We start from the raw sequence: 72,089 nt of genomic DNA, 5'->3' as shown, positions 1-72,089 counted from the left end.
AACAGAAAAGAAAAGTCTTCAGTATCTTGAACTTGTAGCAGATTTTCTTCTGTCATGTTTAACTGCAGCTTTCTCCTTGAATAAGAAGATCTCCCTGTGGTGTGGATGTTGAGAGGGGAGATTCCATCTGATTATATCCTCCACATGAAGAAATTCCATATATGTGTCATGTTTAATGATGCCCAGGGCCAGGTCCATCGGAATTTCTAAGAATAAAATATTGATCATGTGGTTCAAATACAATCTTAGAAATTCTACCATTTTTCTGGACTTCGTGGTTTGGCCTGGTCATCTGTCGCCTCATACTTAAACATTCTTTCATGTTGGCAAGAGGTTTGGGATATTTGGTCTTCTGTTTGTAGGAAGCTTCAGTCAACATTAGGTCTATCATCCTCTTCTGCCTTTTGGTCCTTTCAAAATTAGATAGCTCCAACTTCCTTTTCTTATACAACAAAGAAAATCCTTGCCTAGATTGATCTTTCAAGTATTTTGAAAGCTCATTCCTTTGTTGTCTGGCAAAACTTTGTCTATCTTGATAGTCATATAAGTTCATTGTTGCCATCTATTTCAATTGTTCTTTCTTGAAATCCTGAATATCATTTTTAAACACAATATGCCTCAACTGACCACTAGTCATGATAACTTTCAGTGATTTTGTCATGGCATCAAGATACAGCCTCTTAGGTAGGTCCACATCAGTTGGTGGACTTTTTTTCGTTGATGTGTGGCATTGGTGGTTTGAATTGCGACACTTACAGTGGAAGACCTTGGAGCATATTTCTTTTTAGGAACTGGTCTTCTCACATGCCCAGTTTACTTAAACATACTGACAATCTGTTCTTTTGGCATCATCACAAGCTTCAAATAATCTCCACCTTCTTTAGCCATTGTTGTAATCATCTCCATTACTTCATCATAAGTTGGTCCAATAGGGATAGATCTTTGAGTTTGAATTGGTTCTCCCCTTGGTCCAGACTAAAAATCTAACAACCTTCTCTGCTCTTCTCCAATCTTTCCCAGTTCTCCTTTTCTGTAAAGAATAATTCTTTTAATTGTTCCTTCCCAAGCTACTCAAACACACTTTCAGCCATGCCCTTGCTCATCATCAAACCTTTTAAGGTTTTAATTTTTGTTCTCTTCTTCCCAGGGCAGCAAGTTCACTCTCTCAACTGGCTCTTCCTTCACTTGCGCTAGAGGAGGAGTCTAAGTAGTTTTTGATTTTCCCTTTTCTTTATTATATTTGCCTAACTCAGACTCATAGACGAACATTTTTTCTATTGTACTCATGTCTTTTGTTTTGTCCCACTCTCCTCTTGCTGACATCAATCTGTCAAGCAACACAACTTTTTCACTCTCCCACACTTTCTTCTCCTTCTCAGCCAAAGTTATTATTCTGGGTTTTCTTTTGGAGTCAGACTTGATTTTCTCAGATACTTGTTTGAATCTTTCTTCTACGACCTTTTTTTCTCATACCCTCCACATGTTCAACGGATATACAATGGTCTATCAAAAACTTGCACTCCCCCCATACTTCTATTAAAGACCTTAATTTTTTTCTTTTTGTTCAGCTACTTTCCTTTTCATTCTTTCCCACTCTTCTTTCTCAATTCTTTCCTTGGTTGACTTGCAGACACTCTCCAGTTCTTCAAATTTCATGTGACTCAGTTATTAATCTAAGAAACCATGAATTCTCAAATATGCAAGGAACCTTAGAGTGTCTTTGTTTTTCTTTTCCCTCTTCTTCCTAAACTCATTCACTTCCTCATCAAGTAATACCTGCAACTCTTCATCAGTCAATGGGGCCATGGTCTCAAATTTGTATCCATGATGCATTAGGCTGATGATCTTAGGCTCTTCTCTTTTGGCTTCATCTAGCATGGTCTGAATGTTCTCTCTGTGAGTATCAGTCATATTGACATGGGGATAATCAACCAAATCGTCTTCTACTTCAAACAAGTCAATTAATGCATCAATTTTCGGTTCGTCCACTTTGGGCTCATTTTCAGTATCAGCTGGTTTAACAACTTGAAGAGGTATAGCATTTATTGGACTTTTCTTTCTTTTGGGCAGAGGTTCTTCAGGAGTTTTGTTATTCTCTTTCCTTTTCCTCTTCCTCACATACTTCTTAGCATATTTGTTCAAATAATCAGCATCCCAGCTCTCTTCATTCTCATTGATATAATCAATTACCTGATGATTCCATATTTTGGAGGCCTTTTGAACCATCTCATCTTTCATTGTTTTTGTGTAATAAACATCAGAGACTATCTGCCTATCATCAACTATCAGCAGTCTCAGTGGGAGTGGTTTGTTCTTTTTCAGCTGGAAACATCATTATTCTAACTCCCAGAGAGTTGTCAATTTCCTCCATCTATTGTAATTTTAGCTGCCCCTCAATCACCTCCTGAGCTAACTCCCCCTTGTCTTCATCAAGATTTTTCTTTAATTCTATTTCTTCAATTAAGATTATTTGCTCTTCAAGCTCTTTATCAGTTAAATATCTTGCAATCATCTCCCTCTGCATCCACTCACCGACTATTTTCATCCACGACCTTCTCATTCTCTTACTCTTCAGTATTGTCCACCACCGTGCCATCATCATTATTCACATTATAGTCTTGCATTACTTCATCAGACACATCTGCCTCATACCCCATATCATAACTTCTCTTCTCCTCATCTTATTCCTCCTCATCATCCTCACTACCATAAACATCACAAAGATTTTTCTATATATCAACATCAACCATATTGACCACAGGTGGATTCTCCCCCTGTTTTGGTGCAGCTGAGGTCTTCTCAACTTCAGTGACCAGGGTTTGAATCTGTTTTAGAGCCTGTACCAATTGGGTTTCAAGATCAACATTTCTTTTCTTCAAGTCCTCATTATCCCCTTTTAAGTTCGAGTCTTCCTGTTTTAAGTCAACATTCTCAACAATCAAGTCAAAGTTTCTTGTAAGCAAATGGTGAGATGAGACGGCTTAAATTCGATTAGAGTCAGAGGTTTCAGTTGAGTGTGATGATATATTTTGCTGGTGTGGGCTTTGAATGATGGGTTCATTGGTGTGTGGTAATGGGTTTATGGTTTGAGTTGTAGGTGTGTGGGTATGTGTAAATTAGAAAGTTGGGATGTGTGGTTGGTCTAAAGTTTGTGAATGGATTGGGGATTGGTATGGTGTGTTGGCCTGGTTTATAAGATGGTATATATTGAGGAATTTATGGTTCATGTTCAAGCTGGTCTGGGTGTTGGTTTAAGGTTTGGGTTTGGGAATGGGTTGGTTATTGGGGTTGGTTTAAAGTTTGGGTTTGGGAATGGGTTGGTGATTGGGTTTGGGTATAAGTATGGGTTAAGGTTTGGGTTTTGGTAAAGGTTTGGGTTTGGGTTGGTGACTGGGTTTGGATCATTGGTGAAGTTGGTGGGGATGGAATATAAGGGTCATTAGCTTGGTATTGTGGTGGTGAATGGTCTTGGGATGAGGTGGGTGGTTTAGGGATAGGTTGGTTAAGGTTTGAAGTCTCCCCCTGAACCTCAACATGTACTTGTTCAATGTTTTCCTCTACAATTTCTTGCACATCATCCAGATAGCCATCATCATCACCTCCATCATCATTATCAGAATCAGAAACATCATCATTATCACTCTCCTCCTATTTAGAAGTCACCCTAGGTGATTCTGGCACCGCCATAATTTCCATGTTGTTAACAATCAACCATGGCAAATTTTTGAATTCAACATTTGGATCAAAGTTACTTGTGGCCGCCAACCTTGCTATCCTCCTGTATACATTTCGATCGTGTAAAGCATGTGTTGTTCCCAAGGTTGGTAAATCGGGGCTCACAATGTTGAAAATAATTTGCAAGAATCTGGGATAGACTAAATATCTATCATATGTAGCTTTCCTCAAATTTGTTACCAAGCCTTCAAAGATAAGTCTTAAAAAATTGAACGGTTGGTTGTAAATTATTGCAAATGTGGCATTGGCGATGTCCCTGCTCATAAGGGTCCATGTTCCCCTCCTTGGTGTGAATCCCTTTACGATATGATGTATCAAAAATCAGTACATGTTGGGAAACATCCCTTCTTAAATTGTCCCTCGTGGACATCTACCTGGTAACCCATAGTTTCTTGAAAGATTCTTAACAAGTGGTTGGTAGAAAAATGTATGGGAGCTTCCACATTATCATGCAATTCTAGGCTGGTCCTTATCAAATTTTCTGTTATTTCCACCACATGCCATGCCACAGTAGCCTCAATCCTTCTCCCAACTTCATCATCTATCAATTCAACGGAGTTCCAGAATTCTAACGGATGATTTATGTATATGATTGGGCTTTACGTTAGTGAAAAACGAAGATTTGACCGCTGCATCCATCTAATCATCAGCTCAACAGGTCATTATCATCAGTGACGTGGAGAAGAGTGCACATATTGTGCTTTTTCTCAAACAGATACGGCATATCTGTACACACATAGACAAGAACACGTTCAAAGAAACGATTAGTTATTAAAGTTCATAGCTTTAACATGCAATAAGTTATAATTTAAAGAAGAGATGAAAGATAGTCTTTAAGAACCTGTTTTTCGACAAATTGATAACCTACACATAAAATAGAGATATCAGTAAACATGAAATTAAAGCCCTAAACCTATATAATGAGTGTCAGAAATCATTTAGTTGAAGCTTACCGAGTCGGATTAAGTTAGCTGACAAATTTAGGTTAGGATTTAGAACAAACGATTGAGATTCTGGGTAACGAGCAAGTCGACAATAATGCAAAGTGGAAAGAGGGAAAAAGGTGAAATGAAAAACTTTTCAAAGTCCCCCTTATATGTGTGTGTTGTACACATTTGAAAGTGGGTTTTAAATGCATTTTGTCATTTTGTACATGAATAGTGCCAAAAACCCAATTTTAAACGTACCATTACAAAGCTTGCTCGTTAAAGTTCATTTCCAAATCTTGCTCGTTAAAGTTCATTTCCAAAGAATGATCAAAAATGAAAAGTATGCATTAATACAATCAGACTAACATAATGTTCAAATCAAGGCTAATTATGTAAAGTCTAACTTGTCCTAAGCACATCATCATATCAGATCATCAAAACACAAACAAGATATCAGATAATCATGCAAATAATTATTTCAGCACAGATATAATCACACTTATCAAAATATCATGATCATTCACTGAAAAAAAAATTAAGCATCACTAATACCGAAGTCAAATATAGTCATTTAGAGCATATATCAGTCAAACAGAAACACATATGCAAACATAAAACACAACTCACTCAACAAGACCTTTAAAATTCAGTCAGTTAGTGAAAGACCGGTAGCCGAATCATAATATGTCATCGTATACGTGTAGACACAATACAATACGAACCGAACACGTTGCGTTTACTACACTTAACTAAACGGAGGAAAAAATTAGTAAAGGAACTAAACACATGTCAACTCAAGTAATTATCACTATATTCATTTAACAATTTCAGTACAAGTGATAATATTTTCTGCAAAATATGACAACATTACAAGTATTTATACATGAATGTCAATGACCGTATAAGTCTTTGCAGCGTATAAAACTTATACGTTGTATAAGTCTTATATGTTGTTTATACTTATACGCCTTAACATATAGATCTAACAAATTCAACTCATTTAAACTATTCAAGACATAGCATTAGACATTTTGCACTAACAAACTCCCCCTTGGATAGTGCTAGATCCTTGCATCTTCAATCAATACCAAAATGCTTCTTGCGATAAGCTTTCCTTGCCTCTTCAAACGACAGATTCATTGATTTCAGTTGTAAAGTTGGACGAGGTACTCGGCTCGGCATATATTGAAACCGATTACATGAAGCCTGAGTAATCCTCTCCTGACGTTCAGCCTCAAACTCCGCCTCTATACGGTCTTGTTCCTCACTAACTTCTCTCCAATTAGTTTCCCAAGCACGTCCAGAATGTATATTCTTATCAAAGAATAAATCAACAACCTTCTGGAACTGATTGGCTTGAGTTTTCACTTTGTCGTCCGAACATTGTATCCTGCTCAAATTTAACACTTCTATGTCTTTCTGAGAGCAATTTACCAACCACATTGGATCATAAACATGTATCACATCATACTTCCTTTCTCCATGATCCAGATATATACTTGCTTCACCAGTTAATGCCAACAAGTATGACCAGCAAAGGAAATAAGGATGAAAATCTTGTTCCATTGGGTATAAAGGTATAACTCGTAGAGAATCTAGTCGCGTATATCTCAATGTACGAATTAATTCACCTTCAGGATTCTTTCTACCCCTTGGCATAAAGACTCGAGGGACCTGAGGTGGCCACTTCTTGAATCCCCTTTTTGCTTCATTCACAATGAATTTTCAGATATTCTTAACAGGACACCTCTTTGGTTTGTATAGAAGGTCATAATGTGTACAAATGTCATACATATTGAACCATGGCAATGTCTTGAGCTCCATCAAACTATTGAAGTATTGAACTCCAAATAGTTTTCGTACAGCAATCTTTCGAATTTTACACAAATAGGATATACGTACACACTTTCCCATCGCCACATCCTTTTGTGTTTTCTTGTAATATTTCACCGGGTTCAAGTATACTTGTTTTGGCTCAACAGTTTTGTCTTCCAACCCTTCATTTCTTCCTTAGTAAATTTCTTAGGTTTCCTCGAAGGATCTTGCTCCATCTCAATCTCTTCATCGAATACTTCATCAAAAGCATAAAATTCTTCTTATTCTCCCACATACTTAACAGACTCTGGTCTCTCATCAAATACAACATCTTGATTCAACAAATCTTCATTTATACTTGCCTCGGAGTTGTCTTTTTCAAAATCAAAAGTTAGATCATCAACCTATTCATCTAACATCTTTGCTAATTCAGACTTGTCAACCGGCATCTCTCCTTCTTCCAATTCATCCTCCATATGTGATACTATCAACCTTGAAGGATCCACAAATATATCCAAATCTTCCAACTCCTCCAACGGTTTATCAGTGGAAGTATTTTTAATTTCAGGCTCCTGTTGTGGTTCATCAGTTTGAACATTACCACCAACAGAGTCAAACTTCTAATTAGCCTTTCCAGACACAGCACCAACACCACCTTGTGGATCATCATCATCATCATCATCATCATCATCATCATCTAGATCAGTAAAATCATCAGTTGAGTCACTAAAATCCAAATTTTCTTCATCCTTAGCTTATTCTTCCTCCTTGTCTTTCTCTTCCTCCACAACCTCAGTCTCCTCCACAGTTTGTTCAACAGGTACTATAACAGTTGGAGCTATATCGACCACAGGTTCGTCCACCAGCATATCCACTTAACTAGATCCCCTAAGCTTGCCCAAAGGAATCTTCTTTAACTGAATCAACAACAAAGATCGGATCTTCAACTTTCGACTTTCCTTTATCAGTAGCTCTCTCATTAGCATACTCCACCTGAAACATACCCTCAGCAACACCAATATCTCCACCATATGATCTTTCAAATATCATGTCGCTAGCTTCAGCACGATCTACTTCGAAATTAAGTCTAATACCAAGCTTATTCTCAATGATAACGAAATATTTCATGTTCTCATACAATAAATCATCTTGTATCTTTCTTTTCCTTTCACTTTCGTCCAATCTCTTCTTGATTTCAATATTCTCAGCTATCAGTCTATCATTTTCCTTAGCCAAACTTGTGATCCGAACCTCTTGATTATCAATTTTGTCTTTCAAAACATTGAATTCCATTCTCGACGGTCCATCCAACAACAAATAAGCATCAGAATAACTACCAACTGATTGTTGTGAAATATTACGATCAACTTTAGGAGTTTCCATAGGAATTGGTTCTTCAATTGCTGGTGTAGATCGAGGATTAAACTTTTGAGCTGTAGGAGTTTTCAGGAGTTTATCTATTGCATCATCCAAACTCACTTCAAACACTGGAGTCTTTTCTACTTCAACATTTTGATCAACCATAGCAGTTTCAGGAGTCTTTTCCACATTCATCTCTTGAGCAACTCCAACATTCGAGTCATCTGGTTCATCAACCAAACTTAAACCAGATTTAGCCTTTTTAGCCATATGTTTTTTACGTTTCTTTTTCGGCTGGCTAGACTTAGGAACATAAGTATCATCTTTATCAAATTTCTTCTTTGAACGTCTCTCATTTTTCATTTCAAAAAGTGCACGAGGATCAGCCAATATCCTCCTTCGAGTCTCAGAATCAGACTTTGTTTCCTCTCCAGTTGGATCTTCAGTGTGTTCAGCATAAACAACAGGTGGTTGTTGTGCAACTTGAGCCGAAGGTGTCACCTGCTCAGTTTTAACAACTCTTTTCTGCTTCCTCTTGGACTTTTGAGAACCCTCTGCTTCATCAGCAAGTTCGGCCTCAGTTTTTACAAACCATCTGCCCTCCGTATTGGCACGAACGCTTGCATACGCACATTCTCATTATCCCTATCAGAATCATTATCATCCTTTCTCCCCTTGTTATCAGTAGGTGAAATATAATTTGGATCACGTAGATGTCAAAAAATAGCTTGAAACACATGAATCTACTCCTCATATGTTTTCCTGTAAGACTTCAACTTGGCACATCCATTTACAGACATGTGAGCCAGTTTCATTTCTTCTCCAGTCTTAACCACCTTTGGGAATTAATGATCTACAATCAGGTGGATGAATCTCGAGTCATCAACCACTTACATCTTCATGTGCTCGAATATAAACTTAGAGAAATTATATTTCAAGTTTAAGCACAAAGCAGTCATCATACACATCTGGTAATCCAAAATCTCCTCATAACCCCGTTTTCAATGACCCAAACAATGAACAATCACATGAACCAAGAACTTGAACGGCCTTGACAATCCAGTTTTCAAATAAGCAACCCTATTCAAATCATTCTGATAACTCATCTGCAGTAAACATCCTTTAACCATCCTTTCATCCAGAGCAGTCGGATCAGCTGAATCATCACCTATCTCCAGTACATCACGTAACACTTGCTCGGGCACAATGATTTCCTTCTTCTGTACCACCTACTTAATACATTCTTCCTTCAGCTTTGCATTCTTCCAGAACTCTTCCACAATATCCTTTACTACGATGGTGTTTGCCATAATTACTTTTAAAATTCTCAAACGCTGGAAGAACGACAATATAGGTCTGAATGGTTCCATCTTCTTGCTTGTACCATCCAAAAATTCACAAATATTATGATTAACATCATAATCTTTCACCATCTGCACACACAAACAAACAATCATCATGTTAGAAATTTTTATAAAAATTAAACAATTTTAAAAAATATCTAAGTATATGGTTCGTATATATCTTGATATACGTAAAAGTCTTATGAACGTGTAAGTCATTTACAACACCGTATAAGTGTTTTTAAACGTGTATGTTTCATAAGACGTATAAGCCATAAACAACTTGTAAGTGCTATGGACGTATATGTATTATTAACAACGTGTAAGGCCTTTAACGTATATGATCAGAAAAACTTATAAGGTTTAGAACTTATACTCCTTATAAGTCCATTAGACTTAAATGCCGTATAAGCATCTAACAGGTTATGCGGCCAAGTTATGTGAATTTTAATTTGTCCAAACCAAACAACAACAGATGTTCCAACATGAACACCCATGTTCATTTAACCATCGATAATGTCCCTAGAACCAACAGTTGGAAGTTTTTTAAAATTATGAGATTATGAGGTGTGGTTTATTTGTCAGCAATTCTTTTGCCTGCTTACATTGGAACAAAACTATTATGGTGGAGTTTCAAGCTACTTTGTTTATTAGACTATTAAAGAGCTTAGATTGGAAAAATATTTGTTGGTTGCATTATATTGAAGATTGTAAGAAAGGGGGAAAGATTAGGAAGTTTTGGATTTTATGGTAAAAAGTTAGTGGCTTTAAAATGGTTGATACTGTGATAAAAATGTCAAAAAGGAATTATAAGAGATAAGAAAGGTAAAAAATGTAAAGAAATAGCGCAAGTTCAAACCCCTCAAATTGTATGTGTGCGATTTTATTTGTGATCAAGATTTGTTGGGTTAAAGATTCGAAATGCAGTTATTTCAAAAGCCATATTGATACGGGAATAAAAGAAAATCAGATTATAATAGTTATTTGATGTGGATTATTTTAAACCGGGTCAAATCGGATATTACTACATGGAATATCTCGCAATATGGGACGAGTTTGAACTGTTTTGGGTCTGTCTATATTGATAAAATGATCTTATTGTTTTTCCTAAATGGAGTCTCGAACCTGGGTTCCCTTATGTGGGCTTGCTATCGGACCTCTATGTTTATTTGGGCTAAAATCGTAGACTTAGTGGGCTATGATTTTTTAGACACTTTATTTTTTAAAAGTGTTGTGGTGCCAAGCCTGATTTTTAGATTTGTGTATAGGATATGGGCTTTACTTTCTTTTGGGCTTTTAACTAGTTTGGTGACATGCCCTGGCTAGTTTTTAGTGCTCATTCTGTACAGTTTCCAAGGCCTAGGCCTTTTTACCCAAAAAAAACTACGGTAATAAAACTTTTGTCACGATAGTTTTAGCTTTACAAGTTTGACGACCAAACTTTTAGTGCTTCAACTATGGACACAAAATTTTTACGTTTTGAAACTTGACTTTCATTTATGATCATGAAACTTTTATAGAAATGAATTGAACTGATACAAGCGGATTTACTATTACGGGGGTGTTTGGGATTCCTTATTTTTGCCTCTTTATGACTCATAACTTATTAAAAAGTTAAAAAATGTGTTTGGGTTTGCTTAATATGTGAGAGGAAAAGTTGTTGTAACTTATGACACCCTATGTACACTCATGTGTATTGATACTCTCTTGATACATATGTCTTTTACATTCTGTTCCCGAGTCCATATTAGTGAAAGAAAGGAAAAGAAAGTGAGAAGAATTAGGACAAAATGGTGTTCCTAAGTTTTTTTAGGGAAGAAAACAAAACGAAAGGAATTAACATGGAAGGAAAATCGACCCTTATCTTAATCTTTCCAAATTGGAAAGAATTAGAGAGAAAGAAAAGTGGAGCAAGTTTAATAAAATTCAAATTACAAAGTTACCCTCATCCTAATTATTTTAGGTTTTGTTGTTTTTTTAACCATAACTAAATTGAAGCCTACTCAGAAGCCTTACCGACACCTGCAAATCCTCTCTTGTGAACAATCAGGTATTCTTATTTTAGCTTTTGCCTTTTACATTGATATTGCAAGTTTTATCTATTAGGATTGTGGTACTCTATTATTACTATACCAATACTATAATTGTTGAAACTGTGGTTGATATTGAATTAGTTAAATATGCAATTCAATACTATTATTGTTCTTTACTATGCTTATTACATATTTATCGTGGAAGAATAATTAATACTAAAGCTATCGAAATCACTTTTATCTAATCGTATGAAATCAAAAGACATCAGTGCTATTAAATTCCCATTAATTGCATTACGTTTGACTTCAATATGTAATGCTTCTAATAGTATGACAATCAAATATGGGTTAAATCTAACTAGTAGGTGTGCCCGAGCGTTGCGACGGGTATCCATCTGATGTTAAATTCATAAGAAGCGATGATTACTTAGAAACTAACTAATTATTAGCATTTGGTAGCGACTGAAAAAAACTTTTTGTTGAATACCAATTGGTGTTAGATTCAATTTTGTATATTCTCAGACTATCCATTTGTCGTCTCAAGCATTTTATTATGTCTATCAAAAAATAGATATCTTAGTTCGTGTGGCATGTATAAGTGTATGCCTAGTCGGTATGAAGTTGGCAGTTTCATTATATATGTGCAGAATTACGTATATGAAAAGAAATCCAAAATCTCCGAATGTCAAAATACGAAATTTTAATAAGACATTAATGATGTTGAACTACAAAAAGAAATATATAATATGAGTAATCTATACTATATATAATACACCAAACAAGGGCAAATTAAGACATTTGATTTTAAGGGATTTACAATTACTAATGCATAATGTACATGTGTTGATAAGGGTAAATTTGTCTTTTAAACACAATTCATTCAACTTACAAGTTTGGTCCATTATCTTTAACCATATTATGTTTTTAATTTAAAATTTAAACTAACTTCTCACCCATGATTTTTAAACGACTATAACCTTTTCATACGTTAATATTTTTATAAAAAAATTACATCATAAAAACGAGCATATTATTCTCTTTAATTTGAATATGATGTTATAATTTTTTTCAATTTAAATAAATTAATATGTTACGTATGGGTGTTTGGTGTCGGTTTTGATGGTTTTAAGTTAAACTTGTGAACCCAACCGTTAATACTGATTTTTTGTCGTCCAAAACCAAACTCAACCATTGAAAGTTGAAACTGAATCATTACCAACGGCTTGGTTTCAGTTTGGTTTCACAGTTTAAACTTTAATAATAATTTTAGTTAAAAATAATTATGAATTTAAATGTACCATCAATTATAACTATACACCAACATAATATCTTGAGAGGATCATAAATAAAGTATGATAATTTTAGCCATATAAATGGTAAATACTAATGGAAGATCTAGGAAGCGAAATAATAACAACAAATATCACAAAAAGAATCATATTGCAATTAGGTTAATTTAAAGTTGTATAGCCAAATTATTTGTAATAATAAGATTTACGTTCAATTACATTTTAACTATATCTAATATATATAACTAAACATATCTAATAATTAATAATAAAAAAGATTAAAATGCATTTAACATTTACAATCTGGTCAGGTGTCATATGGTCGGTTGCCAATATAAACCACGAACCAATCGTTCACTACATTTTGAAATATTTGAAACCGATCAATTAACCGAAAGTAAAAAAAAAAATAGAAAAAGAAAAAAGAAACCAAACCAATGACCGGTTTAAAGGATTTCAAGGTCTTAAACGAACCATAAACACTTACATTTGTTACGTGATTAATAGGGTCAAACACCCGCTGCATCGCGCGGGCACCCGTCTAGTAATATCTTATCATAAAGACATGGTTTGCATTGTATAATATAAAAAGAAACAAACATAAAACAAACAAGGGTGCAAGGTTTTGCTCACACATGCAATATATTCCAAAGGTTGCCTTTCAAAATGGTGAACATGATGTTTCCCACTGGTATCTTCGCGACTTAGGATCCAAAGACGACCTGTAAAACGACGTAGTGCATATTTTATAAAGTTAACCTTTTGGAGAACTACATACCATATAAGAGGGATACACTTCATATAAAATCTTATAATTACAAAAAATAAAATATTACTATACGTAGCTTTCATCCCCCTTAATTTTACTCGGTTTTACACACTTAAATCAACTCATGTTCAAGTCTTTTGAAAATACCAAATTTTCCTATGCTTGTAATCATTTTACTTTGACCAATACCGAAGACTTAAAACCAACCCGCAACAATTCTCAACCGTTGAGGTCAAAGTGACCCATTAGTATGACTTTAGAAATGAAGCTTTAAGAAAGTACCTTATTTATGGACCTTTGTTACCATAAATCAAACATATAAAGATCTTAGTAACATGTTCTATGTACTGCCACGTGTCCTTAATTATTCTTATTTATTTTGATCAATAGGCGAGACGTTATACCGACCCGCAACAGTTTTAATCTCGACCCTTGAGATTAAAGTGACCCGTTAGTAATTTATTTATTTATTTATTTTTACACCGACCCATTTTCTAAATACCCGTAACAAAATTTTTGACTCGTATCAAAACTAACTCGTAATCAAATTTCAAATATAAAAGATACTCTTTTTATTATTATTTTTTTTAGTAAACTTGACACATACTTGATTAAAATTTATCCCGTAATTACGACTTTTAACCGCAAACTTGATTCGTAACAAAACTCGAATGACATTTTTGCGTTTCTTTTTCCCGTTGAATTCAAACTGGTTTCGTTTTTAACGGCAAATGATTACCGAAACCTGCCCAAAACAACCCAACCAAAATTCCTTTACCGAGCCCAAAGTCAACACACCACACACGCACACATACGTAATGGTGTGCGAAACCGTTTTTTTTTTTCAAACCATGGTCAAAAGTGGTTTGTCCTAAACAGGTTAGGTTTAGAAACCGGTTTAGGAGCATGAAGGTTCGAACTGTTAGAAATCGGTTTTTACCAGTTTAAAACCGGTTTTCCTCAAATCGGTTCGGTTTTAAAACATGTTTGGTAGTTGCAAAGGAGAACCGGTGATGGAACCGCCGGGCTGGGTCGGTTTGGGAACCAGTTTAACTGAAACCAGTTTTTTGTTCAAACCGGTTCGGGTTGGGCTTAACTGTACCAGATCCAAACCAGCTTTTTGAATACAAAGAAATAATAGTGGGCAACTCAATAATATGGATTTGAGCCTAAAATATTGAACCTAAATCTTTTTGTTAGTAAATAATTAATTGATTGTTTCATATTTGGACTAAAATATTTAATTCTTACAAATTACCTAACATTAAAAATAGAAAGCGAAACCCATATTCGGTTCAGTTCAGTAATTACATTCAAAACAAGAACATAACTAAAAGTTCTAAGAAACCAAAGCGTCGGCTCTTGTTTAGGTTTTTGTTTTTTCGGTAACAGATTGGTTTTTTCGGTTCCATGCAAACCATTATTTTCCAACATTTCAAATAAGACTGCAACAATGAAAAAACTAACCTTTTTTGAGGAAGCCATAATCAAAACTCAGTTGTAAAAAACAGTAAATGTCTATGTTCAACAAGTGGCCAGTTGACAAAACCGTATCTTTAAAATTCTACAAGGCAATATAAAGGAATAATAATCATATAAAATGCATCAATATTCATCATAACTATATAATAAATATTTCACCTTGTGTATATTCATGTGATTTCATGTATTGGAAATGGTAATTCTTGAGACTATATTAGTACCGACTGTTGGGACTTGGGCATGTGCCTTGTTATACTTTGCAAAGGAATAATTTCCCGCACTTGGAGTTCCATTTATAGCTTTTACCTGTAAATGTTTAGAAGGCGTTAAAACATATTTAATATAACATTAATCGAGGTAACAAATACGGATGCATATCAAGGAAAAGTACACGATATAACGTGTATATGCACGAGTTGACCTGAACATGACCCATTAATACTTATTTGCCTGTTGAAATTTCTACATGCATATGTATATATCCAATTTCAATAAGACACAACACAGACAAAGATACCTGATAACAAGTTCACTGTAGATTATTACATTACATTATGATCTATCATGCCTATTAAAAGCTTGATTAAAAGTCTAAAAGTAGAACATGAAATGGAGTTACTAATATGCTAATAAGACAAATCATAAATGCAAGAGTTTATATTTGACTAAAAAATAGTCAAAGTTGATTACAAAGTCACATTTGTCTAAACTTTCAAGGTTATGCGGCATTTTCTCTCTATCCACAGACCGAAGTAACTTTGAAAGTTTCCATTCGCAATTGCCTCTTGTAATCCTCAAGATCTTTCTATTTTTCCAAATGAACAAATTGCCCTTTACAAGGAAAATGTTTGGTTTCTAAAAATATGTAAAATTATATAGGAGTTCGATAACATACGATTTGCCACAATGACATTCAAAGCAGTGGTGAATTGCAACATGACATTACATATCAGCTCATGACCTTTGACGTAAATGTAATGGCAATATATATACCAGATTGTGATGTAACACTACAACTCCATAACATATCAATCTACCTTATCTTATTGATCCACATAGCATAATTCTTTGACCAAATTCTGATTTTGCTACCAGTTCTAAGAAATGATAATTAAACAAATAGTATTAATTATACGTACACATACCTGTGAAATTCTATCATGTGTTTCCGGCAACAGCAAGCCTGCAAATGCGATAGGTGGGGCTGCCTTGTGGTTACCTGCACATAAAAGTTTAGTCAAGGTATGGCTTAAACCCTTCACGCATAATAAAAGGACTAAACTTCATAAATTAATTTTCATAACTCTGCCAAAAAGAACTTCATAAACAAGGTTTTAGATAATTTCATTATCACACAATATAAGAAGTTAAAAACCAAGCCTGTACATAACAAATCAATACCATCATCCCATCACAAATAGGGGCAAAAGAATAAAATTAGGCATTACAAAATATGAGATATAGACTCTTTCAACATCATATGAATACACACCCACCCCCTTAACACCAAAAAAAATATTTTTCTTTTAAAGTAACAAAAACAGATGATTGATTTCAAGCTTCAGATTGTAAACAAAACTGCTAAACTCGGCTTTACATAATTTTCTTTTAACCCACAAATCTGGTGATTTCAAGAATGGCCGGCCATAGGTGGAGCTGTGGAATTGTCAATCAGCTGTCAACGGGAAATCAATTCGCACCGTCAACCCTAGAAATTCATTAAAAAACTGAATTGAGTATCAACTGAATCAAAACTAAACAAGACAAACCTGGAATCGATTGGAGAATAGTAGAACCGATATTCGAAGGGTCTCACGCACCATTGAGGAATTTCTTGTTCTGGTGACCGATTGTGGGAAATAGAGATTGGAATAATTAATCCCTTAATAATGGAATGGGTCAGTTGGGATGCTCGATGTAACCGCAGTTAATCAATGAATGTCGGATCGTGAATCTTCGCCGGAGTTTGTAAACCTCGCTTGCCTTAGTTGCCGGAGACTTAATGCCTTTACATATTATAATGTAAATATTGATATTGATATTGATTTTGTTGAACATGCTTTTTGTTGAGCAAGATTGATTCAATAATGGAACAAAGCTGGACCCCTTTTTATCTTTTACAACAAACTTTAAATTAGGCGTAAAGCCCATGTATTAATGCAACAAATAAACATAACATATCACATGTTGGTTTACGAGATCAAACGTGAACATGTAGAAATTTGTGATGCAATGTGATCCCTATCACCTCTCATCAAGTAATATGTATGCTTGTCCAAAGAGCCATATGAAACCTTCAAAACTGAATCAGTCACTTTATAAACCGATCAGTTTAATAAAATTGTAATATATTTCTAGAAAGCTTTTTAGAGTTTTGCAAGTTGTTTTTTATTAAGTAGTTGTATTCTTTTACTAGACTTGTACATCCAACAGATAGCAACTCTTTGGTTATGAATAAATCACTCGTTTGTCTTTATAGAATCATAAATCACTCGTTTTTTTTCCAGGCCTACATAAAGTCCATAAACATTTTTATATGTCCTTTATTCTAATCAAATAACACTTTTCAACTGTTATTAAAGTCGCAATGGATAATCAAATACCGAACATAGCTCATTTTGAGCGAGCCAGACAATTGCAAATAATTTACATAATTTGTTTACTGGTGGTTTTCATTACACGACGTATAACGTCTACTAGAAATCATGCTAATTTACCGACTAGGGATGACATTTTACAAAGACGATATGTACGAGAAGAGATGTTACAAGAACTTTTAAATGGCGGTAGATGTTGTGAACTTATTCGTATGAGTGAGAAAGCTTTTATGACACTTTGCAATATCTAAAAGCGTGGCGGCGGTCTTAGACCAACTCAGCGCATGTTTGTTGAAGAGCATGTTGCAAGATTTTTACATGTTGTAGGTAATAACTTGAGAAATCTATTTGCCTCTTAGATATACCGCCGATCTGGATCCACAGCCATTCGTTGCTTCCATAGAGTTCTGCAAGCGATTTTATCGTTAGCAAGTCTTTATCTTCAACAACCTAAAGGTGACATTTTCCCGAAAGAAATTCAAGAAAAGACGAGATATTTTTTCTTTTTTCAAGGATTGCATCGGGGCAATTGATGGAACACATGTGTGTGTCAGAGTACCTAATAAAGATGCCCCTAGATACCATGGTCGTAAGGGATATCCAACAATAAATGTACTCGCTGCCTGTACATTTGATCTAAAGTTTACGTCTGTTTTAACTGGTTGGGAGGGCACTGCATCGGACTCAAGAATAATAAAGAATGCACTTACTAGAGAAGATAAACTAGTAATCCCAACAGGTAAGTTAAACTTAATTATTTAGTATTTTTATATAATAATTACAACTTATTTATAGGAAAATATTGTTTAGTAGACGTGGGGTTGCCTTATACAAGTACCTTGATGACACCGTATAGAGGTGTTAGGTATCATTTGAAATAGTATTTAACTCGTGCCCCTGAAAATTCAAAGGAGTTGTTTAACATTCGTCATGCATCATTACGTAACACAATTGAACGAGCATTTGGTGTCCTAAAAAAGAGGTTTCCAATCATTAGAAGCACAACAAAACCATTTTACTCTTGTGAAACACAATCTGCCATCTTCTTGGCATGTTGTATATTACACAATTTTTTACTAGACAAAGATCGTGACAAAGATCTTGAAGATGAGGTCATGCATGAGGTGTTAGATGGACCAGAAGAGGAACAGCATCATAATACAAGATACTCGCGTGAGGGTAGCACCGGAGTAGACCAACTAAGGAACTCCATTGCAAATGAAATGTGGACCAACTATTTGATGTATCCAAACAATGAAATAGATATGTCAATATAGTTACATAATAGTACATTATAATATATTCAGTTTGACAATGTATTGATGATTGGTGTTTGAAATTTTTCATGTTAATTACTATTTTTATTCATCATAATTATTAACTTTAACATCTGTAATTTTTTTAATTATTATTACAATGTATCATTCTTTTATTTATGTTATCATGTAGAAAGTTATCATGAGCAAACAAGAAGCTACTGGAAATATTGGTAAGAAATAACACTTTAAGTGGACGGAAATGATGGATAATGCATTCATACAAGCGATGATAACACAACAAGATAAGGGCAACAAGATTAATGGCAACTTTACTACAACTACATACATCAATATGGTTGAGGAGCTTACTACAAAGCTTCAAATGAATTTTACGAAAAATCATTTGAAGCATCGTTTAAAAACAATGAATGATCTGTTTTCTCAATGGTATGATATGTTTCAAGGAACTTCATTAAGTGGTTTCTCATGAACATCTGAGACTCTACTAATTGAAGCAGAGGATGAAGTATGGGAAAAATTAATAGCTGTAAGTTCTTTAGTTATTTCCTTAAACTGTTATGTAATCATTTATAATATTATTTATCTTTATTTTGTTAACAGTCAAAGCCCAATGCTATATTACTAAAGACGAAAAAAGTCTCAAACTACAATGAAATGCTGGAACTGTTTGCAAAGGATAGGACATCCACCACACATGCTAAAACTGTTAAAGAAAGAAATGCTCGATTGAGGAATAATGGCAGCATTAAAGAAGAAACAATTATATAATTAGATGACTTATTAGCTACCGAAAAAGTAACTATGGAGAACCAACACAATAGTGATGATGATGATGATGATATTCAAGTGGTAGATTCTATGCCTCCTCAAGGCGAGCCGTCTTCAAATGCAAATAAATGTAAAAAAAAAGAAAAAAGAAAAGAAAAGTTGAACGAAGATGAAGCGTTTAGCTCAAAGCTTGTGAATTGCCTTAACAATGTGGATAAAATATTTGATAGAGCTTATCCTCGTGAGTATACATGTGAGGAAATTTGTAAAGAATTAGAGCTAATGGGTTTGGAACCCCATGAAATACCGAACGCTTTAATTTATTTGGCAACCAATCAAGCAAAAGCTAGGGCATTGTTTAGTTGTTCTCTTCCTATGCGAATGGGTATACTAAAAGCTATGATGAGGGATGGTATTTAAACGAGTTCAAAAGATGGTGAAAGAATTACTCTTATGCATTTATTTAGTTGCAGATTTTTTTTGTTTCGTAATTTTGGACAAATATAACATTGTCATTTATTTTAAAGGGTAGTATTACTTTTGATTATGGATGTCGAGAACAATGGCATATTTTTTTGCTTTTGAAATATGTGTTGGTGTTTAAAAATACCTGTTGACTTACTCACTTTTTGCAATATGCTCTAAACATGTGCAAATGCAATCATTTTAGTGTTTTCTTTAATTGTTGGTTGTATGTTCATTTACTTGACGTTACTCATTGACTATTACTTTGATGAGATTGTGAATACCGATCAAAGCATAAATCTTTTTTGTTTTGTTTTGTTTCTGGACAATGAGTTGAGACTTTCGAACTATTTGCATCGATGATTTACATAGATATATGTTGCTTTCGATTCAACTTAGATTATTATATGATTATTAATATTATTATTAGGTGATAACTATTAGCATAAATAGAATATAGTTTATTTAAATTATGATTTGAATTACCATTTTTGGCTCATCTGTACTATTTTCATTGCTTAATTTCTATTTTTTTTGTAATCACTTGATAATTATGTAACTAGCAAGCAAGATTTATAATGTTGCTATTAAAGTTTGTATATTTTCAGATGCAAGATTGAAAACAGAGAAATGTAATAATTAAAAAACACATGTAATAGTTGTAAAATTGTAAGTTTTTTTTCTTTTCCTTTGAAAGCTTTAATATCTTTTCATTTCCTTCGAACTCTGAAACACCTGATGACTTCAATATTTTCCTTTCTATCTCTTTTTTTTCTTTTATTAATTCTCTTTTCTCTTTTATCTATTAACCTCGGGATATCTTCCTACATTCCACCTTCTTACACTCTCCTTGTAGTTTTGTTGATGGATTTCACTTGGTACGAGTGATTGACCGTCTGTTTTTTTTACATACCAAATTGGTAAAAAGGTTTGTCAAATTAAATTAACCTATTTCCACTCTGCCGACAAATCCACTTGCTCAAGGTATATTAATCGACAGGCACACAATCGAACATGACATCATGTGAACTCAACTCACAAACACCCCAGTTCGGATAAACTAGCTCAAAACTTGCACTGCAACTTTATATTTGATTTAAGGTTCGTTAACCCACCTGTAATTTTCAATCCTTCGTTTTATTTTATGTAGAATCTTGATTTAATGGAATTGACGTTTGTTGTTAGAATATAAAATTATTAATCTATGCATTACCCATTGGGGATCTAGTTCTAGATAACAATTTTGGATAATTATGGTGTTAAGGACTAATTTATTGATCATCTTCTTTATTTGTTAATATTAACCAGGTTAAGCTATCAGATCCATCAATGGGGTTCTGTACATTATCGTTATTATTATGTCTATTTATGGGTTCAGTTTCAGCACAATATGTTCAAGAATCAGAACTTGTGATTAATGGGACTACACCGATTTCTCACACGGATGATAATTATATCTGTGCTACTATCGATTGGTGGCCGAATGATAAGTGTAATTATGATCATTGCCCGTGGGGCTCGGCTTCAGCTTTAAATTTGGTAGGTGCTGTGATCTTTTGATTTGAAATAAGTTTGAAAACTGATGTTTATGGTATCATATTTTGATTACTTTCAGGATTTATCACATCCGATTCTTACCAAAGCGGTTCAAGGTTTGTTTTTATGAGTTGAAAGTTTTGGTGTGAATTTACGACATCAACCTAATATGAAATTCGCGGGTTTTGGTTTAGTCTAAATGGGGTTGGGTCTGAAGGTGCAAACACGTCTAGCTAAATGGGTTCGGGTGAACACAAAGACATTTAGCTAAACAGGTTCAGGTTTAATAAGCAAACACGTTTATCTAAAAGACTTCGGGTCAGTTTCGAGTGGAACTCCCAAACGTGTATAGCTAAATGTGTTTTATATAACAACATACACTATTGGGGTATTTTAATAATATGGCATAGTTTAAACGTAACGGCTTAAAAACATCCTTAATTAAAAGTGCAAGCATTTCTGATCACTCGTTTTGATTTTGCTGAGTTTTGTTTGTTGATGACTAAAAACAGCTTTTGAACATTTAAGAATACGCGTAGGAGGCTCTTTACAAGATCAAGTGGTGTATAATGTCGGGGATTACTCGGGCCCGTGTCATCCTTTTATAAAACATAAATGGGGATTGTTTGGATTCTCCAAAGGTTGCCTTACTATGAATAGATGGGATGAATTGAATCAGTTTTTTGCCAAAACAGGGTCAGATTTAAGCCTTTTATTTTGTGTTATGCTTATCTTTTGTTTTACTTTGATAGGCTCGTTTAACTTATGAGAGCTCGGCTTATTACGAGCTAGGTTTTTAAAGCTCGAGCTTGGCTTGTGACTCACATTTTGGGTAGATTGAATTTTTTTTCGCTCTAACCAAATACTCATCCGATCCGAATTAAAGATGCGTTTAACCGAATTGGATTCAACCGATTCATTTGTTTTATTTTGTTTGGTTACCAGATTAAATGGTTATTATTCGGTTTATTCGATTGAATTTGGTTCGGTATCCGAATAAGCTAGATTTATGAAAACTATAACCTAAGCGAAAACCAAATTCACAATTCGTTTCAGTTTTTTTGTTTTTTCACTCTTACTATAAGTGTATTGTTATAAGCTCGATCTCAGGCTAGGATCGCTTATTATTTATTAATTAAATCATATACATTTTTATTTATTTTCTTTATATTAACTATAATAGTCACGAATAACAAAATATATATTTTTTAGTTACTTTTATCATAAATCTATACATTAAATTAATCATTATAACCGTATATTCAATATATGATATATGAGTTATACATAAATAGCATGCTTGTTTATGTTAGCGAGCCAGATCAAAATCGTTTTAAGTGTCTATCTAATCTAACACATACAATCTCAAAGTTATGTTATTTATTACAAAATTTGTACAATTAGTTGATCTGTACAGAAACTAACAATTTTGCATTATTGAAACTGAAATTCTTTTTTACAGATCACTCGTCACGTTCGGGTTGAATGCACTCCAAGGACGACACCAAATAAAAAAGGGAGTTTGGGGAGGAAATTGGAATTCCACAAATTCCCATGATTTTATTAAATATACCATTTCCAAACGGTACCAAATACACTCATGGGAATTTGGTAATAATTATTTTTTCAATCAAATCCGTCAATATTATTCAAATTTATGATTTGCGCGCGTTAATATTGTTCAAACCCTTCGTTGGTTGTAGGCAACGAGTTGAGTGGTGCAGGCATTGGGGCTATGGTCCATGCTGAGCAGTATGGGAGTGACTTAGTTGAACTCAGGGGTATAATTGACAATTTATACCGGAATATCAAGCCAAAACCGTTGCTTGTGGCACCCGGTGGGTTTTATGATAAAGAGTGGTTTTCAAAGCTGCTTAAGGTTTCGGTGCACAAATTGTGGACGTGATGACACTCCATTTGTATAATTTGGGACCAGGTTTGTACTCTATAAGGTTTCCATTGTACAAGTTATTTAGAGCCGTAAGATGAGTGTGTCGGCTGGGTTAAAATGGCTCAGGTTTGACACGAAAACACTCGTTTGTTTATTTTAATATATAAGAAATATTTAATGGGTTATTATAGTTACAAAAACATTCTTATTACAAGAAATGTCTGTATCTCACTCGTTTGTTTATTTTTATTATTCGTTACAAAAACATTGTTTGTCTAAATCTTTGACTAAAAAAATCCCTTTTAGCTTAATTTCTCTTTTATTTGACCCTATTCATCCACCCATATAAGGGTGGCAATTCAGGTGACACAACCCGAAACACGACATAATATTAATAATCACGTTTTGGGATATCAATTTTAACTCGTTTAACAAAAAATATCGTGTTTGGGTTGATGTGTAGTTGGTCAACCGATCAACCCGATCACGACAATTTAACCCAATATATTACAACCCCTCAACTTTTTTACCACCCGATTACAACTTATTTTCAACCTACCAACTCGTTTGACTTGGGTCGTGTTCGTGTTGCACTTTTTAAACTGATCGGATTGGATTGTTGTGTTTTACCCAAATAAACATACGGGTTGTGCTTGTTTTCATCAATTCAACCAACAAACCTAAAACCCGCCAACCTGACACGATTGACCCCTCTAGACCTATATTTATTTTTATTTCTACCCACATGGGACCCAACAATATCCTAGTTAATTATTCTTAACATCAGTCATAACCGAATTTTTTTTATTCAGGCATGGATCCAAATCTAGTGAAAAAGATATTAGATCCACGTTTCTTGAGCCGAGCATCCGTCACATTTAACAATTTCCAACAAACTTTAAAGACAAATGGTCCATGGGCTACTTCTTGGATTGGGGAATCTGGTGGAGCATATAACAGTGGCGGTCTTCATGTCTCCGACACATTTGTTGATAGCTTCTGGTTTTTTTTTTTTTTTTGTGCAGTTTAAAGAAAAAGAATGTTAAGGTAGTATTTTTACCTATGATATTTATTTTTTTAAATGTTTACAGGTACTTGGATCAGCTTGCAATGGCAGCTAAGTACCACACTGAAGTATATTGCAGACAAAGTTTAATTGGTGGAAATTATGGTCTTCTCAACAGAACAACATTTCTGCCTAACCCTGATTATTACAGGTTTTCTACTGATTTTATCTTCTTTTTTAATTTTTATTAAATTTTATTTTATTTATTTTTTATTTATTTACTCCCTCCGTCCCATTAAAAATGTCATGGTTTGAAAACACAAAGTTCAAGGTAGATTGAATAATTGTTTTTTTTTGCTTACCAAATAACAATAATATCCTTGGAAATTGGGTCCATCAACATTGTTTATTAATGTTAATTGTGTGTGTTTAAGGGTAAACTTGGAAATTGACTAATAAATTTTTAAAGTGGACATTTGTAATGGGACAAACAAAAATGGAAATAGACACTTTTAATGGGACTGAAGGAGTATTTATTATTGTTAATATTATTAAATTTGTTTTTGCTAAAGTAGTATTTTATCAAGAAAATAATGTAAAAATGGACTGTTTGTTGTTTTGTGAAATATGGCTGTAAATTTTATGGACAACTAAGCTATATGCAAAATAAAGTATTTTTTTGTCTCGTTTTCTCTTACTTTTGCAAACACCTTTTTTTAAAAAAATCTTTATGATGCGTGTCTAACTTGTTCAATGATTCTCATGCAGTGCACTTCTATGGCATCGGCTTATGGGCACAGTGGTTCTTTCAGTAGAAAGGATAAATGTGGGGCCACATTTACGCACTTACGCTCATTGTTCAAAAAGAAAAGTATGTTTTTTATACTTACCTGATCTAAGTTATTTATTGAATGTGTAAACAAGCCGAGACAAGCCGACACATAAACGACGTAACTGGATTAAAATAAGCCAACCCAATAAAAAACAACTGTTTGGTTATATTTGCTTTTAGAAACCAGTTTTTTGGTATTGTGAAAAAACGAACTGCAAAAACCAAAAAAAGCGATTCTAAGTAAATTATAAGAAAATTAATAGATTGTGTAGCCCAAATTTTTAGGTTTAAATATATAATAATTATTATTTGATTAACAAAAATATTTAGACCAAAATTTTTTTGGACCATTTTCTTTGGCCCACAATTTTCAAAGTCTAAAAGATAAAACAAAAAAAGCTGAAACGAACTAAACCCAGTTTGAAAACCAAAAGGCTGAAACTGAATGGTTTTCAAAACCCCGAAAACTGTATTCTCGGTTTTTGGTTTGGTTTGACTTTGACCCCATAACCGACCAATGCACATCCTAATGGCCTAGCTGAGCTTCACTCGGCTTGTTTCGAACTCTATTTTTAACGCTTGAGCTTTGCTTGTTTGTTATTAATTAACTAATTTATATACATTATTGTCAATTTTGTATGTATTTATAATTTTATGTATAACATAATGTATATTATGGTTACTTTTATCACAATTTTATATATTATATTTATTATTATACAAATATATATTTGATATATTACAACTTTTAACTTGTTATATTTTCATATTCGCAGTCGGGCATAACACTGCTTCTGATCAACTTAAGCAACCAAACTGAATTTAAGCTCAAAGTTCATAACATCTTGTACCTGAATCCGAGTAAACTAAAAGACCAAAAACCGTCTTTCATTCATCGGATAAAGTCAAAATTTTCATGGATCGGGTCAAAGTCAACAAACGAAGATCTCACACGTGAGGAGTACCATTTGACCCCACAAGGTGGCAATTTGAGAACCAAAACAATGCTTCTAAACGGATTCCCGTTACAACTTACACAAACAGGAGATGTCCCTCTTTTGAAACCGAAAGTGGTGGATCTGAAGTCTCCGGTCAGCATTGCTCCATTGACCATGAAGTTCATCAGGTTTCCAAACTTTGATGCGTCCGGTTGTACATGACGCATAAGGGTTTGTGCCTTGCCTCGGTATTGTTTGTGTTTTATAATGTGTGTGTAACAAGTGTGAAACTTTGCAGTTGGGAAAAGGCATCGCAAAGTTGATATTTCCACTTGATCCATCCTCTTTATATAAAGAATGTGGTAATGGGTTAAAAAAATGACACTTGACCACGTTCTTCCATGAATATTTGATAATGAAATTTACAGTTTCTTATCATGTATCTTTCGAATTGACAAAAAAGTATTCATTTTATTGATATCGTTTAAAAAAACTTGCAGTGCTTTAGTTGACATGTTTAACAACATGGGTGGTGACTGGATCTTATACCCAAATAATGTATTTGTAATTTTACCCCAATAACAAGTAACTAGTAAACCCTAAAGCCCCGTAAGCCAAAACAACTAATTTAGTTTCTTAGGCTTGGACCAAATGGGGCGGACCCAGTAATTAGTCAACAGTCACCATTTAAATTCCATTAGTCATTTATGAATTCTATTAACTTTCACCTTGGTCCCTATTAAATTCAAATTAGTTAAATGTTATGAGTTTATTTACTTTTATTATAAGATCAATTCAATTTTTAGATTTACACCAATCAAAATTTCATTAAGCCATGACCACATGTAAACAAACTATAGAATCCGATGAGTGCTTCGGAATTTGAGAATCATAAGAGATCGATAAATTATGAGAATCCAATGAAAGCGAAGAAACCGATTTGAGTTCTGATTTATAAAACTGTGTTGCTTAAATTATGTTATACTTAGTTAAGTTGTGTTTCTTTTGTTTTCGAAATTCCATTGTGGTTTTCATAATACACTCATCCATATTTTCGTTTTAAATTTATGCACCGTAGTTATCAAATTTATGTTTTTTTATAACAAATTGTTTATGCTACGTATGTATATCTGTACGCATATGCATTTGTATGTGTGTATGTAGGTGCATGTGTGCAGGTATGTATATTTATATGTAGATACATATAGATGTATGTAATTGGGTACACATGTACTTATGAATGTGTGTATGTAGGTACGTATGTATTTGTGTGTATGTATGTATGTCTCTCTTGTATGAAGGTATGTAGGTACATAATTTTGTATGTTTGTACGTATATATGTAAGCATGTACGTGTATTTGTATGTATGCATGTACGTATGTTGGTATGTCGGTATGTTTAAATGCATTCAATCACACACGTATTCTTTCTATATACGTATGTACGTACATATGTCCGAATATTTGTATGTAGGTATGTTTGTGTGTATGTACGTACATACGTATATCCATCCACACGCATGGTTCATATGTATGTAGTAATGTATGAACGTAGGTCCATATGTATGTATGTATGTATGTATGAACGTAGGCGCACATATGTATGTATGTAGGTTCGTTGCTACCTAGGTACGTACTAAGTACGTAGGTACGTATGCATGCATGTTATGTATATACATATCTAGGTAGGTACGATATATTTACACCTACACACATAACAAAGATTCAAATAATACTTATTCATAAATACTAGACCAAATAACAAGTAGTCATAACTACACACAAATATTAAAATTAATACTTGCTCTATACACAAATTAGTAAATACTAACCAAATTACAAGTATGTACGCTCATAACCCAATGGTTCAAAACAGGAAAAAAACAACCAACAAAACACCAAACACGTTAAAATATAATTTTAAAGGCGATGACCAAACCGAGAATGTTAATGAACCCAACTTTTGAACAAATAATGTATTCCGATGTGAACTGTTGACGCGCTAAACGCGTCGTTAAAAACACTCCACCAGGTTTAGTGTGAATAAAATGGAAACTATATTAACACTTTATAGTAGCACTGATTTCATGTGCTATAGCACACAACTAACCGCACTCACAAACATATATTTGTATTTCATCCACATGAAACCCTTAATTTAAGTATATTATTTACTAGACACCAAAAATAAATATTAGGAATTTCTTTGTTGAAACAAATATAATGGCTCCTGGCGTTATGTATTATATAACCTACACCATTTTGACAATTCTACTCTTTAAAGCAAAAAACATATGATTTAACCATCAACATAATTACAAAAATGCCATCATCTATTTTTAACCATTGATTTGTGTAATCAACGGACGAGATTCACTTATCGCACTTCTCGCTCTAATATCATTTCTCGCATGAACCATCCCTGTATCTATATCTATATTACATCTAAAACATATTTGATGGACAATATAGTAATTACACACACTATAGGAGGAGACCCGCTATATTTATTATTCCTTCACCGCCGACAACTTATCTATTGATTCCAATGACGGTAAATCAAGAGTCTGACATTGAAGAGTTTGGCATTAAAGACACTAAATAAGACAATTAAGATATATGTCAGTTTCTACCCTTCCTCAAGATTGGTAATCCTACGTTGCATCCCAACCTACTCCTATCTCAATTTGAATTGGTTCTCAGGGCTAATCAATCGGTTTTTTGAGGGATAGTGCTCGGCCTAGATTGCCACCCTCAGCGTTGTCATCCTAGGTAATCTAATCAAATTCCAACCCCATGTGCAATCAAATTCGAATATGATTTCTGATGATTAGGGCATAATGATCTCGGGGTCCAATTATCTTATTTGGGATGATGGGGTGGTTCAAGAGATTGGCAATAAGTTGATGTATGTTTCACAGTCCTATAAGCATTTTTTGTTCTTACTTTTACATCTATGCTGGGAGTTTGAGTGTTGTGTACAATGCAGTTTTTGTTCTTTTACAATGTAAGTTCGTCAAAGACTCAAAATTGATCGTTTATTTGTTTGTGTGATATAATCTTGAAAATAATAGAATTCTTGAAAACTTGGTTAACCGTTTTGGGAAATCAATAATATAAGCCAGTTACTAACCGGCGGTTAGTGGTGGACCAGTTAGACATCCGGTTAGAAATGGTTAACCGATTAGCTTGTGTACCTGTTGGTAACATCACTTAACTTCAGCCTAATTTTTCTTTTTCTTTTTATATTTTATAACCTTATTTATCTATATCTACATTACATATTATATAGACAAAATGGTCATTATACTAATCTTGGGAGACGCCGCTAAAGTTCAATGTAGGTTCGGGGAACGTTACGGTTATCGTGAGCGACCTTAACCTTCAATTGCAATCAACATTATGGTGTTATTATAATCAATAATTAAACTGACAATTTCAATTGAATTTAATGGTTACAATGCAGTCATAATACCTAATCAATTCCTTTTTTACACATTACTAATCTATTATTTGAATTCTGATTTGTGTTAGTGAAGAAACACTAAACGACCCCGGCAGATTAAGGATAATCTGGGGGGTTAAGTAGATGTTTCCCACGAGGGTTAGGTCCGGCAAAGATGGTTATTCTTCTCGACCTGCAAAACAGACACCGTAAGCTCGTCACTGAGAAGGGGGGGTTCCTCCTTGTGACCACCCTCCTGCGTGAGAATCAGACTAGATTGCGCTGAATATAAGTATATATTGAGAGAAATAGCTAGAGAAGATAAGATGATGATACCGTTCCAAGGTGTTGGAGTATTTATAGCCGAAGGTAGGTTTCCAATCAGGTACGACCAGCTGTATATAATATTCTATTTCCACCAACCACGGGCTACGATCGTGCCACGATGGGAGTTGGTGGGTAGGCAGCGGCTGATAGTGACATTTTGTACTGGAGCATGCTCCTCCTCGTACTATTGTCGGTGAGCTGTCACCCTGTGATTGGTTCACGGGCTGCTTTTGTCAGATCTTGCCTATTTGTCCATACCTTGGTAGGTATAGTACAAAAGATCTTCTAGAAGCGTACGGACTGGCTATATTCCCGCCCTGCTCATTCCTTCAGGTGACATTGCGAAAGTATAAGAGTTAGTGCCTTATGCGTGTAGCCTTACTGTTAGTGCGGGTAGCCTTCCTTCTTGGCTTGTACCCACAGCTGCGGGAACAGGCAGGGTACTGTACCAAGGGAGGCTTTCCTGCGGGAACAGCTGGCTCACTGCGTGTAAGGTCTTCATCTCTGAGCATGGTGGGTCCTGCGGATCAAGTTGGTCTTTGCGCAGACGTACCTCTTCAAGGTGTGTCTTGCGGGTCCAACTGGGCTTTGCGGGGACCTACCTCTTCAAGTCCCCCCAGTCCATTGTTCTTCTCATGAATTGTTAATAAGTGAGAGGAACTTTTGGACTTTAAGCAAGGGGTTTTAAAGAGGGGTTTTCGTTTTTTAAGGTTCTCCGTGGGGATTCTTCCCGCGGTTTTCCTAATGTCACTTGCAGAAAATTCCCGATTTTTTCTGCCTGATCTTTGGATATGATGCGGGTAGGTGTGTAACTTCTTCGCAAGTCGGGAGCGTTGAGTTTCACTTGTATAGATTCTCCACGGGGTACTGGTAGTTTTAGACATAGTGATCAGTTATGTTAAACAACCAATTCCACCTTGAAGCTTCAAACAATCTAGTTCTCAACGTTTCTGCCATGCGGGGGTGTTATTTCCCTTTCCACAAACATGATCCATAAGATCCATCTTGGGTTCAATTCCCTGCAAGTGTTGAGTATGTGAAGGGTTTCGCCTTGACACTGTACCCGCACTTGTCTTACGGTTCCTTGTTTTCCAAGGTATTTTCTTGGCTTCAATTCCCTGCAAGTGCTAAGTATGTGAAGGGTTTCGCATTGACACTGTACCCGCACTTGTCTTACGGTTCCTTGTTTTCCAAGGTAAGGGGGTATATTCCCTCTTATTTTTGAATCTTTTTGAATCTTTCTGAAATTCGAAGAGTTGGTGAAAGGATAAGGACAATCCAAACGGCTGAAGGGACGTTGGCATCTTCTGACGGTTTTAGGACGTGCTGGAAGTTATGACGACATGACAGCATGTGGTCAATCCGGACGCTTTTTCAGGCGCGTGTGCGCGAGTTTCATGTCACGCGCCATTCTGACACCTGTTGCCAGCTTGCTTTATCCACACGTGTCGCCGTTTCATTGCACCTGCGCTCTCTCTCTCCTCCGCATTAAATTCATCGCATTCATTGCGATGAGTATATAAGGGGGGGGGGGGGGGGGAGGGTGCATCCCATCCCATACCTTCACTTCACTCTTCTTTTCCTCTTAAGCGATTTCCGGCGAATACTCATCTTTTCCAGCGAGCATTATTCTGAAACCGCTTTCTTTAACTTTTAAAAAATGTCTTCTTCCACTCACGATCCTGTGGTTAACGTCGAGGAGTCTGACGTTTACCTCGAGAACCCGACGTCTACGTCCGATAAGGATGATAAGAGTACTGCTGGTGAGTGCCAGTGTACTCTTTCTGTCGATGTGTACCATTACATCGTTAAGAAGTTCATGCTGGAGCCGTATGAGCCAGAGTTTCCGGAGCCCAACCATAAGGTGTACGATACCCCTAAGGGCAAGATAGGGGTTTACGCCTCATTCTTCATATATGGGAATCTAAGATTCCCATTAACGAAGTTCGTATACCGTGTTTTGGAGAAACACGGTGTGCATTTGACGGAGGTGCACCCAATGGCGATTGCTAAAGTTCGCCATTTCGAATGGGTGTGCCGTATTTTGGACATCGAGCCCCGCGTTGACCGTCTGATGATCTTCTACACCTGGAGGTGCATCCAGGGTTGGTATACCCTTGTTACTCGGATCAAGGGGTTGAAGATCTGCGCTACCGAGCGTAGTCTTCGTTTTTGGAAGCGGGAGTTTTTCTTCATCTCCGCTCGCGTCGTCCCCATCGCGATGACGTTCAAGAACGGGAGAGCGCTCCCTAACCTTCACGCCTCCAATTACCAGGAGACGGAATGGTTCGCCAAGATCTCCCAAATCCAGACTCCGGTTTATCGCTTCGCGGAGTCTGGGATGGTGATGCTCGGGATGAGCCGCGTGTGGAAAGATGCTAGGTCTGGGACGCCGCAAATACCCATCGTCCTTGAATACGGTTTGAACTATTTCCCTTACGGTATGCTCTGTCTTTTGTGTTGGTTTAGGGTTTTTCTTCTAACATTATCTTTTTTATTTCAGAGGGGAACGGCCTACAATCGCTCTTGCATCCGTGGGAGACTGGTGGTCTCGCACGGCTGGGTACTCGTGATCTCGATGAGAACGAGTTGCCCATTTTGGAGCAAACGGCGGATAGATTCGTAGAGGTCTATCCGCCAGGCCACGAGATTTTGAGCGCCACCCGGCCAGGTAAGGAGTTCTTTAATCCTCGTCCTCTTCATGCTCAAACTTCTGCTGGAATTCCTCTAATTTTGTCATCTTCTGATTAGGGATCCGCAGATGGGCCTTTCTTTGTGAGGAAGAAGAAGGCTGCTGGCGTGAAGGGCAAGGCGAAGGTTGCTTCCGTCGTCGACTTGGGGAATCAGTCTGATTCCGAGACTGACAGTGAGGAGGCGGCGGGGAACCTTGGTGGTGGTGACGAGACCATTGTCTCAGAGGTTGAGACAACTGTCACTTCCGAGCCACCAAGCGTTGCGCAGGTGACTGGCGTGAAGAGGCCAGTCCCATCGGGTCTATCTCCGCCTGTCAGGTCTTTCAGGATCAAGAAAGCCAGTAAGTATATTTTTTGTTCACCTTTTCCGCATTTCCTTCCGCCTTTGTTTTTAATCTTTTGTTTTTCTTCATGCAGGAGTGGACTTATCCGCTTTTGAGAGCGGTGCGGGAGGGAGCAGTTCAGGACCCACGACGATAGGTTTGGTCAACCTATCCGAGGCGATGACCCAGGCGGCTGCGCTTGTTTCTGGTGCTGGTTCAGTTGCTCATACTGTTGAAGCAACTGTTCCAGTTATGACTTCATCTCCACCGGCCGTCAGTGCCATCTTTACTACATCCTTCACCGGACCGGCGGTGACATTTTCCGCGAGCTCATCTGCGGCTGCTACCACGGTTATGAGTTCATCTCAAATGAGTTCATCTTCGATGGTGTCTACCTCAATGGCTTCTGCATTGCCGCGTTCGGCGCCAGCGACTACCTCTGTTGGGGCCAGTTCTTCAGGTATGTTTAGAGTTGGAACCTCTAGACTTACCTCTGTTGATGAGGGAGTCCCACCTTTGCCTCCTTCCCATCTCCTTGACCTCTTGGATGGATATCCTTTAGGTTCAGGTGATGGGTTTAGCGGCTATCGGCCTGTTATCGACCCTACAGGTGCGTGGGGTTACTTTGGCCTATTATCCATTCTTATCATTTTTTCCTAACTGCCTTTTGTTTTTGCAGTTTCGGATTCCAATGAGGTGTATGCTCTAAGGTGGAATATCCGCTGGGGAACAACTCTAAGGACGGCTGCGGACTGTGTCGACTGGGCGCGCCATGCCGCTCCAAGCGGTGCGTTGGGGGAGGCAATGGCTAGCTACCAGGAGGGTAGGCTGTCCAATGAGCTACGAATCCTTCTCGCCCGGATGCAGCCGCGCGTCGAGTTACTTTGTCGTGAAAACGACAAGTTAAAGACTGCGCGTAGCCTGGAGGTGGCTCAGGCGCGATCGCTGCGGGAGGAAAACAAGAGGCTTGCCGCCATCGCTGCGGAGAAAGAGAAGGCCTTCAAGAACCTTGAGGCCGAGATCCAAGCCAGGCATGAGGCCCGTTCCAAGGCTACCCAAGCTGTTAACGAACAGCTTAGGTTGGCTAAGGAAACTGCGCGTAATGCCACCGAAAGGGCCACCAAAGCTGAAGCCGTTGCTGAGCCTCTGCGCGCTGAGAATGAAGAGCTTAAAGCCAAACTAGAGGAGCTTCAGCGTGCTCATGAGGCTTTGGCTTTAGAAGATGCCAAGAAGCTACAGGAGCTCTTGGATCAGAGGGCTGTGCTTGATCGCACTGAGCGCAAGCTTAAAGGCGTTGAAGAGGCTGCTGCCAAGGACGTGTTGCTTGCCAACCTCAACAAGAATGAAGCCGAACGCGCCCGCGATCAAGCTCAAGCTACCCTTCAAGAAGCTCTATCCAATAAGGATTGGCTTCTACGAGAAGCGTTGCCGCAGGTACGCGTAGCTCCATAATTTCTTTGCTTTGCGCTTTTCTTTATACTTAGAAAAGTTTTTTTTATATATATTTTTTTAGTGTAGGTTGTGCATCGGATTTTCGCGAACACATCTTATGACGATGCCATGAGCGCAGCCCTCAACGCTTCTCATGAGGATGGGGAGAAGGCTGGCTTCTTGCTTGGTCTAGGATTTGCAGAGAAAGGCATCCCGCCTTCCAGATTTCCTTTACACGATGTTAACACTGAAGCTGCCTATGACCAAGCTGTGAACCAGTATGCTGCCTTCTCGCATCCGGTTGTGGAGAAGATTAGTGAAGTTGCTGCCGCTGATGACGGGCTGGCTGTTCTCAAAGCTTTCCTCGAACCGCCGCAGCCGACTGATGGTGCGGGTTCAAGTGGGTTTGGAGGAAGTGGCCCCGAAGCTTGAATCTTGAGAATCCTTCCAACCGTTAGGATAGATTTGTATTTTTTGTAGGCGGGTAGATACCTAGCCATTTTGTAATGTTTGAACAACTTTTATTGTGAATAAAAATGTTTTGTTAACGCCTTGCCTTGTAAACATTATATGATTTGCTCATGCATATTTTAGTTTAACTAAGCAATTTTCTAAGTGTTTTGAATAAGTTAACCTTTCGGCGCGTGTCAAATAATAAGTTAATGTTCTATTTCCTCTATCATGATTGTGCGGGTAGGACCGTCACTTTCACTTAGTAGGATGACTAAACTTCATCTATATCTGACCTGCGTGAAGGTTTTCCTCATCTTCCCCTTAGAAATATTTGCTGTTTTTGTGTTTATGCGGGTTGTGCCGCTTTCCACACGCAACGACTTACTTCCTCCCTCACTTATTTATGCGGTGAATACCGGCATATCAGTGTGGTCAGTTCATAAGTATAAAGGTAAGGCTATCAACACAATGTGATAAGGAGAATCATTTCCATTAGAAGTGGCTCTAGGCCTTTTCTTTACAAGTTTGGAATTGATCTACGTGTAACATCTGCGTAATTGAGCTCCATTCCATGTTCTTGGGATGGGGGTGCCATCGAGCCTTTCGAGCCGGTATGTGCCCTTTCCCAAAATTTCTTTAATAATGTATGGCCCTTCCCAGACCGGGGCCAGCTTTCCTGGGCGCTCTTGGTTTGAAGCCTCGTTGTTACGCAGTATGTAGTCTCCGACATTGAAGTTGCAGAGTTTTACCCGCGTGTTGTAGTACTTTTGCATTTGTCGCTTGTAGTTCTCTTCACGCGCTGCGGCTAAGTCTCTGCGTTCTTCGGTTAGCATAAGGTCTAACCGTCTTTCCGCATCATTGTCTTCTGGTTGAGTTATGACTCTTGGTGAGGGTAAACCAATCTCGACTGGAACCATGGCTTCAGTGCCATAGGTGAGGCTGAACGGAGTTTCGCCCGTGCTTGCTTTTTTCAGCGTTCTGTTTGCCCAAAGGACATGTGGAACTTCGTCCACCCAGCCGGATCTATGCTCCAAGAGTCTTTTCTTTATGCCGTCGACGATGCTCTTGTTTGCCCTTTCCACCTCATCATTACCCTGCGGGTGTGCCACTGAGGTAAAGGTGTGGGTGATTTGAAGCTCTTTCAGCCACTTTTGTAGCTTCTGGTCAGCAAAGTTGGTGCCGTTATCGCTCACCAAATTCTGTGGAAGTCCAATACGACAAATAATAAATTCCCAAATAAATTTTTTGATATGTTTTGCGGTTGTTTGGGCTAAGGGTTTTGCTTCTATCCACTTGGTGAAGTAGTCGATGGCTACCACTAGGAACTGAACGTTCCCTGCTGCTGTGGGAAATGGGCCTGTCACATCGATGGCCCACTTCTGGAATGGCCATGAAGAAGTGACTGGAACAAGTTCGTTCTTCGAGCGATGCGTGTTGGGTGCGTAAAGCTGACAGGACCTACATTTTCTGATGTAGGCCAGCGCATCCGTGTGCATTCCCGTCCAAAAGTATTCCGCGTTGTTTAGCTTAGCTACAACTGCGCGTGCGCGTGGACCTGCGTGTACTCCACAGATGCCTTCGTGTACTTCCCTTAGAAGGTAGTCGGCATCTTGGTCGTCAACGCATCTGAGGAGTGGGCCAAGAAAGTTACGCCTGTAAAGTATGTCATCGACAAGTTCATAGTTCAGTGATTTACAGCGTATATTTCTTGCCTGTGTCTTCGACTCTGGTAGTATAGGCAAGGTAATTTATGATTGGTGTCATCCATGTTTCCGTGCCGGTTTGGATGACACAAATTTCCTTGTGCGGGACTGATGGTGCTCCAAGAAGTTCAACACGGATGTCCTTTCCCAAGTGGGTGAAGGCTAACGATGTAAGCTTGCTTAACGTATCCGCAGATTTGTTTTCGCTTCGCTTGATGTGCACAACTTTACAATCGTTAAAATCGCGCATAAGGGTTTTGGCTTGTGCAAGGTACATGGCCATTATGTCATTCACGGCCGTGTACGTCCCGTTTATCTGGTTGGCTACTAGCATGGAGTCCACGTGGGCTTCCAAGTTTTTCACTCCCATCTTACGCGCCATTCTTAATCCGGCCAAGAATGCTTCGTACTCCGCTTCATTGTTCGTACTTGGGAAATCAAGCCGAATAGCGTAAGTGTATTCTTGGCCTGCCGGGTTAATTAATTTCAACCCTGCGCCTGAACCTTCGTTGTTGGCTGCTCCATCAGTATAGAGTCGCCAGACATCGTTAATGTCTTGTGCTGGAGAGGGTTGAGCCTCTTCCTGGCGCTCTTTTTCCCGCGATACGGGGACTTCCGCAATAAAGTCGGCCAAGACCTGGCCTTTTATGGCTGGTCTTGGCTTGTACTTTATCGCGTAGTCCCCCAACTCAATTGCCCATTTGGCTAGGCGTCCCGACAACTCGGGTTTGCCTAGAACGTTTGCAAGTTTGAAGTTGGTGAGAATGGTGATTGGGTGACCTTGGAAATATCGTCTTAGCCTGCGTGAAGCCTGTACAAGTGCTAAGACTAATTTTTCCAGGGTAGAGTACCGGGTTTCCACGTCCGTTAAGACGCGGCTTACATAGTAGATGGGCATCTGGATGCCTTTTCGTTCTACTAGTAAGACTGCCCCGGTTGCTCTGTCTGTGGCGGAGAGGTAGAGAATTAATTCCTCCCCCACTTATGGTGCTGTGAGCGTTGGGAGTTCGATCAAGCGTGACCGAATCTCTTGAAAAGCTGCTTCCGCTTCTTGTGTCCAGCGGAAGTGCGTTTTCTTCAAGCAATTTCTCAATGTTGACACGAATGGGAACGACCTATCCTCATGGTTTGCCAAAAAGCGGTTAAGGGCGACTAGTCGTCCATTCAGTGTCTGAGCCTGTTTGATGGTAGTAGGTGATTCCAATTTCATAATGGCTTCGACCTTTTCAGGGTTCGCTCTGAAGCCATCTTTGGTAACGATGACTCCTAAGAACTTCCTTTCTTCCATCCCAAAGGAACACTTGCTCGGGTTGAGCTTCATGTTTATTTTTCTGAGCGTGTTGAACGTTTCTTCGATGTCTGTCAACATTGCCTCTGGCTCAAGGCTTTTGATGACCAAGTCATTAATGTAAACTTCTAAGTTCCTCCCGATTTGGGCATGGAACTCTTTGTCCATCAGGCGTTGGTATGTGGACCCAGCATTCTTAAGTCCGAATGGCATCATTTGGTAACAAGATGTGCCATCGGGCATCCGAAATGCGGTTTTGTCATGATCGTCAACGGCCATGTGGATTTGATGGTATCCCTTATACGCATCAAGGAAGCATTTAAGGCGAAACGGTGCTAACGAATCTACCTTAAGGCCAATTTCGGGTAACGGGTAACAATCCTTGGGGCACGCTTTGTTTAGGTCTTTAAAATCTATGCACATGCGCCATTGTTTGTTGGATTTCGGTACCATGACGGGATTTGCAACCCATGTTTGATATTTACTAACGCGTACGATGCCTGCGTCAAGGAGTTCCTTGACTTGGGTTCTACACGCGTTAGCCTGTTCCGCACCCATTACGCGACGCTTTTGTATGACCGGCGTAAAAGCCGGGTCACACTTGAGCTTATGCTCCGCCTTACTTCGGGGTACACTAGTCATGTCAGCTGGTGTCCAAGCGAAGATGTCAGCATTTTTTTGCAATAAGCGTTTGAGTAAGGTGCGCGTGGGATTAGTGATCGTTGGGCCAATGGTAACGGCCTGGTCAGGGTACTTGCCATTGAAGGCCCATTCTTCCGGCTCGGTAATGGTTGGTTTAGCCATCTTTGGTTTGGGTTTAGATGAGACAGATGCGATGCATACCTGGGGAATACCCGTGATCATCGCGACACCCTCAGCTGTTGGCCATCCCATCATGCCATGGACCGAAGACACCACGGCATTAAATCTTGCCATCCCATCTCTCCTGAAGAGAATGTCGTATGTGTGGTGTGGCTTCCTCATTACGACGAAGTCCACGTCTTCTGTGCGGGAGTACTTCCCGTCCGTGAGAGTGACGGGGAAAGATAGGATACCCAAGGGGGTGTTTGTGCTGCCATCGAACCCTTCCACCGAGGCGTAAACCGTTTCTAGGCGTTCTTTGTCTTCGTCGTCTAGCTTGTCGAAGAACTGCCTGTACATGACCGTTGACGAAGCGCCGTTATCCGCAAGAGTGCGGGATGTGATGTAGTGCCCCGGCTGGCTTTTGATGATTATGGGGCCTTCTTTGTTAGGCCCTCCTGGCACACGCGGGAAGCGCACTTCAGCTTCCTTCCACGCACTTGGCTTTGTTGTACGTCGTTTTCTTCCTCTGACGTTGCCATGAACCATGTGAATGCTGATGTCGACGGGCTTTCGTCCATTGCCCTTGTACCGATTGTCATTCCTCCCTCCGTTCTTGATTGACGCCACGAGGTGTGTGAGTTTCCCATCTTTGACGAATGTTTCGAAGATATCCTTCAAAGATGTGCATTCCTCCGTGTTGTGGCCTTTGGTCCCGTGGAAGTCACAGGATTTGCTCTGATCAGCGTTATGACGCTGTCGGATTATTGGAGCCTTTGGCCATGGGAGTTTCTCGGTGGCAAATATCTCGGTGATGCTTTTGGTGAGTGGCGTCCATATGGGATTCCGGTTCGACAAGTGCTTGTTGTCCTTTCCGCCTAAGAGAGGGAGAGAGCTGGATGAGGTGTCAAAGTTTATCCTTGACTGCCAAATACCAAGCTTCCTCTTCTTATTTTGTCGGGCGGTACGGACGTTATTTTCTCTTGTTCTCTGCGTGTAGAGGTTTGTGCTCTGGGGAAGATTTCTACCCAGTTGCTTCTCCGTCTCGGCGAAGCGTTTAACTGTCGTCATGATGGCATCCCACGTGGATGGCATGCCATCTTTACCCGTCAACGTGCGGATGAGCTCTGGGTACTCAGCGCCCTGGATGAAAGCGGCGCGAACAAGATCTTCACTAATGGTGCCCAAACTTAGCTTCTTTGAGTTGAAGCGAGTGATGAAGTCTAGCAAAGATTCTTCTTCCTCTCTGACGCAGTTGAGGATCGTCCACTGCTCTTCAGTATATTTTCTTTGTTGACTGAAGTGCTGGCTGAACTTGTGCTGGAAGTCTGCCCAATCATAGATGTGGTGGACCGGTAGACGATCAAACCACGCTCTGGCTGCCCCGACGAGCGTCATCTGGAACATGTAGCACCATGTGGGTTCCGTCCAATTACTTACGGTTGCCCCCGCTATAAATCTGTTGAAGTGATCGTCCGGGTCAGATATGCCATCGTAAGTGCCTATGTTAGACATCTGTTTGGCACTCTTTGGAGCAATTGCTTCCGCAATGTCCCTTGCAAATTTGGACGTTCCCGCATTCGTAACAGTTGGTCTGAAAGTTTTGGAAAAGTCACGTGGGTTTCCCCCCGTGCTCTTTGGTTTGAAGGTTTCCTCGAAATTTCTCTTCGAGTGGAAGTCTTCTTTACGCTTCCCTTTCGCCTTATGACGAGGGTTTACGTCACTGTCAGATTCTTCCCAATCTTCATCATCCACATACTCGCAATCATTGCTCATGTTGAGCTGTTGTCGAATGCTTCCGAATTCGTTATTTGCCTGTTGGAGTGAACGTAAACGTTCATCCAACTCGGCTTGGAATTCTTTCTGACGTGCTTTCGCCCAAGCTTTGACTTGATCTAGTGTTTGGCGGGGAAGCCTCGTCTGCTGCTTCTCTGCCTGGGTATCAATGAATCCCAGGGGAGGATTGTTTACTGCACTTGCCTCGGCTTGGGACCGGGGTATTGTTCGTAAAAATCGTGTATTCACCGGTGTTCCCCCCAGTAGCTGGGGTTGTGGTTACCGGAGTTTCTTGGTCATTCGGTAGCCTTGGCATCGGAGTAACCTTAACCATCTTCCCAGAAGTTTGAAAAAACTGAGAGAATTAGTTCTAGCTTAATGCACGGATGGCGCCAATGAAGAAACACTAAACGACCCCGGCAGATTAAGGATAATCTAGGGGTTAAGTAGATGTTTCCCACGAGGGTTAGGTCCGGCAAGATGGTTATTCTTCTCGACCTGCAAAACAGACACCGTAAGCTCGTCACTGAGAAGGGGGGGTTCCTCCTTGTGACCACCCTCCGGCGTGAGAATCAGACTAGATTGCTCTGAATATAAGTATATATTGAGAGAAATAGCTAGAGAAGATAAGATGATGATACCGTTCCAAGGTGTTGGAGTATTTATAGCCGAAGGTAGGTTTCCAAGCAGGTACGGCCGGCTGTATATAATATTCCTTTTCCACCAACCACGGGCTACGATCGTGCCACGATGGGAGTTGGTGGGTAGGCAGCGGCTGATAGTGACATTTTGTACTGGAGCGTGCTCCTCCTCGTACTATTGTCGGTGAGCTGTCACCCTGTGATTGGTTCACGGGCTGCTTTTGTCAGATCTTGTCTATTTGTCCATACCTTGGTAGGTATAGTACAAAAGTTCTTCTAGAAGCGTACGGACTGCCTATATTCCCGCCCTGCTCATTCCTTCAGGTGACATTGCGAAGTATAAGAGTTAGTGCCTTATGCGTGTAGCCTTACTGTTAGTGCGGGTAGCCTTCCTTCTTGGCTTGTACCCACAGCTGCAGGAACAGGCAGGGTACTGTACCAAGGGAGGCTTTCCTGCGGGAACAGCTGGCTCACTGCGTGTAAGGTCTTCATCTCTGAGCATGGTGGGTCCTGCGGATCAAGTTGGTCTTTGCGCAGATGTACCTCTTCAAGGTGTGTCTTGCGGGTCCAACTGGGCTTTGCGAGGACCTACCTCTTCAGTTAGGCTAATCGTTTCTCCATTCTCAAGGTTTTTTTTAATCTGGACTTAAATTTTGTATCATGGTGAGTTGGTGATCTTGGTTGTATTTGTTTTCTTTGCAGATAATTGTTGACACAAAAGATGACTTCCTCAAAACAATCTCCACAGAGACTAATTATGTTAAGTACGTTGAATTTCATGAAGCTTTGCTTGAGATTTAATCTTTGATTATTGTTATCTATATGTCTTATGTCTTGGTTAGTTGGTTGATTCTTGATATTTGTTTTTTATAGGTCTTTCATTTCTGATGGAAAAGTAATTAGCAATGGGTTGAATGGACATTTGAAAGCTGTTTTGTTAATTAGATTTGCCTTTGCCTCTTTTATTATTGCAACACCACCCCCCCCCCCCCCCTCCCCAAGGCTTCTGGAAACTGGAGCCAATCAACCAATTAATAAGGTATTTTGTTTTGTTATAATTTTTTTATTGACAAGTTTGTTAAAAAAAGTAACCAACTTTTGTTACTTTTTTTTATGGGTAACACAGTTTATTCATACTCACAAAAAAGGCGCAAACTTTCTTGAACTTTTTTTTAAGTTTTCATTTAAGTTAGTGGTTTTACACACACCATATCAAGAAAAATTAGGCTTGTAAAAAAACCGAACAAACACGAACGAGGCATGTTCATGTTCGCTCATGTAACTCAAAAGATGAACAAGCAATCGAATACGAAAAACTAAATGAACAAAGAGTTTCTTGTTCGTGTTCGTTCGTTAAGAAAATGAACATCTTTGCGTTCGTTTGTGTTTGTTCGTCAACAGTATATGTGAACGTTCGTGGACGTAAATAAACGAACAAAATTGAGATAAATCCAGTCAAAAGACATGTGATGAACAGTGTGATGGGCCTAAAAACTTTGAAAAACTAGACTAAGTTATAATAAGCCAAATGTGAAAAATGTTCAAAAAATGCAGTAACTTTTGCATATGTTTACATGGATTTTGTCAGGTCCCCGATTTCAGCTGGATCTTACTCAAATCATGTCATAACTCACACAAATAAATGTGCTGACAAGGGAGTTAATGACGGGTTGCTATATTTAGAAAGTTCACAGTTTGTTAAAGGCGGAATCAATAACAAACATATGGTTGCTTAATCAGTAAAGGTAACCAACACAAACAAGATTCACTCAAAAGATTTCCATTTATATAATATCAATCATACAAAGTGGATAATTGATTTAGGGTTTCTTGATAAGGAAGGTTTCAGCCGTCACACACAATATTCTTTCTTAACTAATGTGTCTGTCTGCCTTGTTGTGTGTGTTTTCTTCAGGTGTGCCCTAAATTATTCTAGTTATAGGCCTGACACCTCCTTTACAGCTGTCATTCCTTCTAGAAACCCTATCCGATAAAACATATTCAAATTACATATTCAGAAATATTCTAAGTGTAAAACAAGTCTTTCGGGTAGGCTTTGCATCAATCTTGTCTTTCCGACTAAGCTCTGCCATCCTTCATAACTTGGTAACATAGAAGTGTGCTCGGGATTAGTTTCCGGGTAGACTTTACTTGAAGAGTATTTTACCAAGTAAAATACTCACCGGGTAGACTTCAATCTTCTTGGTTTTGACAGACTTTGCCCGACAAACCCTTACGAGCAACCTTGTTCTTCAATGGTCCCTTCAACCCTTTGCTAGAGAAAAGCTTATTTAGCAAAGTGTGCTCGGTAGCACTGTTCCTTGCTTAAGTTGAACCTTGCCCGATGATACTTGAGATATATCATTAAATCATCCAGCCTACCTGGACCATACTTATTAATGAATACCTTGCCCGGTCTTCCAATTACTTGGCTTCATGAGCTTGGTTAGCCTAAAGCTTACTCGGAAGTGAACTTTACTTGGCTATCAAGAACAAACCTACTTGATAAAGTGATCCTTGCCTGGACTTGCATATACTAGTGAACCATACCCAGTAGTGCACTAATTTGCAAACCTTTCTCGGATATTCACTAAAGAAGACTTAGAGAAGATAACCTGTCCGATAGACAAAAATATCATACCCGGCTAAGTAGAAGCTTGCTCGGAGGTCTAAGGTGTGCCTGGATCCATACTTAGCGAATTCTGAGGAGGTTGAGAAGATTCCAATATCTCATATGTCATTTTGAACAAATCTTTGACTTAGCAATCTTCCCCTTAGGTTAATTTCTTGACCCAACAATCTCCCCCTAGATTGGAACACCTCAGCTGACCCAAAACATTTCTAAGGTTACTTACACTTGGTCAAAATACACATCAAATCAAAAGTCAAATTACATAATCAATAAACATGAACAAGTTACATATTCAAAAGGCAAGACATTACAAATTAAAGCCAAATCTAGGAATTTTGTCTCTTCCATGCATTGTATGCGGCTTGTCTTCTGTTTGTTATCACTGATGCAGCTCTCATTTTGAAAATATCAAGGGCTCGGTAATGAGTATGACCTTCTTGTATGACCAAGTCCCTAATATCCATTAGATCTTCATCATGTAAGCAACTCAAGTCTTCTTCCTTCTTGTAACGATTCCGGCAAATCCAGGTATACCCTAGCCGGTATATACTATTTACGTGTCATTTAAATATTGATTATATGAGTTATAGTACGTATATACGAGTATATATGATTCATAGTACGAATCATACTCGATTATATAGTGAATCGTATTGGAATTACAATCAACCAATGAACGATTATTGAAACCCGAACGAATCGGGAATTACATTATAGACGATGTATATAATGTTTAGTGATATTTACGAAGTATTAATGCTTCGGGATAGGTGAATTATAGCACAGAAAAAGGATTTCGATTTAATGGTACGTCGGTACGCTAAACGAAACCTTTAACACCAAACCAAGCAAGAGACGATCAATCAAACCGAAAAAGATGCACAAATACCGATAATATGATGTTTTAATGTCATGGGTTAAGTTTTTAAAGTTTTTAAATCAGTTTTATGTAAATTTTATTTTCACCCGAAAAACAACCATTTTATGCTCGTTTTAAGCCGAATTACGAGTTTAAACGAGAAACGAACTGAGCCAGATTATCCACAACATTATCCGGATTGCGTAATCCGAATATGTGGCTTAGAATGGATTTGTGGGGCCCACCCCCATCCACCTTAATGGACCGATCGGACCATATTATTATTATTATCATTCCATTTTTCTTTTTCTAACAACAAAACTCTCTCAAACTCTCTCAAATCTTCAAACATCCATCCAATTCCTTGATTTCTAACAAGATTTTGAAGGTAAAAACATGGTTTAGTTGGTTAAATCATAGTATTGATTCCTTTATATTGGGTTGTTTTGCAAGAACAAGAGGTTCCAAGTGAAATATGGGTGAAAACCCGAGATGGAACCGGTTCTCGTGTGATCAAGGGATGTATACAAGTTATACAAAGGATCTTGATCCAAGTGTTGAGTTAAAAGTGTTTAGAACGAAGTTTTACGGTTGAAATCGTGTAAAATGAGTTTTCCATGTGAAAGACGGGTAAAAGTCCGAGATGAAACTGACTCTTGCATAATCAAGAGATGTATACATGTTATACAAGGGATCTTGGTCCAAGAAATGAGTAAAAAGAGTCGAGAACGGATTTTTACGGTTAAAACCTTTGTTTTTACTTAAAAACCGACACTTTGAAAGAAATGGTTTGATTGTTGGTATAGTTTGCTTGGTATAGTGTTATGGGGCTTGTAAGTGTTGTATCTAGCGGCTAGCAAAGGCTAGAAACCGAGATCCTTGCGATCTAAAGCTACAAAACACAAGATAGTTCGGTTTTAGTGCGTATATGAAATTTGGACAGATTTTCGTGTGCTTAGAGTCGGGTCACGAAATTTCACAGAGATGATCTACACATGAAAATATGAGATCTGTGAATTTTTGGATAAAAGATGAATATTTGGTGAATTTAATGCTCGGTTTTGGCTAAAAATAGTGAAAAATAGCTAAACATGATGAAAAATTCTGGAAAATTTAAGATAAGCTTTCTATAACATATAAAATTCACCCACAAAATTTGAGCTCAGTTGGAAAAGTCTAAGTAGGCTTTTCGGTGAAACGAGTTCTAGGGCTTTCTAGCTCGGTTTTGGGTGAAAATGGCTTGAAAAATGAGTTTTAAATTCTGGAAAAATTCCAGGGAGTTATGAGGATGGCAAGGATCATCCCAGAAAAATTTGATATTTTTCTAAAGTATTTTGGTATTTTTGACATATTTAGTGTATTAAAAATGTTTAAAAATAGATAAATAAATGTAAATATAGGAAAATAAATCTGGAAAATTTTGTAAAATTTTCTTTCTGTCAAAATAAGTTTTGTGCAAAATTTCAAGACCCGAGACTAAACGAGTAATTATTTGTGCTAAAATGAACATAAAAACAAATATTTAAAGCTTAAAACGTGTAAACCGGCAAAACTCGCATAAGCGAGCTGACTGGTATATAAAAACCTAAAAATGGACTATTTTCATAAATCTAAGTAAATTAAGTAAAAATAAATCATCCGAAAATAATTCGGATGATTTGGGTAATTTTACCCGATTTTACTGTTTCCGGCACCTAAATGACGGAAACAGGCCCCGCGGCCAAACGGGGTGTCAAACCGAGCTCTAATTTCATCACTTTAACTAAAATAACAGTCAAACACCATTTTTGGGTTAAGTGTGAATAAACTCATTTTTGAACTAAAAACGGATGACCGTGCTAGGCACGCGAATCAAGGAAAACATAAAAATGATAATTTTGACCGTCCGACTCTAAGTAATGGCACAATCTGAGTCCTTAGGAGTGTCACGGGGTTAACATTGTCCCCGGATCGAGTACAGTACTGGGTTAACAATGTCCCCAGATGTACCGATTAATACGGATTTAGTTTATGGGAATTATATAGTAACGACTAGATATTATATTATAGATCCAGGCACGTAGCTGTTCATTGTATTACCCACAGACTCACAAAAAGGTGAGTTTTCACGAGCCCCTTCTAATGAACTGTTTTAAATATTTTCCCGGGGCGGAAAGCATGATTGTGTTAAATTATCTAAGTACATACCGATCGTATGGAAACACTTGTATATTTTTATATATATATGGTATGATGCATAGAATAGATAATTTGTTTATCGGGTGGAATTGTTTTGGGGTAACTTAGTTCCCAGAGGGTTATTGGATATATTTCTGGGTTAACAGTGTTCCCAGAGGGTATTGGATATGTTTCTGGGTTAACAGTGTCCCCAGAGGTTACTGGATATGGTTCTGGGTTAACAGTGTCCCCAAAGGTTATTGGATATGGTTCTGGGTTAACAGTGTCCCCAGAGGGTATTTGATATGCGCTGGGTTAACAGTGTCCCCAGGGGTTATTTGATATGTACTGGGTTAACAGTGTCCCCAGGGGTTATTGGATATGTTCTGGGTTAACAGTGTCCCCAGGGGTCATTTAATGTGCTTTGGGTTAATAGAGTTTTCATTAACGGGCTTAGCATAATTTCATCATTAACATATGATTTTTATACTGATCTATGGTTTATTTAAATTAGTGAAACTCACCAACTATTCGTAGTTGACCCGTTTTCTTTACATGCTTTCTAGGTATGCCCAGGTTGGAATGATTGATATGTGCTTAACTATTTGTGCTACCTGTTGGAAGCTTGCTGCTCTGTATTTTGTAATGAATATATATTAATGTCTTATCGGTAAAACATGTGTGTAACACCTAGACAGTAACGAAACTCGCAACAATGTAATATGTTATAAATTAATGTAGTGGTATTTTCTTTATAAGCAATGCTGTTGATATCAGATGTGTCTGTTGCATCCCGTGTACGTTTCCGCTGCGGTTACGGGGTGTTACAGAACTTGGTATCAGAGCCATTGGTTATAAAGATTTAGGACGTCTTTAAAAGATACCTAAAATATAACCAGTAGCTCAAGTATTATAGGATCTGAATATCAACTAATAATATATTGTGACGAGATCGGGATGAACTTGGTTGGACAAGTGGGTTATTATGGTCCGGAACATAATAACAGACTTGTCTGCACGAGGGAATTCAGGGGAAGTCACGGGGGACTTAAATAGGTAAAATTGGCAACATATGTGTAAATGTATAATAATATTATTATGTGGCAAAATTGTATAAGTAAGTGCATGATTAATTTAATTATGAATTACACTATGAAAAGGGACTATATGTTTGTTAACTTGTGTGCAGGTAATAATGGCAAGAACACCTAGTGTGTCGACGGAAGAGGACCCGGAAGAGGTCAGTTCCGGGGCCTCTGGAAGCCCAAGTTTAGCACCCAGCTCCGAGCCTTCAGAGGCTAGTCATAGTGCCTCTAGACAGACCACCCCAGCTAGGAGTGCTAGTTTACCCTCCCCTGCTAGGGTTACCAGATCTCCTACACCACCCGCACCACAGACCGCCCCGATTCCCCCCAGACACGGTCCCCGCCTCACGGCGCGGATCAGTGCCCCGTATGTTCCGCCCACCGTTACCCCACCCAGATCCACATACCACCGGGGCGAGTCTTCCCGCCCCCAGCCCGAGCCTGCGACCCTACCTGTGTGGGGTCTTCCGAGGCAGGAACAGGACTTGGCGGCTTGGCTACGTGTTCTCACCGAACAGGTGAACGAGCACTCTGCCGCCCTGGTCGTGGGGGTACAGAGGCGAGCGTACCTCGGGGACAGCATACTGGACCACCAGTATGCTATTAACCAGTTAAAGAGGGAGTGCTCATACTCCCAATGGTTGATCGGCCAGATGGAAACCCGAATCCGGGTTATGGTGGCGGTGTTGGTGGTGCTGGTGGCGGTGTTGGTGGGGTTGGTTTACCACCATGTGTAGATGTGTTAGATGGTAGAATCTTGAACCGCTTTTTGATACTCCGTGTAAGTAGTTAGTGGTGATACTAACACGGAGTGAATCTTGTTTAGTTATAGTACAACCACTGGCCCCTAGGGTGGGTCTCTTGTAGGGCATATCACTATAGATACTTTTGGGTATCATTCAAGCACTGACCCCTTTGCGGGTTATGTCGAGATGATACCGACATAGGGCCCTTGTAATAAAACTAGTTATGTAACGTTGACTGAAAGTATGTAAACTGATGTTTGTGTAATATGAATCAATGTTTACTAATGAATGAAATATGTATTGTGTTTTATATTTTGAGATGGTATTGATTATATATATTTCTTTGATGATTGTGTAGAATGGGACCGAAACGATCAACGAAAATATCGGAAGTAGATGTGAGCCGTTTGATTGCTCAACAGTTGGAGGCGGCGATACCGGATATAGTATCGCGCATCGCCGCCAGTATTAATAATTCATCTAATCCAACCCCTCCGAGCAATCAAACGCCCATAAATAATGGCGGGGAACATAATGCTAATCCTCCACCTACCGATAACACGATTCCGAGTAATGACGCACCGCCTACGGTGGTCGCTACCGACAGTAATGGCCCTATACCTACCGTAGAGACCAACTGCACTGGACCATCCAGGGGTTGTTCAATCAAGGACTTTATGTTATGCAAGCCTTTAGAGTTTAACGGGTCGGAAGGACCGAATGGGTTAGTGAAATGGATAGAGAAAATAGAATCAGTGGTGAATATCAGCAACTGTCCCGAGGATTGTGTCGTTAAGTACGCCACCTGTACGTTCACAGACCATGCCTTGACATGGTGGAACACCATAGTACAGACTCGAGGTCAGGCGGCGACAAACCGCATGACCTGGACAGAGCTTAAGGATCTTGTTTTGAAACATTTCTGCCCAAAGAATGAATTGCAGAAACTGGAACATGAGTTGTGGAACCTAGAGATGCATGGGGCGGACCACTTGGGATATACCAACCGGTTTAATGAACTGTCACGATTAGTGCCGTGGTTGGTCACCCCAGAGTCAAAGAGGGTGGAACGTTATATATGGGGACTTACTCCTGTAGTGAGGAGTATAGTTAACGCGGGAGGGCACCAGACGTATGAGGGTGCAGTGACACAGGCTGGTATTGTCACGTATGATTTCTTAAGGAGTGGATCGCTAAAGACGACAGGAGAGTCGGCTGGAGGAAAGCGAGGTACGTATGACAATAGGATCCGGGAGAAACAGCAAGGTAAACGTGCTAGACCCACTGCCCAGAACTACGCTATGACTAGTTCGGGCGGAAGGCAAGAACCGCAGAGGGGAACGTTTCCTAAATGTGGGAAATGTGGTTACCACCATGGTGGCATGTGCAAAGAGGTGGTGTGCCACCGGTGTGGCAGGTTTGGGCACTACGCACCCAGTTGTAGGACAAACTTGAACAACCTGAACCGTCAACCGCAACCTATCCGTGCGCAATCATTTAGGAACCAACCAACCCAACAGCAAAACCCCCAAGGAAACCAATTGGTGACCACCAGTCGTGCTTGCTACGAATGCGGTAGCACAGATCACTTCAAGAAAAACTGTCCGAAGCTGAATCAAGGAAGAAATGGGCGGCAACCCGCGGGTCAGGCATCGTCGTCCAACCCGGCGAGAAGCCGAGCTTTCGTGATAGGGGCGAGCGAAGCACGTCAGGACCCCAGCGTAGTGACAGGTACATTCCTTGTTTCTGACCATTACGCTTCTGTATTATTTGATACGGGTGCTGATAGAAGTTTCGTCTCCGTTAAATTCCTGTCATTAGCAAACATGCCGGTTAGTGAATCCATAGAACCCTATACCGTAGAAGTTGCTAACGGTAAGACCATGTTAGTCAATCAAATTGTTCGGAATTGTCCTTTTATTCTAAACGAACAATCCTTCCTGATTGACTTGTTACCAGTAGAACTGGGTAGTTTTGATGTGATAGTGGGAATGGATTGGTTAGCACGCAACAAGGTAGAAATAAATTGTGAAAAGAAACTCGTCAAAATCCGGGTGTCGGATGACGAAGAAGTGTTAGTGCAGGGTGATAAATCGGGCAATATGATGCCATTTATATCTCACCTCAAGGCGCTAAAATATATGCGTCAGGGATGTGTGGCGTATCTAGCGAGCCTGACGGCCACTGATTCTGAGGAAAAACGAGTGGACGATATTCCCGTGGTACGCGAATTTCCACAAGTTTTCCCAGAAGAACTTCCTGGTTTACCGCCAACCCGACAAGTCGAATTCAGAATCGACTTATTACCTCAAGCCGGCCCTGTTGCTAAGGCCCCTTACAGACTTGCACCGTCCGAGATGCAAGAATTATCCAACCAGTTGCAGGAATTGTTGGATAAGGGATTTATTCGTCCCAGCTATTCCCCGTGGGGTGCACCCGTACTATTTGTGAAAAAGAAGGACGGAAGCCTTCGAATGTGCATTGACTACAGGGAATTGAAAAAGTTAACCATCAAAAATAGGTATCCTCTTCCCCGAATCGATGATTTGTTCGACCAACTACAAGGTGCGAGCTATTTCTCAAAAATTGATCTTAGATCGGGATACCACCAAGTTAGAATTCAAGAGGAGGATATCCCAAAAACCGCGTTTCGGACTCGCTACGGCCACTACGAATTTTTAGTTATGCCTTTTGGGCTAACAAATGCGCCAGCGGTGTTCATGGATCTCATGAACCGAGTCTGTAAACCCTACCTCGACAAATTCGTCATTGTATTTATTGACGATATTTTGATATATTCAAAAAGTAAAGAAGAACATGAGCGACATTTGAGGTTAATTTTGGAGCTTTTGGATCAGGAGAAGTTGTATGCAAAATTCTCCAAGTGTAACTTCTGGTTACAAGAGGTGCAATTCCTCGGTCACGTTATAAACCACCAAGGAATACACGTTGATCCGAGTAAAGTTGAAGCAATTAAGGATTGGCAAGCGCCTAAATCTCCGAAGGAAATCCGCCAATTCTTAGGCTTAGCTGGATACTATCGTCGATTTATAGAGAACTTTTCCAGCATCGCCCAACCTTTAACCCTCCTGACTCAAAAGGATCGGAAATATGAATGGGGTGAAGAGCAGGAAACGGCGTTTCAACCGCTAAAGCAAAGGTTGTGTCAAGCACCAATCTTAAGTCTCCCCGACGGAGACGATGGATTTGTTGTATATTGTGACGCATCCCGTAAAGGGTTAGGATGCGTGTTGATGCAAAATAAAAAGGTCATAGCCTATGCGTCTCGACAGTTGAAAGTTCATGAGAAAAACTACACTACTCATGACTTGGAACTGGGAGCAGTCATCTTTGCACTTAAAATCTGGAGACACTATCTCTACGGTACAAAGTGCACCATATTCACTGATCATAAAAGTTTGCAACACATATTCGATCAGAAAGAACTGAATATGAGGCAACGAAGATGGGTCGAGTTGCTGAGTGACTATGACTGTGACATTCGATATCACCCCGGCAAGGCTAACGTCGTAGCCGACGCCTTGAGTAGGAAGGATCGGGTTAAACCATTGCGAGTGCGGGCGTTGGGAATGATAGTCCAGTCAAACCTTTCGGATTTGATTCGAGTCGCTCAACGCGAGGCGTTGAAAGAGGACCAATTGGGTAAAGAAGGACTTTACGGGAATGAGAAGAATTTCGAACAGCGTGTGGACGAAATTCTCTATTTCAAACATCGGATTTGGATCCCGACCCTCCATGACCTTCGTGAATTAATCATGGACGAAGCGCATAAGTCGAAATATTCCATACATCCGGGATCAGATAAAATGTACAAGGCTGTGAAAGAATTTTACTGGTGGCCAGGTATGAAAAAGGATATAGCCACATACGTCGGCAAGTGTACGACGTGAGCGAGGGTTAAGGCGGAGCACCAGAAACCTTCGGGAATGTTGCAACAACCGGAAATTCCGGAATGGAAGTGGGAGCAGATCACAATGGATTTTGTGACACACCTCCCCAAGACGCCCCGAGGTCACGATGCAATTTGGGTAATCGTGGATAGATTAACCAAATCGGCACATTTTATTCCGATTAGGAATAATTATAACACTGAGAGACTTGCGCAAATTTATATAAATGAAATAGTTTCTCGTCATGGCATCCCCATCTCGATCATCTCCGATAGGGATAGCCATTTCACCTCCAAACTTTGGCAAGCTGTCCAAGAAGCATTGGGAACACGTATTGACCTAAGCACAGCTTACCACCCTAAGACTGATGGTCAGTCTGAGAGGACCATTCAAACTTTGGAGGATTTGCTTCGTGCCTGCATACTGGACTTTAAGGGAAATTGGGATCAACATCTCCCACTCGTTGAATTTTCCTATAATAACAGTTACCATAGCAGTATAAAGGCAGCACCTTATGAAGCATTGTATGGGCGGAAGTGCCGATCTCCACTTTGCTGGTCTGAAGTAGGAGACCCGCAGGTCATTAGATCGGATCTGGTCCAGGAGACGACCAGCAAGATTCTTGAAATTAAGAAAAACCTGAAAGCCGCGCGGGATCGGCAGAAGAGTTATGCCGATACCCGTCGGAAACCGTTGTCATTTGAGAAGGGTGAAAAGGTATATTTGAAAGTATCACCGTGGAAGGGTGTGGTTAGATTTGGAAAGGCGGGGAAGTTAGCCCCGAGATACATTGGACCATTTGATATTATTGCAAAAATCGGTCCTGTAGCTTACCGATTAGAACTGCCTGATGAACTAAGTGCAGTTCATAATGTGTTTCATGTGTCAAATTTGAAAAGATGTCTGGCAGATGAGACATCGGTGTTACCCTTAGAGGGTGTTCAAATAAGTGATAGGCTCAACATTGTAGAGGAGCCCATAGAGATAGTAGACGGGAAAGTCAAGCAACTTAGACACAATAAGATCTCGTTGGTCAAGGTTAGATGGAATTCGCAACGAGGCCCAGAATTTACTTGGGAACGAAAGGATGAATTTCGGAAGAAATACCCCCACCTATTTCCTCAAAAGGAAGTAGTTGACGTGTAAAATTTCGAGGACGAAATTTTTATAACGGGGGGAGAATGTAACGATTCCGGCAAATCCAGGTATACCCTAGCCGGTATATACTATTTACGTGTCATTTAAATATTGATTATATGAGTTATAGTACGTATATACGAGTATATATGATTCATAGTACGAATCATACTCGATTATATAGTGAATCGTATTGGAATTACAATCAACCAATGAACGATTATTGAAACCCGAACGAATCGGGAATTACATTATAGACGATGTATATAATGTGTAGTGATATTTACGAAGTATTAATGCTTCGGGATAGGTGAATTATAGCACAGAAAAAGGATTTCGATTTAATGGTACGTCGGTACGCTAAACGAAACCTTTAACACCAAACCAAGCAAGAGACGATCAATCAAACCGAAAAAGATGCACAAATACCGATAATATGATGTTTTAATGTCATGAGTTAAGTTTTTAAAGTTTTTAAATCAGTTTTATGTAAATTTTATTTTCACCCGAAAAACAACCATTTTATGCTCGTTTTAAGCCGAATTACGAGTTTAAACGAGAAACGAACTGAGCCAGATTATCCACAACATTATCCGGATTGCGTAATCCGAATATGTGGCTTAGAATGGATTTGTGGGGCCCACCCCCATCCACCTTAATGGACCGATCAGACCATATTATTATTATTATCATTCCATTTTTCTTTTTCTAACAACAAAACTCTCTCAAACTCTCTCAAATCTTCAAACATCCATCCAATTCCTTGATTTCTAACAAGATTTTGAAGGTAAAAACATGGTTAGTTGGTTAAATCATAGTATTGATTCCTTTATATTGGGTTGTTTTGCAAGAACAAGAGGTTCCAAGTGAAATATGGGTGAAAACCCGAGATGGAACCGGTTCTCGTGTGATCAAGGGATGTATACAAGTTATACAAAGGATCTTGATCCAAGTGTTGAGTTAAAAGTGTTTAGAACGAAGTTTTACGGTTGAAATCGTGTAAAATGAGTTTTCCATGTGAAAGACGGGTAAAAGTCCGAGATGAAACCGACTCTTGCATAATCAAGAGATGTATACATGTTATACAAGGGATCTTGGTCCAAGAAATGAGTAAAAAGAGTCGAGAACGGATTTTTACGGTTAAAACCTTTGTTTTTACTTAAAAACCGACACTTTGAAAGAAATGGTTTGATTGTTGGTATAGTTTGCTTGGTATAGTGTTATGGGGCTTGTAAGTGTTGTATCTAGCGGCTAGCAAAGGCTAGAAACCGAGATCCTTGCGATCTAAAGCTAGAAAACACAAGATAGTTCGGTTTTAGTGCGTATATGAAATTTGGACAGATTTTCGTGTGCTTAGAGTCGGGTCACGAAATTTCACAGAGATGATCTACACATGAAAATATGAGATCTGTGAATTTTTGGTAATTTTTAGATAAAAGATGAATATTTGGTGAATTTAATGCTCGGTTTTGGCCAAAAATACTGAAAAATAGCTAAACATGATGAAAAATTCTGGAAAATTTAAGATAAGCTTTCTATAACATATAAAAGTCACCCATAAAATTTGAGCTCAGTTGGAAAAGTCTAAGTAGGCTTTTCGGTGAAACGAGTTCTAGGGCTTTCTAGCTCGGTTTTGGGTGAAAATGGCTTGAAAAATGAGTTTTAAATTCTGGAAAAATTCCAGGGAGTTATGAGGATGGTAAGGATCATCCCAGAAAAATTTGATATTTTTCTAAAGTATTTTGGTATTTTTGACATATTTAGTGTATTAAAAAGGTTTAAAAATAGATAAATAAATGTAAATATAGGAAAATAAATCTGGAAAATTTTGTAAAATTTTCTTTCTGTCAAAATAAGTTTTGTACAAAATTTCAAGACCCGAGACTAAACGGGTAATTATTTGTGCTAAAATGAACATAAAAACAAATATTTAAAGCTTAAAACGTGTAAACCGGCAAAACTCGCATAAGCGAGCTGACTGGTATATAAAAACCTAAAAATGGACTATTTTCATAAATCTAAGTAAATTAAGTAAAAATAAATCATCCGAAAATAATTCGGATGATTTGGGTAATTTTACCCGATTTTACTGTTTCCGGCACCTAAATGACGGAAACGGGCCCCGCGGCCAAACGGGGTGTCAAACCGAGCTCTAATTTCATCACTTTAACTAAAATAACAGTCAAACACCATTTTTGGGTTAAGTGTGAATAAACTCATTTTTGAACTAAAAACGGATGACCGTGCTAGGCACGCGAATCAAGGAAAACATAAAAATGATAATTTTGACCGTCCGACTCTAAGTAATGGCACAATCTGAGTCCTTAGGAGTGTCACGGGGTTAACATTGTCCCCGGATCGAGTACAGTACTGGGTTAACAATGTCCCCAGATGTACCGATTAATACGGATTTAGTTTTTGGGAATTATATAGTAACGACTAGATATTATATTACAGATCCAGGCACGTAGCTGTTCATTGTATTACCCACAGACTCACAAAAAGGTGAGTTTTCACGAGCCCCTTTTAATGAACTGTTTTAAATATTTTCCCGGGGCGGAAAGCATGATTGTGTTAAATTATCTAAGTACATACCGATCGTATGGAAACACTTGTATATTTTTATATATATATGGTATGATGCATAGAATAGATAATTTGTTTATCGGGTGGAATTGTTCTGGGGTAACTTAGTTCCCAGAGGGTTATTGGATATATTTCTGGGTTAACAGTGTTCCCAGAGGGTATTGGATATGTTTCTGGGTTAACAGTGTCCCCAGAGGTTACTGGATATGGTTCTGGGTTAACAGTGTCCCCAGAGGTTATTGGATATGGTTCTGGGTTAACAGTGTCCCCAGAGGGTATTTGATATGCGCTGGGTTAACAGTGTCCCCAGGGGTTATTTGATATGTACTGGGTTAACAGTGTCCCCAGGGGTTATTGGATATGTTCTGGGTTAACAGTGTCCCCAGGGGTCATTTAATGTGCTTTGGGTTAATAGAGTTTTCATTAACGGGCTTAGCATAATTTCATCATTAACATATGATTTTTATACTGATCTATGGTTTATTTAAATTAGTGAAACTCACCAACTATTCGTAGTTGACCCGTTTTCTTTACATGCTTTCTAGGTATGCCCAGGTTGGAATGATTGATATGTGCTTAACTATTTGTGCTACCTGTTGGAAGCTTGCTGCTCTGTATTTTGTAATGAATATATATTAATGTCTTATCGGTAAAACATGTGTGTAACACCTAGACAGTAACGAAACTCGCAACAATGTAATATGTTATAAATTAATGTAGTGGTATTTTCTTTATAAGCAATGCTGTTGATATCAGATGTGTCTGTTGCATCCCGTGTACGTTTCCGCTGCGGTTACGGGGTGTTACACTTCTTGATAATCCCCAATACTTTTCCATCAAAGTTTCTCAGCAAGTAATGGTCAGCATTTTCTTTGTATTCAAATTCAGTAGTGATGCCATTTCTTTGTACTGTGTAGTTGGGGCGTGTCATTCTTCTTCCAAGGCCTAAGCATGCATTCAGGTTTGACACTGGATTCCTGTCTCTGACATTTAGTTGGTAGTACAGTTCAGCTTGGTCCATTTTTATCAACTTCTCTGACCTTTTCGATCTGTGAAGTTGCATCATTCTCCAACTTCTCTTTTCTTTTAAGAACCGGAATCCCTAGTCAGCTTCTTTTTTCAAAAACTTTGAGAGTTCATTCATTTGCCTACCTGCCATCTTGTTTCTGTCTCTATAGTCATACAGGTCAAGTGTGGCCATTCTTTCTAGTTGTTCTTGAGTATAATCATAAAAGTCACTTCTCACAACTATCTCTCTTAGTTTTCTGCTTTCCATAATCACTCTCAAGCATTCAGATACAGAATCATAGTAGAGTTCTCTGGGAAGATCCACATCTGATTGTGGTCTTGATGTTCTTTGTTGTGCAGACGTACTTGATTCACCTCTTCCACCTTGACCTCTTCCACCTTGTGGATATCTTCTTAAAATTGGTGGCATGAAAGGAACAAACTTCTTGGGTTTTCTAGGCCCCAAATTAAAGGTTTTGATGTAGATTGCTTCTACCATTTCAGTTGGAAGATTGGCAAGTTCAACAATATTTGCTCCTTCATCTTTAAGAGCTAGCAACATTTTTTCCTTACCAGGAGTTTTTGACAAACCAGCAGGTACAAAACTCCCATCTTCATAGTATCTTGGGTTCTCACCTTCCCTTAGTGCTTTCTCCCATTCAGCCTTTTGGGTATAGAAGAGGTATTTCAAATCCTCCATTTCCAATGCATCAAAAGAGGCTTCATCCATTCCCCTTTGAGTAATCATTATGTTCCTTAGAATATTGATCATCTCTTAATTTTCCCAAGGTACACAAGGTTCATCTTCAGGTTCAGGATTCACTTCTTGTGGAGTAGGGGTTTCAACAACTGGAACTTCCTTGGACATTTCCTTTTCACCTTGCATCTTCTGTTTCTCCCTCAGAGTTATTATTTTTCTTCTCTTTATTGGAGGTTCAACAGATGTTTCAGCATGTTTGGTAGAGCTCTCAATTTGGACCCTCTTTAATTATTCTTTTCTTTTCAGTTTATTGTACTGATCTAGATAGGTTCTCTAGATAGGTTCTCAACCATCTCAGGCTATAACCCATTCTCAAGCAGGTATCCACACATACCTCCAAACTTCTCCTTCAAAGTTTCCAATTTTTCAATCTTCTCATTCTCCTTCACACATTCACTGTTGTAAAGGTCTTGGAGTTGGTCAACTGTGAAGTGAGACAGATCTTTCTCTGAATAATTATGCCTTCTGAGATATTCTCTGTATTTCAGGCAGTCTCTGTTCTTTTGTTCCATTCTTTTCTTGAAACCATCCCTCTCCTTATCAAGTCTCTTTTGCAACTGATCATCATCAAGATCAGCCAAAGCTTCAAAACTTATTCCATGCTTTCTCAGCTTTACAACCAAAGGATGTTTCCTTTTGGCTTCCCTCATACTCAACTCAATGTTAGCTCTCTGCTCATTAGTCATTTCCACTTGTGGAGATTCAACATTGGTAGCTTTAACACTTTTTCTTTGATTATCATCAGGATTATCATCCTCATCAGACTCCTCAGACTCATCCTCCTCTTCAGTTAGATTATTCATAGCATCAATCTTGGGTTCATCAGAGGGTGGATGCTCTTGGTTTGATTCAGTTTGAGCAAGTACATCAGGGACACCTTGAACCTTTTCACCTGGTTGCAAGGTTTGCAGTGGGACTGCCCTGATAGTACTAGCATCTTCATCTGGAGTTTCAACAAAGTACTTGTTCTTGTCATCCCACTTGCCTTTCTTTGCAGACTTAGTACCTTCACCTGCATAGATGTTTCTGGTCTATACCTTTTTCTTGAGTATTTCTTTCCATACTTGGGATCATCCACATATTCCCATTCATCAGGATTTTATCTAATGTCATCTTTAATCTATTGAGCCCATTTCTTTGCAGCCATTGAGGCTACTGACTCACCAATTTCCTCTTCAGCCATCGTATCAGAATTCAGATTCATTGGTTCAGCAGTTTCATTTGACTTTATTTCTTGTTGACTTTCAGTTTGAAACATTGTAACCACTATAGCTAAGGAATTGTCAGCTTCCTCTTGCTCTTTTAACTTAATCAAGGCTTCAATCACATCTTGATCAGCCACTTCATCAGTAACTTCTTTTGCAAATTTGGCTTGGTTGATCAAGTTTTCCTGCTCTGCCAACTCTACAGGGTCTATGGTTTGGGCCAGTATCTCTCTGTTCCTTGTTTCTCTTAGAATGTTTTCTTGTTCCCTTAAAGCAGCAGCAACAGCTTCAACATCTTCTGTAAACAAAACATCTTTTTCTGGATATGCCTTAACAAGCTCTTCTTCTGTGACCTTTTCTTTGCCTTTATCCATCCTTTTAGGCATTACTTCTTCCTTATCATCAGATTGTCCATACTCATCAATTTCTTTCTCAAGTGCTTCCAATTCAGGATCATACTCTACCCTCTTGGAGCTTTCAAGTTGTTCACCTTCAGTAATGATTGGCTCCTCAGTAGCAGTAATCCCTTGATTCATCACTTCAGTTTCTACTTCAGTTTGAGTGTTAATTAAGACATCAGTAGCTATATCAGTAACAAATACATTCTCCTCAACATTTGTCTTTTCAATCCTATCCTCTGTCTTAACATTTTCTTCCACATTCTCTTCATCCCTTTCCACATTTCTCATTTCATGCAAAAGAGACTTGATAAGGAGGGATGGTTTCAAGAAAAGAATGGAACAAAAGAACAGAGACTGCCAGAAATACAGAGAATATCTTTAGAAGGCATAATTATTCAGAGAAAGATCTGTCTCACTTCACAGTTGACCAACTCCAAGACCTTTACAACAGTGAAAGAGAAAAGGTCCTCTTGCTCTTTTAACTTAATCAAGGCTTCAATCACCTCTTGATCAGCCACTTCATCAATAACTTCTTTTGCAAACTTGGCTTGGTTGATCAAGTTTTCCTGCTCTGCCAACTCTACAGGGTCTATGGTTTGGGCCAGTATCTCTCTGTCCCTTGTTTCTCTTAGAATGTTTTCTTGTTCCCTTAAAGCAGCAGCAACAGCTTCAGCATCTTCTGTAAACAAAACATCTTTTTCTGGATATGCCTTAACAGACTCTTCTTCTGTGACCTTTTCTTTGCCTTTATCCATCCTTTTAGGCATTACTTCTTCCTCATCATCAGATTGTCCATACTCATCAATTTCTTTCTCAAGTGCTTCAAATTCAGGATCATACTCTACCCTCTTGGAGCTTTCAGGTTGTTCACCTTCAGTAATGATTGGCTCCTCAGTAGCAGTAATCCCTTGATTCATCACTTCAGCCTCTACTTCAGTTTGCGTGTTAATTAAGACATCAGTAGCTATATCAGTTGCAGCTACATTCTCCTCAGCATTTGTCTTTTCAATCCTATCCTCTGTCTCAACATTTTCTTCCACATTCTCTTCATCCCTTTCCACATTTCTCATTTCATCATTTCTTTCTTCATTGTAATCATAATCCTGTTCTCCAACCTCTGATCTATCACCTTCATAATTATTATCCTCAATTCTCCTTTCCTCACTACTCTCTTTTCCATCATCATAAACATTCATAATCATCTTTAAACTGTCTACACTCTCTACACCTGTTCCAGTTACAGTCTCAATATTCACACCAGAGTCAGTTGGCATTATTTCATTCTCCCCCTGTTTTGGGGCAGCTAAGGTCTTCTCAACCTCCTGCTCCAGGGCTTGAATTTTCAATTTTGCTTGTACCAACTTCTCTATCAACATCACATTCTCTTCTGTTACCTCCTGATTCCTTTTCTTCAGTTAAGCATTCTCTTTTAACAAGGTAAACAGGTTAGTGTCAGTGGGTGGTGTTGTAGGTTGTGATGTAGAAAATGGTTCATATTCAGTTTGTTCATGGGTTGTGTTGTGAGTTTGGAAAATGGATTGTTGTGGTGATTGTGTATGATGTGGGCTTGGGATGAATGGATCTGAGTGAATTGGGCTAGATGTTGGTGGTGTTTGTGGTGTTGGTGATACATGTGTTGATGTTTCAGGTTGGCTTATGGTTAGGGTTTGTGGTGGGGATAGAGTGGTTTGATGTGGTGGAGTTTGTGGTGGTGATGGTATAATGAGTTGGTCAATGTTTGGTGGTGATTTTGGTGGTGTTGGAATAGGTTGTTCTTGATCTTCAAGTTGCTCCCCCTGATCTGGTGCATCAACATTCATAGCTACTCCAGCTCCTCCTTCATCTCCATCAACATTATCATCTTCATCGTTAGAACCATCATCATCACTCTCAAATCTCCTCCTTCCTCCTCTGAGCTTAACTCAGGCATTGGCATCACATTCAAGTCATGGTTCAACAACCATGGAAATATCTCAAATGGAGCTTCAGAATTGAATCTATTGGCAACACATGGATTCTTGATTCTCTTGTATGTGTCAGGGTTCTGCAGTAGGTGTGTAATTCACATAGTAGGTAGATCTCTTAATTCTCTGTTAAAGATTATCTGCAGGAACCTTGGATATTGTAAGAACCTATCCTTCTTTGCCTTCTTCAGGTTTGCTACCAGTCCATCAAATATCATCTTTGAAAAATTGAAGGGTAGATCATACATAATCCCAATAGTAGCATTTGCTAAATCATGACTCATCAAAGTCCATGATCCTTTTCTAGGAGCAAACCCCTGTATCACATGGTGAATGAGGAATCTATACATCATCGAAAACATCCCCTTTTGAAACTGCCTTCATGTACAGTTCCCTGATAACCCATTGTCTCTTCAAATATTCTCATCAGGTGTGCTGTATTGAAGTTTATATGATTATGGTCATCATCATTCAACTGCAGGCATCTTCTTATCATCCTCTCAGTTATATGTATTTCTTGTCTTGCAACAGTTGCCTCTATTCTCTTTTCATTGACATCTTCAACCAGTTCAGCAGATCTCCAGAAATCTAGTGAATGATTTCTGTAGATGACAGGGCATTCAGTAAAAGCAAAACTGACATTTGATCGAGCCATCCATGTAATCATTGGCACCACCGGCTCGTTGTCAGGTGTGACTTGCAATAGAGCACACATGTTATGCTTCTTTTCAAAAGCATACTTGGGTTGGTCCTCTTCTGCCATTTCTGAACATCACAAACAAACATATTCAAAGTGAAATTAGCATAAAAGTTTATTACTTTACCCAATTTCAAGTTATAAGTTTGTAGAATAAAGAGAGAAATTTTATTTAAGAACCTGATCTTCGACAAATTAATAACCTAAACACAAAAACAGAATATTAGTAATCAAGTACATAATCAAAGTCCAATATAGTCTAATCGTGGTCGGAAAACACATTATTCATGTTTACCGAGTCGGAATTAGAGGGTTGATACAAATTAGGGTTTGGATTAAGAATGAATGCGATAGGTCGGTTTGGGTTTCTTTGCGAATAAGCAGTTGCAGTGGAAAGAGAGGGAATTGTAATGTTGAAAATTTAGCCTATCTCCCTCTTATATACCTTTTGAAAGTGGGTTTTAAATGTTTTTTGTCGTTTTGTGAATTATTAGCTGTCAAATAGTAACATTATCCACTTGATATTTTAAAAACAATTTTAAAACATATAACTCTTTATTATTTTAGACTTAGCAAACCTTACTCGGAAAAATAATCCTTTGCAAAGTCTGCTCGGTATATTTCCACTTATCCAAAGCTTACCCGAATAATATTAAACTTTTCTTAGACAACATTTTCTTTTAATTTTATAAGGTTTACCCGATCCCTCTTAATCACAAACCTTGTTTGATTAAGCTATTTAATTTAAAGTCAAGACACTATGAAGAAAGCTTACCCGAAATACCAGATTTCTTGAGAACTTAATCACAAGACAATTAATCACGTATAAAATTTCAAATAAAAATTCTTGTTAGGAATCAATTAATATGCCCATATAAATTTCTCAAATTTAAATTAAAATCTTAATCTAGCATAAACCCTATAAAAAATAAGAATCATATTCAATCAATCACAATAAAAGTATATTCAATCAAGTATACTTTAAAAACATAGTGTGCCCGAGCAACCTTCATAATGTTAGTATGCCCGAACAGCCTTCTTCTACAAAGTATACCCGAATAATCTTCCTAGAGTACAAAGTGTGCCCGAAAAGGACTTCTAGAAGACAGTGTACTTGGAAAATCAAATTTTGAAAATTACCAAGTATATTAGGGGAACAAAAGTGTACCCGAAGTATAAAGTGTGTTTGGAAAACAAAGTTTGCCCGAAAACACTTGTAATTTCAAAGAAAAAATATTCACACACACAAAGCTTACTTGGTGTACTCAAGGAGTTCACAAAGTTTGCTTGGAATAACAATCAGTATAAACAAAATGCAAAGCTTGCCCGAAACAATTATCTCTTGTTAAAAGCTAGCTAAAACACATAATCATCTCAAGACTTCAAACTTGCTCGGGAAATTCGTACAATGGTGTACCTTACCCGAAAAGTGTAAACACTTCAAAGCATGCCCGAGAATCATAAACTTAGTCAAAATTGACAAAGCTTGCCCGGAAAGGTAATGAATCATCAAACCTTACCCGAAAATACATATTCACACATATTCAACTGTTTGTACCCGGAAAGGTTTGAGAACATCACACCTTACCCACAAATATATATTCAAACAGTTTGTGCTTGGGAGGGTTTAATAACATCAAACCTAACCCGAACTTACATATTCAACCTATTTTAGGCAAAATGCAACACTTTTTGACTTAAACCACTTGTCAGAACAATTTTATCTTTAAAGATCATAGTTTAAGAGCAAATGGTGCATTTAGAGATCAAATTTCAGTTATGTTTCATTTCAAAACAATTTCCTTTTGTAAACTGAAAAGATCTCAGGAATGGGATCATATTGACTAAGTAGCTTTCTCAATACTTCATTCTCAGCATTATTATAACTACAAAGACAAGTCAACAGCAGGTCTAGACTTAACATGATTTTCATCTCTTTGGTGATATGATTAATTTCAATTAATTTTGCAAAAAATTCAATGGATAACACATATTGTTTTCTGATGCTCCTTATCTATCCTCAAGGCTTATTTGGCTTTCTGCAGATCACATCAATTTGACTTTGACCCCCTGGTTTTGGTTAAAAACTTTCAATGACAGAACATATTTTTGAAAATTTATAAGATATTTCTTTTCAAATCTACAAACATATGTGAGGTTGAACGTTGGACTTATATGCCATGCAGATCGGACTTACATGCCTTTCATTCAAGATGTTTAAAGGACTTATATGATTGCCTCCACCCTTGTAGTTCTGTTATTAACCCTCATGTTTGTATTTTTTCAATAAAAATTTGTGAACTTGTATCAACTTTTGGTTGACAAAATTTTGAAATTAATGTAGTTCACAACAGTTCTTTGTCATTCTTTTAAAAAATGTTTCATTTTGGGTAACCAAAGACCAACAGGCTTGTGTATGACTGGATAATCACTTTTCTGTCTATCATTTGAAAAGATTTATCTAGGAACATGCATAGACAACAATGTAACTCCACATAAATCTTAGCATATTCTTTATGTTTATATCACCTTAGATTTTACATATCATGAGAAAGCAACCATACATGTCAATGACTGTACTAAGAGTCCTTTTAGCATAATAAATCCATATGATTGGCTAAGTAGTCAATGTACTATCATTTCCCATTCTATTCAGTTTAACATTCAATCACCCCAATTTCTCTTAATTGTCAGGTAAATGGCTATTCTGTTTGACCACAAGTGGTCAACAGGACCAAACATACATGTGAATATATGTCTATTCAAAGTCAGAGCTATTGACATAGTTTTAAGTGAAGGAATAAGAAACAAGTTATAATTGCCCCAAATGCTTTCAGTTTTCTGGTTAATGGCTATCCTTTTAATCTTTGCAGATTGCAGAACCAAACATACACAGGTGTATGTCCTTCCAACTGGGCAAATGACATAATTTTCAGCAAAGATAACTACCTGAGCCTTTTAAAAAAAATCCTTCTTTAAAGCTTCTTTAAAGCTTGAACTGAATAATCTTATCATATCTCTACACCATTAACAACATGCTCATGTTTTGGTTCAAAATAGAGTATTTATGCAAAATTCATTAGAAACTTCATTTTATCACTTAATTTTGACATAAAACACATTTTGACATAAACAGTTGCAGCACATAATCAAATCTTAATCAAACATACCATCATCAAGACAAGCAGACAGCACTACCACTCAATGTCTATCCTATCTTAATAACATCAGAGGATCAGATAAAGCACATATTCAACCAATTAAGCAGTGATGTCAGATAAGCATTTTAGCAGATAATTCATAACAAGACTAGTTATCTTAACATCACAAACACACAGTAACTGATAAACATGCAAACATATTAATCAAATCACTTATGTCATTCTTAGCAAACATAATCAGTCAAAGCACATAATAGTCAACATATTCAATAACATACTCAAGCATATTCATTCAACATATTCATTAACATACTCAAGCATATTCACATAACATTCAATTTGTGAAACCTCTAAACAAAGTAATTAGTTAGCACATAGAGGTAAACAACCAAGCACACATCCTTAATCAGATTTCATCAGAGTTGATCATTCCCAGTGCTTTCAAAAGAAAGTTGAACCTGGTTCTATCAAGTGGTTTGGTGAAAAGGTCAGCCAAATTGTCACTTGTATCAACTCTTTGCATTTCAATCAAACCTTTTTTACTACAATCTCTAATGAAGTGATGTCTGATTTCAATGTGCTTAGTCTTAGAATGTTGAACTGGATTCTTAACAGTAAAATATGCAGTAGTATTATCAATAAGAATAGGGGTGTTTAGAAAATTCAAACCATAATCCAGCATCTGGTTTTGAATCCACAGAACTTGTGCACAGCAGGCAGATGCAGCAACATATTCAGCTTCTGCAATTGAGATTGAGACAGTTGTTTGCTTCTTGCATTGCCATGACACTAGCCTTTCTCCCAAGAATTGACATCCTCCTGAGGTTGACTTTCTGCTCATATTGCAGCCATCATAATCACTGTCTGTGTAGGCAATTAGATCAAATGATTGATTCTTTGGATACCAAATCCCCAAATCTGGTCTTCCCTTCAAATATCTGAATATTCTTTTAACAGCATTCATGTGGGAGACTTTTGGACTTGACTGGTTGCACACACACACATAGCAAACATGATATCTGGTCTTGTAGCAGTCAGATACATCAGAGATCCAATTTTAGCTCTATATTCATGTTCATCCACAGGCTCCCCCTTTCATCAGCAATCATCTTTTCATTGGTGTCCATTGGAGTTGACGCAGTTTTGTACTCATGACAGTTGAACTTGTTCAAGTTGTCCTGCACATACTTATTTTGGTGAATGAAGATCCCTTCAGCTTTCTGTTGAACTTGTAATCCAAGAAAGAAGTTCATTTCTCCCATAGAACTCATGTTGTATTTGGACTTCATTACCCCTTCAAACTCCAAACACATTTGTTCATTTGTTGAACCAAATATGATATCATCAACATACACTTGTAACAGAAGTAAGTCTGATCCCTTTCTTTTGTAGAAGAGTGTCTTGTCAATGACTCCTCTTTTAAGGCCATTTTCAAGAAGATGATTTGACAGCTCATCATACCATGCTCTAGGAGCTTGATGCAATCCATAAAGGGCTTTGTTTAGCTTATACACCCTGTTTGGATACATTGGATCCTCAAAACCTGGTGGTTGAGCTACATACACTTCTTCATCAATCTTTCCATTCAGAAATGCAGACTTAACATCAAGCTGGAACACCCTAATGTTCTTTGAGACAGCATATGCAAGAAAAATCCTGATAGCTTCAAGTCTTGCAACCGGTGCAAAGACTTCCTCAAAGTTTATTCCTTCTTCTTGAAGACATCCCAGGGCCACAAGTCTAGCTTTATTCTTAATCACCAAACCCATCTCATCCCTTTTGTTTCTAAAAACCCATTTGGTTCATATTGCATATCTGTCAAATGACTTATCTACAAGATCCCACACATGTAGATATCAGAACTGAGCCAGTTCTTACTGCATTGCTTCTACCCAACTATTGTCTTTCAGTGCTTGAGCAATATTCTTAGGCTCTATTTGGGATAGAAAACATGAATAAAGACAGATGTTTGCAATTTTTGAGTGACTTCTTGTGACTCTTTCATGCAAATCTCCAATGATGTTTTCAAAAGGATGATTCTTTTCTACATAAGGAGTTTGAACAATCATATCTGTAGATACAGTTGTGTCAAGATTTGACTCATTGAGTTCTGGTTCTTATTGGATCAAATCAGTCTTTGCATCATGAAATTCTGGTGCTTCATCATTATGTTGTCCTGAAGTGGATGCACAATTGTTTCCAATATTCAAGCTTTCAAACAAATGCTGAAATCTTGCTGTAGATGCAGTTTCTTCTTCACTTGCTTGGTTGCTTGAGTCTCCCTCATTCTGATCTTGATCATTATGATCATGTTCAGGACTGTAGTTGTTTTCTTGATTATCTTCTTGAACTTGTTCAACAAGTCACTTGAGGAATTCTTCACAAAAGTATATTCATTTTCTTTTCTAGCAACCTTTTTCCACAATTCTTCCAAGTCCAGTGGTTTCTTCTTTTTCTCTTCAATTACACTGGTCTTGTAAAAAGAGTCATCAAAGTCATCAGGATAAATCTTGAAAGACTTTATTAACTTTTCATGATCAAACAGCCATGCTGCACCATCAACTGCATTGAATTGATTCTCATTAAAGATGATGTCAGATGATTCTATAACACTCAAATGGTCTTTCACATATACTCTGTATGCTTTTGAGTGTGTAGAATATCCAACAAAGAAACAATCTAGAGATTTTATTTGAAACTTGTTCAAATAGTCCCTAGTGTTCAAAAGAAAACATTTGCATCCAAAGGGCTTGAAAAACTTGATATAAGGCTTTCTGTTGTGGAATATTTCATATGGAGCTTTGTTATGCCTTTTTTTTACAAGCACCCTGTTCTGAACATAGCAAGCAGTGTTTATGGCTTCAGCCCAAAAAGTAACGGGCAAGTTAGCATCTGCTATCATGGTTCTTGCAGCTTCAATCAAAGTTCTATTTCTTCTTTCTGCAACACCATTTTGTTCAGGAGTTCTAGGAGCTGAGAATTGTTGAAGTATTCCCTTTTCAGCACAAAATTCTTGCATAACTCCATTCTTGAACTCAGTACCATTGTCACTTCTCATCATTTTAACCTTCTTATTCAATTTGTTCTCAATCATTGTTACACAACCCTTAATCAACTCTGCAGTCTCATCTTTGGTACTTAGGAAATAAACCCAAGTATATCTTGAATAGTTATCAATGATCACAAGACAATATCTTTTCTTTCCTATACTTGGCACACTTACAGGACCAAAGAGATCCATGTGAAGTAATTCAAGTATTTGATCAATTGAGTTGATGAGCTTAGGCTTATGAATAGATTTGTGTTGTTTTCCCTTTTGGCATGAATTACAATGATCTTCCAATTTGAACTCTCTTGTAGGTAAGCCTATGACATGCTCACCTTTGACAGGTCAATTCATGTTCTTTAAGTTCACATGACACAGTTTCCTATGCCACAATTTGGATTCATTTTTAGTAGCTTTGGAAACAAAACATGCACATCCTCTTGAAACAGCTTCTTTCATATTCAATTCATACAAGTTGCCATTTCTTGGTGCCATCATCATTATCATTTCAGGTGGAATTACAAACTCAGGTTTTAAGTTGAAGCAGTGGGAATCATCAAAACTGACTTTGTAACCCTTATCACACATTTGTGATATACTCAGTAGATTATACTGAAGTCCTTCAACATGAAACACATTATCAAAAGAAACCTTTCCATTTGTTAAGATTCCTTTTCCCACAATTTTTCCACCATTTTCATCACTCCCAAAGGCTACAGGTCCTTCATACTTTTCTTCATAGTTGACAAGTGATCTTTTGTCACAAGTCATGTGCCTAGAACAACCACTATCCATATACCATATTTCATTCAGAGGAGTGGACTGTTCCTGAGATGATGATCCTTTTTCTTTCTCAATTATGGCCATGAAGCCACATTTGCTTTCTTGATATCATCTGCAATGTCCTCTTCATAATTGCTCCAATCAAAATTTCCTTCATGTTGTGTAGTCACTGCCACATTTCTTTGATTTCTGATCTGATTTTGATTTGCTGGAACAGTGTTGTTTGGAACATTTTGAGCTGCTTGAAGGTTTTGATTGTTGTTCATTTGAAAGCCTTGAGTTTGTTGCATGCTTTGTTGTTGATTGTTCATTTGAGGCTGAAAGTTGTTGAAGTTGGGGTTGTAGTTGTTGTTGGGATTGAAGTTGTTATTGTCGAATCTTGGCTGATTTTGTTGGTATTGCTGCTGACCTCTTGGCTGTTGATTCTGGAATTGATTCATCTGAAAGTTTCTTGGTTGATTGCATTCTCTTGCAAAATGACCAGGTTGCTGACAATTGTAGCAAATTGCTTTTGACTTGTCAAATCCAATCCTGTCATTTGGACCAGAAACCAGAGACCTACCAGTTCTGTTATACAGCCTTTTACTTCTCAAAGCCAACATGGCAGCTTGCCATTTCAAATCCATGTCTTCCAAATCATCTGCATCAATTTTCTCTAAGTCATCTTGTACCACACTTGTGTGAATCAAGTTCTTTGCAACAAAGGCATTATATGACTCAGTGAACATAGAAAGTAAGGCCTGTGTTTCATTGCCTTGTCCATTTCCACTACTAGAATGAGGTAAATTCCCACTTGCCATAGAGGCAGAATCATTGTCATCAATCAGTTGCACATTGAACCTCTGCTGATTTCCTTGATTACTTGTGCTACCTCCAATGAAAGATTTTGGAGTATCAGCATTATGCTCCACTGGCTCTTCAATGATGGGAATTTGCTGTTGATTTTTGGTGGTCAAGTTACCCATTGGTGCAATCAATGCATTTGAAACATTGAAGCAGGGTCTTTCTTCCTTAATCATTTCATTCTCAATCATTTCAAGCTCTGCAGCCTGAAGAAAGCATATTACATCATCCAACTTCAATTCATTGAAATTATGCTTCTGAATGATGAACTTGCAAGCAGTATACCATTCCTTTGACATTGAGTTGAGTAACTTTGTATTTAAATCAAAGTCAGTCATTACATAATCAGTTGTTCTCAACTCATTCACAATAGCTAGAAAACGTTCTAGTATTGATTTTAACCTTTCTCCCTCCTTATACTTGAACCTTTCCAACTGTTGCTTCAATCCCTGTTTCTTAATGTTCTTCAGCTCAGTATTCCCTTCATACATCTCAAGTATGGCATCATACATTTGTTTGGCAGTTGTATGATGTGCCACCTTGGTTAAAATCTCCCAAGACAGTCCTAGCTTAATCATAGCTAAGGCCCTTTCGTCCACCTTTCTCATTCTTTCTCTTACAGCAGCAGTTCCAGCTGTGTTTGCACCTTCCTCAACTGCAGCTTGTGGACCATTTTTGATGGAGTTCCACATATCAACATCATTGTAGCACACGGCTGCTTCAAAGAGCACTTTCCACTTGGTAAAGTTTTCCTGTCCATACAATCTTGGTATCTTGTTAGTAGACACATCTTGTTCCTCATATCCAGACATTTTCAAAGACTCAAAAACAGTTTCTTTATAAAAAGCAAAGCTTTAAAATAATCAGATATGAAAACAGGTTGTTCAGATCTGATGTGTCTGATATGATTAGAGCAAGATTTAGATATAAAGATTAAAGCTTTAATTGAAATAAGGAAGAGAAAATACCGGTAGATTTTAGATCTGGAAGAAAAATGAAGAACAGAGCCGCTGACGTCACAAATCAATGGAACAGTGGTCTGCTTACGTCATCTTTCTTCAAATCTTCAATCAGCAACAAGAATCTTTCCAAAATAGCAGCAACAAGCTCTGATACCACTTGTCAGGTCCCCGATTTCAGCTGGATCTTACTCAAATCATGTCATAACTCACACAAATAAATGTGCTGACAAGGGAGTTAATGACGGGTTGCTATATTTAGAAAGTTCACCGTTTGTTAAAGGCGGAATCAATAACAAACATATGGTTGCTTAATCAGTATTCAAAGGTAACCAACACAAACAAGATTCACTCAAAAGATTTCCATTTATATAATATCAATCATATAAAGTGGATAATCGATTTAGGGTTTCTTGATAAGGAAGGTTTCAGCCGTCACACACAATGTTCTTTCTTAATTAATGTGTCTGTCTGCCTTGTTGTGTGTGTTTTCTTCAGGTGTGCCCTAAATTATTCTATTTATAGGCCTGACACCTCCTTCACAGTTGTCATTCCTTCTAGAAACCCTATCCGATAAAACATATTCAAATTACATATTCAGAAATATTCTAAGTGTAAAACAAGTCTTCCGGGTAGGCTTTGCATCAATCTTGTCTTTCTGAGTAAGCTTTGCCATCCTTCATAACTTGGTAACATAGAAGTGTGCTCGGGATTAGTTTCTGGGTAGACTTTAATTGAAGAGTATTTTACCAAGTAAAATACTCACCGGGTAGACTTCAATCTTCTTGGTTTTGACAGACTTTGCCCGACAAACCCTTACGAGCAACCTTGTTCTTCAATGGTCCCTTCAACCCTTTGCTAGAGAAAAGCTTATTTAGCAAAGTGTGCTCGGTAGCACTGTTCCTTGCTTAAGTTGAACCTTGCCCGATGATACTTGAGATATATCATTAAATTATCAAGCCTACCTGGACCATACTTATTAATGAATACCTTGCCCGGTCTTCCAATTACTTGGCTTCATTAGCTTGGTTAGCCTAAAGCTTACTCGGAAGTGAACTTTACTTGGCTATCAAGAACAAACCTGCTTGATAAAGTGATCCTTTTCCGGACTTGCATATACTAGTGGACCATACCCGGTAGTGTACTAATTTGCAAACCTTGCTCGGATATTCACTAAAGAAGACTTAGAGAAGATAACCCT

General features: G+C 38.2%; 1 long non-coding RNA gene and 1 pseudogene across 2 annotated transcripts; one reads left to right on the top strand and one right to left on the bottom strand.

The window, feature by feature from the left end:
* Nucleotides 1-13,125: 13,125 nt before the first annotated feature.
* Nucleotides 13,126-16,346, bottom strand: LOC143534275 (uncharacterized). The gene is made up of 4 exons (XR_013135519.1): nt 15,900-16,346; nt 14,914-15,060; nt 14,740-14,836; nt 13,126-13,273 (listed from the first exon to the last, which is right to left on the bottom strand). It is a non-coding gene; the product is annotated as an uncharacterized LOC143534275 (long non-coding RNA).
* Nucleotides 16,347-20,811: 4,465 nt separating this feature from the next.
* Nucleotides 20,812-26,422, top strand: LOC143534274 (heparanase-like protein 1; annotated as a pseudogene). Its single transcript, XR_013135518.1, has 10 exons — nt 20,812-20,965; nt 21,173-21,403; nt 21,480-21,516; nt 21,913-22,096; nt 22,863-23,011; nt 23,104-23,336; nt 24,104-24,293; nt 24,383-24,508; nt 25,066-25,168; nt 25,906-26,422. The product of XR_013135518.1 is annotated as a heparanase-like protein 1 (transcript).
* Nucleotides 26,423-72,089: the final 45,667 nt, after the last annotated feature.

Source organism: Bidens hawaiensis, unplaced genomic scaffold, assembly GCF_021521415.1.
Source record: "Bidens hawaiensis isolate Kalapana, Puna unplaced genomic scaffold, B.hawaiensis_p1.1 tig00010125_1, whole genome shotgun sequence".
NCBI lineage: Eukaryota > Viridiplantae > Streptophyta > Magnoliopsida > Asterales > Asteraceae > Bidens > Bidens hawaiensis.
Note: the sequence above shows the minus strand (reverse complement) of the source record. Positions and strands in the feature narration are given on the sequence as shown.